This window comes from Pangasianodon hypophthalmus, chromosome 7 (genome assembly GCF_027358585.1).
Source record: "Pangasianodon hypophthalmus isolate fPanHyp1 chromosome 7, fPanHyp1.pri, whole genome shotgun sequence".
Lineage (NCBI taxonomy): Eukaryota > Metazoa > Chordata > Actinopteri > Siluriformes > Pangasiidae > Pangasianodon > Pangasianodon hypophthalmus.
In genome coordinates this window covers 12,056,911-12,128,999 of record NC_069716.1, presented here as the reverse complement: position 1 = coordinate 12,128,999, position 72,089 = coordinate 12,056,911, and the positions used below count along the sequence as shown (strand labels likewise).

The following is a 72,089-nucleotide window of genomic DNA, read 5'->3' as shown; positions in this document are numbered from 1 at the left end:
CCATGCAGGTTATGCAGTGATTAGAAAAGACCAGGATGAGTTTGTAACAGTGATTTCACAACATTGCAAGCAGCCATGCTCTGCCCAATTAGGTGAATTGAAGGCTCTCACTATTGCATGTCAGTTAGCAAAAGGAATGGTGGCTAATATATACTCTGACTTGGCTTATGCTCATGGGGTGTGTCATTTATTTGGGGCTGTTTGGAAACAAAGGGGTTTTAAAAAGAGTGATGGAACACCTATCCACATGCTGAACAAATTAGTCAGTCAGCCATGATGCAACCAAAGCGATTAGCAATCATCAAATGCTAAGCTCATGAAAAGGGAAATGATTTTATAATCAAGGGAAATAATGCTGCAGATTTAGAAGCCAATAAGGCCTCAGGTTGTAAAATGGCAGTGTTAGCACCAATGGCTAGAACCACCCCCTCAGCAAGAAGACTTCATTCGTATTCAGCTCCAGGCCAGTCAGTTTGAAACAGAGTGGCAACACGGGGGTGCTACTAAGGAAATGGTAAATAGCAACTAAATGGTGTATAGCTTTCACATGAAGGACTTATTATTGCACCAGAACTTCTTACCATTCTCATATCTGATACACATAATCTAGATCACTGTGTGAAGGGGGAGGTTATAAGAAAAACTAAACAACAGGGTTATTGGTCCCCATATCTACAGGTAACAGTAGATAAATACAGTGCCTTGCAAAAGTATTCATGCCCACTGAACGTTTCCACATTTTGTCAAGTTACAACCACAAACAAAAATGTATATTATTGGGATTTTATGTGATAGCCCAACACAAAGTGTCACATAATTGTGAAGTGGAAGGAAAATGATAAATGGTGTCCAAATTTTTTTTACAAATAAATATCTGAAAAGTGTGACATGCATTTGTATTCAGCCCCCTTTACTCTGATACCCCTAACCAAAATCCAGTGGAACCAATTGCCTTCAGAAGTCACTTAATTAGTAAATAGAGTCCACCTGTGTGTAATTTAATATCAGTATAAATACAGCTGTACTGTGAAGCGCTTAGAGGTTTGTTAGAGAACATTAGTGAGCAAACAGCATCATGAAGACCAAGGAACACACCAGACAGGTCAGGGATAAAGTTGTGGATAAGTTTAAAGCAGGGTTAGGTTATAAAACAATATCCCAAGCCTTGAACATCTCACGGAGCACTGTACAATGCATCATCCTAAAATGGAAAGAGTATGGCACAACTGCAAACCTACCAAGACATGACTGTCCACCTAAACTGACAGGCCGGGCAAGGAAAGCATTAATCAGAGAAGCAGCCAAGAGGCCCATGGTAACTCTGGAGGAGCTGCAGAGATCCACAGCTCAGGTGGGAGAATCTGTTCACAGAACAACTATTAGTCGTGCACTCCACAAATCTGGCCTTTATGGAAGAGTGGCAAGAAGAAAGCCATTGTTGAAAGAAAGCCATAAGAAGTTCCGTTTGCAGTTTGCGAAAAGCCATGTGGGGGACACAGCAAATATGTGGAAGAAGGTGCTCTGGTCAGATGAGACCAAAATTGAATTTTTTGGCATAAATGCAAAACGCTATGCGTAAGACTGTACACACCATCCACACCGTGAAACATGGTGGTGGCAGCATCATGTTGTGGGGATGCTTTTCTTCAGCAGGGACAGGGAAGCTGGTCAGAGTTGATGGGAAGATGGATGGAGCCAAATACAGGGCAATCTTAGATGAAAACCTGTTAGAGTCTGCAAAAGACTTGAGACTGGGGCGGAGGTTCACCTTCTAGCAGGACAAGACCCTAAACATACAGCCAGAGCTACAATGGAATGGTTTAGATCAAAGCATATTCATGTGTTAGAATGGCCCAATCAAAGTCCAGACCTAAATCCAATGAATCAGTGGTGAGACTTGAAAATTGCTGTTTACAGACACTCTCCATCCCATCTGACTGAGCTTGAGCTATTTTGCAAAGAAGAATGGGCAAAAATTTCACTGTCTAGATGTGCAAAGCTGGTAGAGACATACCCCAAAAGACTTGCAGCTGTAATTGCAGCGAAAGGTGGTTCTGCAAAGTATTGACTGAGGGGGGCTGAATACAAATGCACAGCACACTTTTCAGATATTTATTTGCAAAAAATTTTGGACACCATTTATCATTTTCCTTCCACTTCACAATTATGTGCCACTTTGTGTTGGTCTATCACATAAAATCCCAATAAAATACATTTTTGTTTGTGGTTGTAACTTGACAAAATGAGGAAAAGTTCAGTGGGTATGAATACTTTTGCAAGGCACTGTATTTGTCTGAGTGTGAAGTCTGTGCCCACAATAACGTCAGGAAAGGAACCTCAGCACCAATAGGTTATTACCTGTCCCAGAAGGTCCATTCAAACATCTGGTGATAGACTATGTAGACATGATAAAGAAAGTACAAGGTAAAAGGTATATATTAGTGGTAATATCTAGATTCAGTAGATGGGGGGAAGCAGTGCCATCAGTAGATCAAGCGGCAGGAACAGTAATTAAATTCTTGACGAGAGAAGTAATTCCAAGGTTTAGTATATCATCAGAAATCAGTTCTGACAATGGGTCAGCATTTGTTCAAAACACAGTGAAGAAAGTGTTGCGGCAACTAAGGATAAAACAAAGGCTGGGATATGTTTATCATCCTCGAACACAGGGAATGGTGGTACTCTCAAAGCTAAACAAAATAAGATTTGTGCTAGCACTAAGCTTAATTGGATTGATGCAATACCCCTTGCACTCATGAGCTACCGCATGCAAACTATCAGAATGACACATCTAACACTGCATGAAATGCTTACAGGTCGACCCATGCCTGTGCCAGGATGGAGAGGCCCCTATAAGGGACCCAATTTGAAACAATTGCAAATGGAATTGAAAGCATATATGCAACAACTAACCGCTATACATAAAGCCATCTATTTATAGGAAAAGAAAAAGGAGTCAAGAGAAGAACCAGTTACACCATGTCCAGTGATACCACGAGATCAGATATATCTAAGAGTGTTCAGAAGTAAATGGAATGAACCCAGAAGGGAAGGACCATAGTGGGAAGTGGTAAGTGGTAAGAGCTACGCCACCAGCACTACAAGTAGCAGGTAGTACTACTTGGTATCATTTAAATCACTGTACCAGAGTCCCTAGAATAACACCAGAAAAGCAAAATGAAAACGAACTGCACACTTACAAGAACAACACACTTAACTCCCTAGCCTTTGATTGGGTCACACCGTAACCCTAAGCCAGCCCTTACAAGGCAACAATTAAATGAGGGATGAAAAATATCTAGTGATAAAATTACTAGTAGAGGAATAAAAGAAAAGCTGTTAAGAATAGCATGACATAATGAGTGGTATAAGTTGGCTACATACACAGTAAATGAAACAAGAATTAGTAGTTGTTTAATATGCACACCATCACCATTAAGAACTCTTATAGTAGTACCCAATCAGTATAACTATAGACAGTGTGCTGATTTTAATCAACACATTTGCCATCTGCATGATTTTAAAAGACCATATTGCCCAGCTTAATGCTTAACAATATTGAGTAGTCCAGATTACTTTAGTAGTTACAATTCACTAGGATGGGGAGAGTGATGCCAACAATTAGATATAAGAATAGAAACTAAAAAGATAGAGATCCCCTCAGATTATGAAATAGATTATACGCTTGAATATGAATGGTTTAATAAGTCTAAAGGCAAATATAGCATGGGTGAATTTCAAGGTGATTGTATGGTGATGTGGCGCCTGGACAGTGACTCTTTCCAGGGAATAGATGTCCAGAAGAAATCTATACTTCATGCAACAGTAAAGTAACCAAACTTTGGTATTTCCAATAAAACACCATTATGATGAACAAATAGTACTTGTAGCAGATTTCTTCTGGCTATGTGGAGGAACACTGTTGAGGGCAACCTTACCTAAGGGATGGAAAGGGATCTGTACTAGAGTACAGATGATTGAAGAGACCTCAGTAGTGGATTGGAATGTAGAACAACCCATTAGAAGTAACCCAAAAGAGAACCATAGAGTAAAGAGGGCTTATCAGACTGATCCTAAAGTGTACATAGATTCAGAGGTATACCTAATGAATTCAAAGCCAGAGATGAAATGAGGTCAGTATTTGAGTCTATTTTAATATGGATTACTCCCAATAAAAATGCAGAATGGCTAAATTATATTTACTATAACCAGCAGAGATTTATTAATTATACTGATGATGCATTAGCCGCCTTGGGAGAACAATTAGGTGCAACAAGCGAAATGACATGGCAAAACAGGCAAGCACTAAATTGGTTATTCTTTGGTGATCAATGTTATATTTACATCCCTAATAAATCTGCACCAGAAGGAACTTTTACTGAAGCCATGAACAAACTAAAAAATCTCAGACAAGATGTGACTGAAAATGCGGGCAGAAGTGCCAATGCATGGGATTGGTTTGAACTACACTTAGGAAAATGGGGAGCTTGTCTAACTCAATTGGGAATAATGATTGTTGTAGTTGTTGGTGGATTGTTGTTTTATTGTGTTCTACCTACTTTTAGAACTCTGGTGGCCAATGCTGCTGCTAAACAAATGATGGTGATGCAGAGAGTACCAAAAAAGGACCCATGGGACATTTGACTTGATATAATGGATATTCCACAAAAAACAGAAGATCCCAATTCCTCAAGTGAGGATGAAGAAGATGAATGATGAGCCAGGCCCTGGGCAGAACTGCTCGGCTTGATTCTTGAAATAATAAAATCTATTGGCCTGAACACCCCTGCTCTCTGGAGTGATCTTTGCACCTTTGGAGAATTTTCGTTATTTGCTACTACAGCAGCAGTAAAAGACCTTGGTGTGATTATTGACTCTAGGCTCTTATTTGAAAAATAAAAAGCTTTTGCTATTTTACGATCCACCATGCCTGCTTCGATCAAAAGGGGCAGGCTCTTTTTTGGTACCTTGAATAATGAAGGCTACAGCAGCGGGCAGAGAGTTTTCTTATAAAGCCCCACAGTTATGGAGCAGCCTCCCATGTAGTGTTCAGGACTCACACAGTCTCAGTCTTTAGGCTGAAAACCTATTAGTTTAGTCAAGCCTTTTGTTAATAAGCTTTTCTCTTAGGTAAAGGCACAGATCTGGAGGGGTCATTGGCATAGAGTTTTTTGGTAACCTGGGGTGATTGGATGCTGCCATCCACCCCCCTCCCCCACTCTCATGCATTCATTCAGGTTTGTTGATGGTGGAGTGGCTGGCTGCTTTATGTGCTAGGGCACCTTGTGCTTAGTTATGCTGTCACAGCTAGTCTTGCCGGAGTCCCTGCTTGCATTCTGCACACAATGTACATCTTCTTAAACCATTACAAATACAGTACATATCTGTGTCAGAGTCAAGACTTCACCAGAGTAAATACAGCTGGTTTACCAAGATATACCATTGGTAAACCTCAAAAACAGGAAGACCAGATTAGAGTTTGCCAAAAAACATAAAAAAATCCCATACAGTTCTGGAAAATCCTATGGACAGATGAGACACAGATCAACTTGTACCAGTATGATGGGAAAAGAAGTGTATGGAGAAGTTAAGGAACTGCTTCATGATCTGAAACATACCACCTCGTCTTATGGTGTGGGCATGTACGGCTGCTAATGGAACTGGTTGCTTTTTTTTTTTTTTTTTACTGATGATGTGACTGCTGACAAAAGCAGAAGGGTGAATTCTGAAGTGTAAACAACTATATTATTGGTTCAGTCAAATGCTTCAACACTTCAAGCAGTCACTGACTGCAAAGGATTTGCAACCAAGCATTACAAATAATTAAAATTATAATTGAGAGTATAGTGGCCATTTGTTACTAATGAAATGTGCAAGATTAGTTAATCATCAAAAAGTGTGACTACCTCTATAAAAGCAAAGCTTTTGCCAGTTTGGTCTTCTGGAGTACTCAGGTGTGTGTCTACATCATGTCAAGAAGAAAAGACATCAGCCATGACCTCAGACAAGCAGCTGCTACTGCTCATCAATCTCAGAAGGGTTAGAAACCCTTTGAAACCCTCCTGAAATATTTTATGACATTTCCAAATGTTTATTATTTTTATTTATTAACACGAGTATCGTGTTGGATTTGTTTGCCAGTGTTATTAATAAAACTACTAACTGCATTTTCATCCATCTACAAATCCCTCTTCTGACACCTTGTCTTCCTGTGCATCCTAGTTTTTGTTTTCCTATTTTTGACCCACACCGATTATTCTGAGTTATGATAATAAATTATCATTTGTTTTATTTGACTGATTCTATATTAAAATCATTACATCATTAAATCATTAAATCATTACACTATGTTGTAAACTTTAATTATAGTAATATAATGCATTTATAAAACACTTGTTTTGTAAGTGACAATCAATAGAAACTACAATTAAAAAGATTTATAAATTACCACACTGATGCAGGGCATCTCCGCTGCTTAGTCATTACAAAGAAATCCCACTGAACAGTTTCCTACTTTGTAGACAAGGGACTTTCCCTGTCTTTCTTAGAAAAAAACTCACCACCAGAGATATGGAACAACATTGATCCATTACTAGTTTGTGGTTAAACAGTAAGCTCACACAAAATGGTCTCAGCTAAGTAAGAATTCTTCAGAATTATGCATACATGACCATTTTCACAGGGTGTGGTATTACTGTAAAGCATTTATTGATTCTGGACTGTGTTACAAATGCATTACAAATAAACTAGTTACTAAAGCAAATGTATAGCAACCTGGGAAAACCCTTCATATGGTGAGATCTTAACATTTCTTATTATATGGCATTCTGAAACTGCAGTATGTTCCTCTTTTGCACATATCTCTACCTCAAGTTAAGAACATTCAAAGTTTGGTTACCTCCATAAGTGAGATTGAGAAAATAATATTTAAAGATTCTGAACATTTGAGATCCACAAACATGCTGCTTGTATAAAAGCCACTATTACTGATTGATTTAATTTAATATAGAATTTATACACATAACAAAAAAACAAAAAACTACAGACTAAATATCATTTGTGAAAAAAATAAAGATTATTAAACCTATTTCTAGACATTTTTAATACTTTCAAGCATGAAAATTTAAAGCTTGAAATTAGCAAAGTCTAGAAATAGGTTTAATAATCTTGCGTTTGCTTTCTTACAATAGAAATTATCATAAGTATTCAAAATACTTTCACTTGATGTCATTTTTTGCAGTGTTGTTTTGAGAACCATGAAGAAGTGTTTTGCTAAATAAGGCCCTTATTTATGAAAACTTTAAATCTTTCCTTTAAGAGTAAATATAATATCATAACTCATTTTTATTCATTCATTGATTCATTGATTCATCGATTCATTCATTTATTCATTCATTCATTGATCTTCAGTAACTCCTTTATCCTGGTCAGGGGGGCAGTGGATCTGGAGCCCTGATGGAACACCTGATATGAGGTGGAAATACATCCTGGATGGGAACCCTTGACCTGGAGATGTGAGGCATCAATGGTGCACTACCATGCAACCCTAAAAATTCAATTCACCTTTGAAAGTAGCTTTTCAGCTATTCAGAAATTTAGATTCTGATTGGCTTAATCAGACTGGGGTTCAGGGCAAAACCTCCCTATGTGTAATCATTCACCCACCAAAGCACTGATTCAGTGTGAATATAATACATGAAATGTCAAATAGATCCCCACTGGAGATGTGGAAATAATAGCATCATTATGATGCAGCTGAAATTGCAGCTGGGTGATTCAAGGCAGTAGAAGATAATAATAAGATAAGTGGTTAACATGAGTGTGAATAGCATTGTAAAAGCTTTCCTTACCACTTGGGTAAAACTGCCATTTTGTGGGTATAGTATGAGAAATAACTATAGTGCCATAAACAGTAAAAGGAATTTCCCTCTCCCATGGAATTTCTATTTGGGAGTTTTAAAAGCTGCATCACTCAGCTGATAAAACACAGAGTGAATAGAACTCAAAGCCGTAGAAAGAACAATGAATGCTGTTTCAGGCTTCATCTTTTTGCTGTCGTTGATTGCATATTGTCACTTTTTTCCATTGACAGAGTTTGACATAGACTTCCAAGAAATTCAAAAATTTGAAAAATCATACCGGGTAAGTCATACACTTGCTTTATTGAATGTATATCAAAATATATATTGAGAAATTTTACTAGTTTAAGAAGCTTAACATTTTATACATTTTTCCTTAATAGCACTGTCCAAATAACTGCAAAGAGCCAATGGTAAGTACTCTCAGGATATCTAAAACAGTTAAATTTAATAGTTTTAAGAAAATGAGCAAAAACAATCCAACATTTAAGAAATGATAAATATTTTAAATATTTTTGTCAGATTTGAAATGATGAGTCAATGCATTGTGAATGTGTTTCAAACAACTCTTATCTGATAATAGATTGTATCAAACTCATGCATTGCTCATGCTTCCTTCCGATCATGTTCTTTGAAGTGTTATGCATTATGTGCATCTAATTCCTGTTGGAGAAACACACTTTAATTTGTAGGATGCAAGGCTTTGGGTCAGTTTTATTTTAGCTTCTACATTGAGACTGTCCTCTGATAACCTCTGGAGCATGTCATTATAATCACAGTCAATATTTAAAGTCTGTGTGTTCAAACAACCTGGAGTAATCTAGAGTTTATGGAGAGTTACATTTTTCTATGATTGTAGGAACCTGAATGCCAGTGTCTCTCCATTCCCCACACAATGGTAAGTGCTCTTCTATCTATCTATCTATCTATCTAATTCTTGATGAATGACTATAATTAAAATGTGCACTGGTTATCTATAATTTCTGTTCTATTAATATGTATTAATCATATATACTGTCACTATTGTGACTGTATACATATTACATTACAAAATAAAATTACATACATTTTTTTCCATTTTTTTTTAAAGAACTGCACTGGTCAGGTTATTGAACATGGACTACGCAAACTAAACTTGGTTTGCAATAGTTCTGACACAGGAACACACGGCACATGTCGAATCCTTGAAAGACTAAAGGTAATGATAGATATAGTTTGAAGAAATTTTATGTTTACTAATAGTTGCAATTATCAGAAGGGGAACTGAAAGAGTCATGTTTTAGAACTCTCTAGTTTGATTTTGTATGATTAATTAGAATACAATTATAGACTTTTTATAGATAAGTAACCCACTTATCATGGAGCATGCCGAATTGTTGATTTGTTAATTCAATTTAAAAAAAAAAAATCTAATGATTGATTATGAAACAACATTTCAATAATCTTTAATTGACAGAATTAAAATGCTAATTTGTGAAACAGCAAAAACTATATAAACAGTATATATTTTATTTTGCTTTTTGCTATGCAAAGCACTTTGAATTGCCTCAGACAAGGGCTTACAATGTGCTATATAAATAAGCTTGCCTTGCCTAACATATATACATTTACCTAATGAAACTGTGCTTCTGTCTGTTTTGACTAATTTTCATTTCTTTTGTCCTCTAGAATCTTGTGACCACTGACCAAACACCCCAGTGTCTGTGTGGGACCCGAGTATCTCAGAACTGCATTTTGGATTACATCAGAAGAGTGTACCAAATTTCACAATCAAGAAAACTCTAGAGTAATCAGAAAACAGAAAAAATATAATTATTTACTACTTAAACTTTATTTAATAATGTAGGCATAGACAAACAACTAATTAAGGAGGTAGTTTCCTAGTTTTAGACCATGTGTTTGATTTCCAGTCAGTCCATATGTACAGTACTATGTGTTAAATCAGGAGATAAAGTTTTTATGTACATTTTGTGTTCAGGAGGCTGTACATTTCATTATTTGTTCTTGTCTGAAATTACAGCAGACAGTATATTATTTAAATAGTACACATGTTTCTGTACACATCTAATCATTAGAATATTTATCATATCTTAATGTCTTATTGATTGTATTGATTACATGATTATTGCGTTATTTTTATTATATATTATATATTTTTATATATATCTTATATATAAAAAAATCTTATAATACTCTCCAACCAGTCATGTTTCTGTTTTGGTGGTTAAAAATAATCAGTCATAATCAGTCACTGGTCTGTAATAATATCTGTCTGTACAGGCCTATTATTCCTTCAATTTTATTACGCTGTGATTTTATGCTTTAATCTATTTTTCTTTTCTAAACTGTCAAGAAAGAAATTAAAGTCATGTTTAATTCAGGGAACTGAAATAGCCATTCAAAATTTTGTTGTGTTCTGTTGTGTGAGAATTTTCTGTCTGGATCAGGTAAATTGGGTCTTTGTTATTATGAAAAATTCAAACCTGACATTGTGCAGTTTGTTAATCTCTTTTTATCCACAATAAAATGATTCTAGTGATTAGCATTCTCATTGCTAGCCATTATCTTGGTGCTGACACCCTTGGTTTGCTTGTAATGTATGTCATAGAAGGGCAAGGCATAAGTGCTTAGACTCAGTGTGTTCTTTATTAATTAGGGCAAACCAGGAATTATTATCAAGGTCTGTAACAAAGGTCAAAATACAAGGAGGCATCAGTATCCAAGATTCATTATGTTAAATGCTCAGAAATGCATGACACAATCCACAATGAAACAAAAGTGCCTAAATACAGAGACTAATCAAGGCAGGAACTGAAAACAAGTGAGAGCAATAATGACACATTAGGAAGACAACCAAAGACAAGACTGGGGCAGAGACAAGACATGAAAAAAACCAGGATGAGGAGACGTGATGTCCTTGCCGGAGACAGGAGGCAAATGGCCTTGTTTGCCTTGGGGTTGAGCATGGCTTGCGAAGTTGCCACCTTGGGCTTGAGCTTGGCTTGGGAGGCTGTTTCTGACATGGGCTTGGCTGGAGAAGCCACCTCATCGGCCTTGTGCTTGGGCTTGACTTGGGAGGCTGCCTGGTTGGCCTTGGGCTTGTGTGAGGCTTGGCAGGCCACCTTGTTTGCCTTGGCCATGGGCTCAGCTTGGGAGACTTCCTCGTTAACCTCAGGCTTGGGCTTGGCTGAAACCTTTGTGTTTGCAGGCTTGGGTGTCTTTGGGTGACCAGGTATTCAGCCAATTGGTGTGTGATCCAAGGAGAATTAAGTGCCCTCATTGGCTGTTCTACTAGTGCAGCAGGTTTTTTTCCAACAGGATGGGTGGTTGTCATGGTTAACCCCCAAATGGTTAACTGGTTTCCACTATAAACACAGCTTCAGCTCTGACACAATTTACAAGGCATGCTACAAGATGGATGCATGCTACAAGATGGATGCATGGGCAGCAGATGTCTAGAATCTCTGGAGGCCAGGGATGCAATAAGTCAGCCATGTTGGCACTGACCATTGTGTATCAGCTAGATGGCATCCTTGCGTGGCCACAACTTGGCTTATCGTCTGCCTCATGTGAGCCCTAAACAGACAACTGTCAGGCTCTCGGGCTCCTAAAAGTCATCTGAGTGCTATTGATTTAACAATGGTTGGATCTCCAGTGGACAGCCACTAGATATCAATTCAAGATTGACCAGGGTTGCCAATGGGACGTTTATGGTCAAAAAGCTTTTTTTTTTAGCAGTGTCACCATCAGACAGAGATTCTGATGACCAAGTTGCATGGTGTATAAACAATTCTGCCATCGACCCAGCCATTGCAACTTATGGCCTGACCAAAATTCAAACCCAATTGAAAAACTGTCTGTCCCAAGAAAGTAATTTTCCTTGGGACAGAAGTAGAAGCAGAAAGAAAGATCCCATGGTTAGAACAGGGGATTGTACTCCACATGCTTCCAGAAGGATATTGGTCCTCATTGAGTTTTTTAAGCCCATCTGTTAGACTGGGTCACAACACCCTTCATGCCCTCATCATTTTGCAATACAATTCCTTAACAAACATTTCAGGCCAATGCCTTATCCTCCACCTTCTCTCCAGAGATGAGAAATTACCCTGTCACTTCTGAGGGCCAGATACATAGGAGCATAGCCATAATGAGGTTAAAGGTGTTCCGATGGGTCCAGGTTCCTCATGCACTTTAAGGAATTCAGTCTCACGGTGAACAGGAAAAAGATTCAGCGGGAATGCTAGCCACCCTGTTGCCCACTGTCTGTGTGGCAGACACTATCGCTCCTTACCAGTTCGGGTAGGCTACTATGAGCAGTTCGATGACAAGACTGCTGTTTCAATAAAACCCTCAAGGGCAGTTGGGATTAAGGAAATCTCTGAAGTAGGTTTTGCATGCAACTAACCTCAAATACCACAGACAGGAAACATATCCTTGTCCCATTGAGAAGCACACAAGCTCAGTTTCTGTGGAAGCATGGTTTAGCCTCACAGTGAGGGAGTTATCCACCAGGTTAGTGCAATGGCACAGCGGTCCCACTGTCAAGAAAGTGCTAACATGCAGGAGAGTAGTGTTTGCACCCTGAAGTGGTACAGTAGACCTGGGAATTCACCCATGCACACCCTTTTTTACTAACATGACAAACAGCACTCTGGGACAAGGCACACTGGCTCATGACTGTAATAACTCTGCTCATGCAACGCAGTGTTTAGCACCAAAACAGTGGACCACTGGAATTTTTCCACAGGCACACTCGTTGTCAGAGATGAGCAAGTGTGGCACCCTTTGATAACGTGATATTAGCAGACAATTTAGGATGTAATAAAAACTACCCAGCCACTCTTATACATTAATTCTTTAATCTGAATACCATTTTCTATATCTCTATCAGTGTCAATTACTACTAATAATAATTATTTAAAAATCCATTACATGTTCATTGCAAATATGAGATTAAATTTGCCCAACTAGTGGGTGTTGTAGAAGCTGTTTTTTTTTCATAAAGAAATTATTTATTTTTATTCAAATTTTGTAAATTAATAAAATATTTCAGTTACTAAAATATAATTTGCAATCATAATTTATGCTGTTCCTTTCATAGTTAATATTCAATAAAAGGGTTTTATGAAGTCACAAGTCTCCTCACTGTTGCACATCCTTAAAAAAATTAAAAGTAATCTGTGTTCCAGTCTTATTGGAAGTGGTTTCTTACACTATTCCTTGTGCTCTACTATATCAATATCTTATAAGAAACAAAGTTGAAGGTGTCAAAACAACAAAAGTCCATTTGCATTATTTTCAGGATGGATCTGAAGAAATATTTCTTATTTCATATAAGACCATATCAATATGTAACCACAACAAAGATTTTGTACCTTGGAATAGTGTGATTAATAACTTGTGTGACCTATATAATCAAATGCAGAGTTAATTGTCTTCTGTGTACCCCAACACTGTTTTATCATATCTTGAAGTGTCTGCCAGAGCACTGAATATCAAGTACGTTGTTTGTCCAAACAAACAACAGCATTCTGTAGAGATTCAATGCGTACATAGTCTTTTATGCTGGACAGTCATTTCATGCTACTTGCTGTAAAGAGAATGGTAAATAAGAATCCTATGCTTGATCAAGGTTAGATTACCAGTTCGTACCAGATTACAGTACAGTACAGTACATTGGAACTGCTACTAGCCTTAAGTTATTGTTCCTAATTGGTAAAATAATGCTGAATAAAGACATTTGGACAGTCATTTCATGCTACTTGCTGTAAAGAGAATGGTAAATAAGAATCCTATGCTTGATCAAGGTTAGATTACCAGTTCGTACCAGATTACAGTACAGTACAGTACATTGGAACTGCTACTAGCCTTAAGTTATTGTTCCTAATTGGTAAAATAATGCTGAATAAAGACATTTGTTCTCTCACTATAGATCAACACTAAAATAACATCAAATAGCTTTTAAAAAGTGCATATCCCGCTTGGCATCAGTGCTATGATTTGAATGAAAATGAACCTCAGACAGACTGTTAGATAGATATAAATTACCTCAGACCTTAGTTTAAAGGACCACAATGCTAGTAAGTATAAAATGCAAGAATTTTGCAACACAAGAAGGTAAAATTTTTAAGTGCACCATGAAAATCGTTTACAGAAGTAATGGAATGTAATAAGATTTCCCTCCAGGTTTAGCCCCTAAAACCCTCAGGGTCCATTGGTACATTCACATGTACCTTCCTTACTCTCACAACTACACACGTAGTAGTACGTGCATGAGAGAGAGAGAGAGAGAGAGAGAGAAAGAGAGAGCTTGTTAATATAACCAGCACAGAGAGGTATCGGGTGCGCCACCTTTTGTATATTAAACCTATTTTAGGACAGATACAACAGGAGATAACTATAGAAGACTATGTCTGAGTATAGCACAACTAAACCTGTTAAGGAATGGTTGGAGGGTGGCACTGTAATGCTACATGTTTTGCATATTGGAAAGACAGACACATTGGGCTAGAAAATGAACAATGTAGATCATATGGAAAAACTGGATTAGCTTTATTATCCTTCTTGTGCTGCTGTGTTTCTATGAGAGGACATGACATAAACATATATTGTTGCATTTTAAATATTATTCAGTTATTTTAATGTATTGTGTGGTGTTGGTTTGTTCAGCTCTAAAACTGTGTAACGTCCTGCAGGAATATTTATTTTTTACAATTAAATATTTATTCTTCTGCACCTTGAATAACAAATGTTTAGAATTAGATACTCTGTTGCATCCTTTATAATAGTCGACAGTAGTAGTCATGTATATATGTATATATACCGATCAACCATAACATTAAAACAAAATTTTTTTTGCAGTGTGTGTGTGTATGTATATATATATATATATATATATATATACACACAAACACATATATATATGTATGCTGCACAGTATATACTGTATATACACCGATCAGCTGATATTGTGTAGGCCCCCCTTCTGCCAATAAAACAGCTCTGATCCGTTGAGGCATGGACTCCACAAGACCTCTGAAGGTGTGCTGTGGTATCTAGCGCCAACACTTTAGTGTCAGGACCGGGGATTGAACCCGGGTAGCTGGCGTGAGGGACGGACGTTTTACCGTTGAGCCACAGGGAGGCGGTAAACCCACGATGCAAACGCCGAGGTAGAGCACAAGAATATTTATTAAACGTCAAGAAAAAAATAACACAAGGGCAAAACGGGGAGAAACAAGAAGGTAAAGAATCTCAAAAACGAAGACGAGGCAGGGGAACTGAAAACGGCCAAAAATGAAAAAGAGAAAAAGGGAAAAAAAACAAAAACAAAAACAAGACGATGGCGCTAGGGAAAAAAACACAGAAGATATTTAGCTCGAAAGAGATGACGAGAAAGACAACAGGGGCTTAGGAAAACAACAATAACCAAGCGGGGAACAGAGGCAAAAGGGACGGCTTAAATACACAGAACGGGAACAAGACACAGGTGAAAGCAATGAAACCAATTACAACAAAGAAAACTAAGGCTGGGCGACATCTAGTGGGGGAAAAAAAAAACATGACAACAAAAAAAAAAAAAACACTGAAAAAGGACCAAAACTCTGACAGGACCCCCCCCCCCCCAGGAACGGCTCCTGACGTTCCTTCCCGAAGACCCGGGCCGGCGCGCATTAAAGTCCCGAATGAGCCCAGGGTCCAGGATGTCCCGGGCCGGGACCCAGGAGCGTTCCTCAGGGCCATAGCCTTCCCAGTCCACGAGATACTGCCGGGAGCCCCGTACTAGCCGGACATCCAGGATTCTTGGTGAAGACCAAACTCGTTGACCGGGGCGCAGTGTAGGGGCTGGTCTACGCCGTCGGTTCGCCTGCTGTTGGTATTGCTGCGAGGTTCTCAGGAGCTTAAGTCTGGCCTTCCTCCAGGTTTGGCAGCAGCGCTTGACGAACTGTTGAGCGGAGGGAACAGCCGTCTCCACTTCTTGCTCCGGGAACAGTGGAGGAGCATACCCAAACTGGCACTCAAAAGGTGACATGCCTGTGGCTGAGGAGCGGAGGGTGTTGTGCGCGTATTCCGCCCACATGATGAAGGTGGACCAGGAGGACGGGTTGTTGGCAGCCATACACCTCAGGGTGGTCTCGAGATCCTGGTTGATCCTCTCAGTCTGACTGTTGGACTCGGGATGGAACCCGGATAATAGGCTCACAGAGGCCCCCAGTGACTCACAGAAGGCCCGCCAGAATCGTGAGGAGAATTGGGGTCCCCGATCAGAGATGATGTCCCGTGGTATGCTAAAGGTGCGGAAAACATGAGTGACGATAAGCTCTGCTGTTTCTTTGGCTGTGGGTAGTTTGGGCAAGGGGATGAACTTGACGGCCTTGGAAAACCGGTCGACAATGACCATGATGCTGGTGTTACCGTGGGATGGTGGAAGGCCGGGTAATGAAGTCCATGGACAGGTGGGACCAGGGTCTGTGAGGGACGGGAAGAGGCTGCAGGAGGCCCTGGGGAGACTGGTGCGTAGTTTTGCTCTAGTTGCATACAGGACAGGCCCTGACATAGGTGGTGACGTCCTCCTTGATAGTGGGCCACCAAAATCGCCTCTGGAGGAACTCGAGAGTACGCGAGGGACCCGGGTGACATGAGAAACGGGAGGAATGCCCCCACTGAAGAACCGGGTATCGAACAGCCATGGGTACATACAGGCGGTTAGTCGGGCCGCTTCCTGGGTCGGGTTCTCTGGCTTGGGCTTGCCTCACAGTGTCCTCAAGTTTCCACCTGACAGGAGCCACTATTTTTGAGCTCGGGATGATAGGGAGGACTTTATCCTCTCGCGACGTGCTTGCGTAGACACGGGACAGTGAATCTGGCTTCAGGTTCTTGGAACCAGGGCGGTAAGACAGGACAAAGTGAAATCTGTTGAAGAATAGTGACCAACGCGCCTGTCGGGGATTGAGCCGCTTGGCTTGTTGGATGTACTCGAGATTTTTGTGGTCCGTGAGTACTTGGAACGGGTGTTTAGCGCCCTCGAGCCAATACCTCCACTCCTCCAGTGCTGACTTAACAGCCAGAAGCTCTCGATCACCCACATGGTAGTTTCTCTCAGTCGGGGTAAGACGGTGGGAAAAGAAGGCGCAGGGGTGCAGCTTGCCGTCTTTACCCCTTTGAGACAGCACCGCTCCGACTCCTACTTCAGAGGCATCAACCTCTACGACAAATGGAATCTCTGGATCCGGGAGAACCAGAATGGGAGCCGAGGAGAAGCGGGTCTTGAGTTTGCAGAAGGCCGACTCAGCATCCTGGCCAATCAACGACTGCACTCACCTTTTTTGGGTCCATTTGGATTAGACCGGGCTTGATGACGAATCCCAAGAACTGGACCTGGGTTACGTGGAATTCGCATTTCTCCGGCTTGACGTACAGGTGGTTGTCCAGAAGGCGTCTGAGGACTTTGCTGACATGGGTGACATGCTCCTGCAGAGAGCTCGAGAAAATGAGGATGTCATCTAGATACACGAAGACGAATTTGTTGAGCATGTCCCTAAGTACGTCGTTGACCAGGGTTTGGAAGACAGCAGGAGCATTGGTGAGGCCAAAAGGCATAACCAGGTATTCATAGTGCCCCGTAGGCGTGTTGAAGGCTGTCTTCCATTCGTCACCCGGTCGGATACGCACCAGGTGGTAAGCATTACGCAAGTCCAGTTTGGTAAAAATCGAGGCCTCTTGAAGGACCTCAAAAGCGGTGGCCATGAGAGGTAGAGGATAGCGGTTGCGCACAGTGATCTTGTTGATCCCCCTGTAATCGATACACGGCCGAAGGCCCCCGTCCTTCTTTCCGATGAAAAAGAACCCCGCCCCAGCCGGGGAAGTGGAAGGACGGATAATCCCAGCTGCGAGGGACTCTTCAATGTACTCGTTCATGGCAGCCCTTTCAGGAGGGGACAACGAGAATATGCGACCTCTAGGGGGACTGGAGTCAGGGACGAGGTCTATAGTGCAGTCGTAGGGGCGATGAGGAGGCAATGAGGTGGCTTTCCTCTTACTAAAAACTGTCTTGAGGTGGTGGTACTGCGGGGGAATACGAGACAGATCTATGGTCTCTAGGGACTCGGGAGCAGGGTCAGGGTCTCTCTGGCCCTAGCACGCAGTCTGGCACGACGCACCCCAACTGAGAATTGCCCCCGTGGACCAGTCGACGTGTGGGTTGTGCTGGAGGAGCCAGGGGTACCCAAGGATGATGGGAATCTCGGGAGACTCGATGAGGTAAAAACAGATCTCCTCCTGGTGCTGGTGGACGGCCAGCTAAAGGGAGGAGGTAAGATGGGTTATTTCACCAGGGGCTAGCGGCCTACCATCCAATGCTGTGGCAGTTATGGGAGCAGGAAGAGAGTTCCTGGGGATCTGGAGTCTCTGGGCTAGGGAAATGTCCATAAAGTTCCCAGCAGCGCCAGAGTCAATTAAGGCCTGGAGCGGGTGTTGCTGGTGACTCCAGGCGAGAGTGATGGGAAGGAACAGCCCGGAATCAGAGGGAGCGGCAGTGTGAGTTACTCCCGTGACAGTCCTGCCTCGCCTGTACGGGACTGGGCGTTTCCCGAGAGGTACGGAAATGGCCAGACTGACCACAGTATAAGCAGCAATGTTCCCGCATATGACGATTTCGCTCCGCAGGGGAGAGGCGGGCCCTGCCCAATTGCATTGGTTCCAAGGGGTCTTGGGAATCAGAGCGCCCCTGAACTGCGATAGGGCTGGCCGGATGGGTGGGAGCGGCTCTGGTCTCTCTCTCTCCGGCAATTATCCAACCGGACAGCCTGGTCAATGAGGACCTCAAGGTCCCGGGCAGGCTCTCTAGTAGCCAGGTCATCCTTGATAGTCTCGGATAGCCCGTTCAAGAAGCAAACCATGAGGGCTTCGTCATTCCAGCCACTGCCAGTGGCTATGGTCCGGAACTTGATGGCATATTCAGCAGCACTGTCATTGCCTTGCCGGAGGGCAAGGAGCCTGGTAGAGGCTTGCCGGCCGCTCAGAGGGTGGTCAAACACTCGCTTGAATTCCTCTACAAACCCAGAGTAGCTTGCGCCTTCCAGACAGCCGTTGCCCATGAGAGAGCCTTTCCAGATTTCTTAGCCCAATCAGATGGGAAGGAGGAGGGCTGCAGCTCAAACAGAAGGGAACACTGGGTCAGAAACCCGTCACAAGCACTAGGGTCACCTGAGAAGCGCTGTGGGGGAGGTAACCGAGGTTCAGCCACTGGAATGGGGGCTCGAGACTCAGGAAGGGGCACAGAGACCCTAGGCGCCGAAACTGATGCAGCAGGAAGCCGGTCAGATAGCTGCCAAGAGATCCATTAATAGCTGAGAGTGTTGGGCCATCAGGGTCTCCTGCTGGGCCAGGACGGCCTCGTGGCGTTGTACGGTGGACTCATGCTGGGCCACGGTGGCAAGGAGCTCCTTAGTGTTCGGCGCTTCTGGGTTCATTGTGGCTTGGTTATTCTGTCAGGACCGAACCCGGGTCGCTTGCGTGAGGGACGGACGTTTTACCGTTGAGCCACAGGGCGGTAAACCCACGATGCAAACGCCGAGGTAGAGCACAAGAATATTTATTAAAAGTCAAGAAAAAATAACACAAGGGCAAAAACAAGGGGAGAAACAAGAAGGTAAAGAATCTCAAAAACGAAGACGAGGCAGGGGAACTGAAAACGGCCAAAAATGAAAAAGAGAAAAAGGGAAAAAAAAAAAACAAAAACAAGACGATGGCGCTAGGGGAAAAAAACACAGAAGATATTTAGCTCGAAAGAGACGACGAGAAAGACAACAGGGGCTTAGGAAAACAACAATAACCAAGCGGGGAACAGAGGCAAAAGGGACGGCTTAAATACACAGAACGGGAACAAGACACAGGTGAAAGCAAATGAAACCAATTACAACAAAGAAAACTAAGGCTGGGCGACATCTAGTGGGGGAAAAAAACATGACACAACAAAAAAAAACACTGAAAAAGGACCAAAACTCTGACATTTAGCTGCAGATCCTTTAAATCCTGTAAGTTGGGAAGTAGGGCCTCCATGGATTGGGCTTGTTTGTCCAGCACATCCCACAGATGCTCTCTGTTAATTTTCTAATTGCTAATTTTCATTAACTCACAGCACTGAAGAGGGATATATACTTTTTAAAAAAATTTATTTGATGTTATTCTTTTGTGTGAGAATTTTTTTTATTCTGTAGTGAGAGAACAGATGTCTTTATTCAGCTTTGTTTTGCCAATTAAGAATCAAAGAGAACTTGTGGCTGGTAGCAGTGCCAATGTACTTTACAAAGCAACAAACAGGTATTCTTGCCTTGATCAAGCATAGGATTCTCACTGACCTTTAACATTTTAGCATGAAATGAATGCCCAGCATAGATGACAGTTATTTGATTACAAGCATTTACAACCAATGCAGTATTCATTAACATTTAAAGAAAAAATATTATAAAATGAAAATTGTTTTCTTTTGTTCAAGACGGAAAGCAATTGGACAAACAAAGTATTTGATATTCAGTGTTAAATGGACTTTTGTTTTAAAAAAGTACATTTTTTTTATCAAAAAAATCCCTCCAAGTAAAATAAATAGGTTAATGATGAAAAAATAATTTCTTACACCTTTGTCAAAATTATTTAATTTAATTATTTAATTTAATAAATCATCCATATACAATTATATACAAGTATATTATTTTAGAAAACAATAAAGACATTATTTAGCAGAAGGAGCAACACAGACCTTCAGAAATAACAGTATAAGCATTGCCAAAACAGATGGGATTTTCTATTCTTCAGCACAGCCATAAAAAGAGTAAATAGTATCCATGATAGAATACCTCTTCTTTCGATGCAACTTGACTGAGTAAAATTGATGAATTAACTTACAGGATATGTCATTGAACCTTGGATCTTATAAATAATTTATATAAGAGAGCACAAGGCATATTGTAGGAGACAACCTCATCCATTAATATATTAATATACTAATCTTTTTCAGATATTTCTAACACAGAGTTTGGATGTGAAAGAGAAACAAACTCACCCAACCACTATGAATGAATGAAGTCCCAAATGTGACTCTTGTTGAAGCTATAGGAAAGCTAACCTTGAAAATTGAGAAAATGTCACCAGTTGAGAAAATACTCAGTCATGGTGGCTAATATCACCAGACTAGTAGAGACGAATGCCACTGAGGTTAAAGAGTGCAAAGTCAAGATACAAGCAAGAGAAAGAGAAATGCCCAGTCTTGTCAATGAAAATGAGGCGGTGAAAGAAAAAGTAACAGAGTTGGCGTGGTGCAAGAGATGCTGGAACCTCAAAATACATGGCTTGAAAGAAAAAGACGACAAACACACTCGAAACATTGTCATGAATATACTGTCCAAAATAATGCTGCAGTGGGATACATCGATGGAAACTGTGGTTGATACTGTTCACCGCATAGGGAGAAAAGAGGAGGAGAGACACTGTCAGGTCATCATCCAGTTCATCATGAGATACCACCGGGTTACCATCTGGAAGTTGTCCAAAAACTCCAAGATCTGCAAGACATTTGCAAAGCTGACGGAGAGACTTGTGCAGCTGCAAGGCCGAAGATGGCGCAAGCCAGGGAGGCAGGAAAGAATGTGTACTACAGAGGATATTTGGGCTACATCAGTGGTAACAGGGTTATTCTGGACAGGCTAAAGGCAACAGGTAATTTATTTCACACTCTCAGACTTTTGAGAAGTCCTCTCAGAGGTTCTGTACACTCATTTTTTAGAGGTTCTCTTCTGTAACTATAGCAATGTTCAAATGTTAATATTCTGTGTTGTTAAAAAGAAATGTTGTTATACTTTAAAGGGATCTCAGTCTGAAGGTCAGGAAAGAGGAAAATAGATTAAATTTCAGTTTGTGCTAACTTTACTTTAGTTCATTTAACTGCTTAACTCTTTTCGCACAAAGATTTGCACTTTGGGTTTCAGCTCTCCTGGAATTTCTGTTTTTTACACATCTGGCAGGTGGAGCAGTGTGAAGCTGGGCTATGGAAGTTTATGTTCAATTTAGATACATTCTTTAATATTATGAAAAGAATGTTTGCTTTATAGTAAATTTTACAGTATTCAATAGTGTCAGATAGTGGCTCTGTAACCGTGTTTAATTCCAAAAAACTAATACCCTTAAATTTTTACTTTTAGTTTATATTCCCTTTTTATATCTCTTCCTCTGACCCTACGTTCTCTTATGTTTCACTTAACACTAGGGGTTTCTTAAAAGAAAATCTGTCTTCCTTTTTTGTAAAAATGAAAAAGCACAATGTTTTCTTCTCCAAGAAACTCATTCTAATGACATGGATGAAAAATTCTGGTCTAAGCAGTGGGGAGACAAAATCCTTTTTTGTCATGGTACAAATAGGTCAGCAGGCATTGACATACTTTTAAACAATTTACCTGGGAAAATTTTAACCAGTAACAATGATGCGGATGATCACTGGATAATTTGTGTCTTTGAAGTAAATGATAATTTTCTGATCCTACAGAATATACAGTCAGGTCTGGAAGTATTTGAACAATAACAGAGGTTTTGTGATTTTGCCTTTACACACCACTACAATGGATTTGAAATGAAACAATCACAATGTCCAAAGAATCTTATTCTAGAACACGTACTTGGATGAAAATCCTTTGCAGTCAATGAGTGCCTGAAGTCTGGAGCCCATGTTCTCAGAACTCAAATTCTGAGTTTCCTCCCTGGAGATGCTTTGCCAGGCCTTCACTGCAGCTACCTTCAGTTGCTGCTTGTTTGTGGGTCTTTCTGCCTTCAGTCTTGTCTTCAGTAAGTGAAAAGCATGCTCTATTGGGTTGAGATCAGGTGACTGACTTGGCCATTGAGGAATATTCCATTTCTTTACCTTCAAAAAGTCTTGAGTTGCTTTCGCAGTATGTTTAGGGTCATTATCCACATGCACTGTGAAGTGGCGTCCTATCAGTTTTGTAGCATTCGGCTGAATGTGAGCAGAGAGTATAGCCCTATACACCTCAGAATTAATCTTGCTGCTTCTGTCAGCAGTCACATCATCAATAAACACCAGTGAGCCCGTTCCATTGGCAGCCATACATGCCCATGCCATAACACTGCCTCCACCATGTTTGACACATGATGTGGTATACTTTGGATCAGGAGCTGTTCCTTTCTTTCGCCATACTTTTTTCCTCCCATCTGGTACAGGCTAATCTTGGTTTCATCAGTCCAAAGAATCTTATTCCAGAACATGGGAGGCTTTTTAGATGTTTTCTGGCAAAGTCTAATCTGGCTTTCCTGCTCTTGAATGTTACCAGTGGTTTGCACCTTGTTGTAAACCCTCTGTATTTACATTCATGAAGGCGTCTCTTGATTGTAGATTTTGACAATGATACGCCTACCTTCTCCAGAGTATTATTGACTTCTGTTGATGTTGTGAAGGGGTTTTTCTTCACCAAGGAAAGGATTCTGCGATTATCCACTTTAGTTGTCTTCCGTGGTTTTCCAGGCCTTTCGATGTTGTTGAGCTCACCAGTGCTTTCTCTCTTTTTAAGAATGTACCCAACTGTTGATTTGGCCACACCTAAGGTTTTTGCTATCTCTCTTACAGATTTATGTTGTTTTTTTAGCCTCCTTCACTTGCATTGAGATCTCCTTGGACTTCATATTGGTAGCTCTAGTCGAACATCTGCCAAATGCTTGAACTTAATACCTGATATCAACTCCAGACCTTTTATCTGCTTCATTTGTCTTGAAGTAAGGAGGGAATGGACCACACCTGGTCAATTAACTTGTCAGTCAATTGTCAAAATACCTTTGAGCCCCTGAAAATGGAAGTACTTTGCTTAAATTGGCTGTAATTCATAAATGGTAAATGCCATATTTTTGTGGAACCTCTTAAAATAAAGCCGAAAGTCTACACTTCGATTATATCTTGACTGTTTTATTTCAAATCCATTGTGATGGTGTATAAAGGCAAAATCACAAAAACTCTGTCATTGTCCAAATACTTCCGGACCTGACTGTACATTAATAAAGCAAAGGAGCATATATAAGATCAAGGGAGAAGTGGATAGTGGAGGGTGAAAGGAGTTCAGCATGTTTCTGTAGATTGGAAAAAGAGACAAGAGCGGAATGCTGTAAAGGTACTGCTAATTAATAATATGGACCCTGATAAGATTTCTAAGGAAATCTTCTATTGCTACAGTAAGCTGTACTCCTCCTCTTATTCTTACATAGATACTGATGCTTTCTTTGAGCACATTAAAGAGTTTTAAAAATGTATGTGATGCAGACATCAGTATGGATGAAGTGGAAAAAGCCATGAAATGCTTATCCTTGGACAAATCTCTGGGTTCAGATGGTTTAACAAATAATTTCTATAGGCATTTCTAGGAATATTTTAAAGACTTTATTTTCCATATGTTAAAAGAAATATCTGAAATCCACACTCTTCCTACTACTATGAAGCAAGGGATTATCTCTCTCATCCCTAAACCTGGAAAAGATCCAAAATTAATAGACAATCTTAGACCTATTACCCTGCTTAATAATGACTATAAAATTTTAACTCATATTTATGCCAACAGATTAAAAACCAGTATTACACAAATTATCTCAAATACACATTCAGTTTTTTTGAAAGGTCGGTCAATTCGTAACAATATATAACTTGTGCTTAACTTACTGGCTTACCATTATTTAATTGAAGATGAAGGTCTTATTTGATTTTTAGATTTTCTTAAAAGCCTTTGATGCGATTGAACACAAATTTATGAAACTAGTTTCATACTTTAGAATTTTTTGGATTAGGAGAAAACTTTATAAATTTAGTTAAACTACTTTATAAGGACACTCATACCACAGGGCATCTGTCTTAAAATTAAAACTTAAAAAAATGTAAATTACTACCCATTCATAACTCCTCTCTGTTGACAGTTCATAATATCCCTGTTAAATCAACCATTAAATACCTAGGCATACACATTACAAAGGATAATAACACACTAATTAATCTCAACATTTGGAATAATCTAGATAAATGTAACTCTTATTTGATTTGATTTGTGGTCTCAAAGAGACATCTCTATTTTTCTTACAAAAATAGAGTGCATTTCAAGATTTATCTACCCAGCTTACTCAATGTCACATCCCAAAAATGCAATAAAAGCTATAAACCAGGCTAACTTTAATTATATTTGGAAAAGAAAAACACACTACATTAGGAAAGGAGTTAAGATTAAAGAGCACGAGGAAATAGGGCTGAAAGCCATTGATATTGAGTGTACTAATGGTACTATTAAAACGAATGGGAAAAGATCTTTATTGAAAAATGAAAACAGCTTTTGGTTCCATATTCCAAGCAAAATTTTTATGAAACTATGAGGCATCAACCTCCTTCTCAGATGTGATTATGACCTAAAAAAAACCCACCCTGTTAAGCTATCTGTGTTTCCTTCTGGAAAATATCCATCCGGATTCAATTTGGTCTAGATCATAACAACTGCTCATTTTGTGATGAACAGATTGAAACAACAGCACATTCATGGAAAATTCTTTGTACATAAGAATAGATTCCTGAAAAGACAACTGAATTTCTACATATTTCACAAGGAACTGTGTCATTATTTCTTATCACTAAAATTAATGGAGAAGAACAATGCCCTGAAACTCTGTAACTTAATAGGGGAACTTGCAGAGAATCCCTAGAGCTCCTTTTTTTCTTTTTTCTTTCTTGTTTTTTTAAATGTACTTTTGTTTCGTATCCTTTGTTTTACATATGACTGTTTTATGGTGCTTGTCTGTTGTCTGGATAAAAAATATTGTAACATAATATTGTGATATATAACATTGTACCAGGCCATTTATGTTTGTAAAGAACCTTTCTTACTGTTCAATAAAGTTCCGTTTTTAGAAATTACACGGCGCAGGCGCGGCGCAGGCGCGGCGCATGCGCTTTGCTGATCGGGCGAAGAACGCGGATTGGGGAATCAGAAATAGTTCCCTCCGTCCACTACTGATGACGTAACTCTTCGCATGACGATTTAAAGCTGTGCCAACCGGAACTAACTGTTCAAAATTGACCGAAATTGCTTTGAAATTTTGTACGCATTCAGGTTAAGTGGTAAAATGACTAACCGGACGGCGTATTTCTATGATCCAGATGTTGGAAACTTTCACTATGGTAAGGTTCTGATTTTGTGATTGCACTATCAAACCCGTTATAATTAGTTAGATAAATGGCGTCCTGAAACTGAATTATTGCCAGACTGAGTAATAGCTCAAGCTTACTTGCTAACTTTGGCTAGAAGACGCTAAAAAGGCGGCATGCAACAATGTTTTTCTAGTACGTATTACCCGAATATTTTAAATACCTAATCCATACCAAGTTAGTTGCTGTCATATAAAAGTGCTTTAATTCCTACCCCGTTCACCTGATAGCGTGGTAAAGTTAGTTTTAGGTTCGATATTCAGTAGACGTTGGGTTTTCCTTCCCACAGACTTCGGAGGTGACTGTCTTGCGAATATAGCACTAGCGTATTTTTGTTTATCAGCACAAATACTACTTGTACATAAAGCATTCTCTCTCTCAAAAAAAAAAAAAAAAAAAAAAATTATTGTCGTTGCAGGATTATGTTTGAAAACGCTCAAATGCACTTACGTAAAGGACCGTCTGCAAATTCCTCCCACTGGGCTACAACATGGTGCAAACATTATTTAACTGACGTCTCTAAAAGTTTATAAAATGACTTTTTTACACATGAAGGGAGTAGTAGACTCCCAGTATGCATCATTCTACAGGGTTGCCAACTTTGGCTTCCTGGCTGGAGTGAGATTTATGAATCAAATTACCTTTTTTTGCTATGTGGAAATGAGAATTAGGGGGTAAAATGTGTGTAAAGGTGTGAAAACAATGTAAATGCAAATATACAAGTTATGCTTTTCTTTATTTTGAAGTAAAATAGGGCAGATGTTTTCCTGACATGTTTTATGAGCCTATTTTAATGTTCTTTGTTGTATGTGGAGGCTGTCATCTGCACAGGTGGCTCTTATTGACTGTTTCTATTTCTTCGTCACCATGCCCTTGATTTTGCTCTCAATTGCCATTACTACTTTTCATTAAAATATCATTCCGTTCTTCTCCAGTGTCTTTACCCTCTGTCTTCTTAAAATACTTTAGAATACTCATCTACAATCATAATGATCACAACTGTTTTTCAAATCTCAGTAAATCTGGCTGACACAGACTACATTCTTGGTAAATAATGAATGAATAATAGCTATTTTAGACATGTAAATCAAATGATTTGTGTGCACAAATACTTACAGCTTATACACATTGATCTTGCACGGTACGGAAGAAACGCGATTCATACAGACTGGTCCGCTTCAGACTGGTCCAATTAAGAATTTGCGGGGCTTCAATGGTGTTATTAAACCCCACATCTTCTAGATACCGACAGAAAAAAAATGATATGAGCAGATTTGTGACTATGTTGTATTTTTATGTTGGCTTCTTATTTAATTTGGCATGAAACTTACTTGGGCAGATAGAGCCTGAAAGCATGTGTCTCGCGCCACATGCGTGAGATTTGGCAACCTTTATGTTTGTTAATGTACATTGTATTATATGGAAACAGGAATAATTTTTTTTCTGTAAAATAATTCACTAAAAATCAACCAAATCATATTTTCATATAAATGTTGTAGTAGACTTCCAGTAGGATGAATTGACTTACTACAAGTGAGTTTTTTCAGTATGCTGTATTATACAAATATGTAAGTTAATTAAGTAATAAAAAATAAAAGAAAATCAGGTATGACATTTTCATATTCTAAATGTTGTAGTAGACTCCTAGTAGGATGACTGACTTACTACGGGTGAGTTTTTGTCACTATGTTGTATTATACAAATACGTAAGTTAATTATTATAGAAAATAATTCACTAAAAATCAACTGTATGACGTAAATGTTGTAAGTTAGGTTTGTGACAGCAGTTATCATTGAGGAATTTTTTTACCATGTGCTGTTGTTTTTTTTTTTTTTTTTTTTTTTTTAAAGTTATTAGTTCTTTTCTTTTGATGATGATTTGTAGCTTCTTATTGATCACTGCTCACAAGAACTGGTAAGCCCAACAAATAAAACCCACATTTCTAGAGAGGTACAGGATACACAGACACACCATAGATTCTTCTGTTTGTACATGTCATTTTAATAATGTATGGAGGGAAAATAATTATGAATTTTTGATCATGTAGAATGTACAAAACAGTGTGATTAAGAGCAGAGCAGCCCAAATAGGCACTGGTTTTGCTGTTGACACCAAGAGTAGTTAAGCTTATAACTGTTTTTTATGTCTTTTGACATTATGGCAGGTGGCAGAAAAGGAAAGGGGACATTCAACAAGGTGGATTAGATGATGTAGTCAAAGAATTTTCAAAAGTGAATTTATTTTTCTGTCATCCCAATAGCAGTCTACTACAATATTTAGAATATGAATATATGATCTGATTGATTTTTAGGGAATTATTTTATGATAAAAATTATTCCTGTATCCATATAATGCGACATTCTGACAAAAACTCACCTGAAGTAAATCAGTGTTCCTACTAGGAGTCTACTACAACATTTAGAATGTGGAAATGTAATGTAGTTGATTTTAGTGAATTATTTTCTAAAACATTTTTTTAATGGTATCCAATAGATAGGACATGAATGTGAAAATGTGTGGAATTTGATGATGGTCCCTTACTGAATGTCTAACCAATATAGAACCTAAAACTAACTTTAACACGCTTCACCAGATTTGGATGTATATGCCCTCAAATTTAAGCCGAAAGACTGCACTTTGAGCTCATATGCATTATTTAATTTCAACTACAGCTCCAATTTACTGTGGTAGACAGCTACAATAACAATAGCTTTGTCAATGTTCAAATATTTAAGGACCTGTTTGTATATGCAGTGTAAGGTATGTTATTCGTAAAGATGTGTTATTACATGAGAAATCCTGTGTGTATGATTTCCTCCCTATAACTAGGTGCTGGACACCCAATGAAGCCCCATAGGTTGTCCCTAACTCACAGTCTTGTCTTGCATTATGGCCTGTACAAGAAAATGATGGTATAGCAGATGTATTTGTACCTTTTTAATTATAATGATATTCTGTCTGTAGATATTAATGATATTCTCACTGCAAATATACCTCATACACAAGGAGTACAAATATAATTTTTTTTTTTGACAGGTGTTCAAACCATACAAGGCCTCACAGCATGATATGTGTCGTTTTCATTCAGAAGACTACATAGATTTTTTGCAGAAGGTCAGCCCAAATAACATGCAGGGCTTCACAAAGAGCCTTAACACCTTTAATGTAGGAGATGATTGGTAGGTCTGATTAGATTTGTTTTGTATTGTATTTAGTTTGTACCATGCAGTCTTAGTCTGCTTGTATTAATTAGCCCCAAAGAAGGTCATTTACATTTGGATGTAAAGTGTGTGCATGTGTATTGCATGTGTCTGCATATATAACATTTGTTATCTGGCTTGTAGTCCTGTCTTTCCAGGACTGTTTGAGTTTTGCTCCAGATATACCGGAGCCTCATTACAAGGAGCAACTCAATTGAACCATAAGGTTAGATACACTTGTTGCATTTGTCACTATGATTTTATTTGTAGTATGCTGACTTTTTCTCTCCCTGTTATGCTTTTTTTCATTTAGTCAATATTAAAAATTATATTAACATTTGACTAAATTATCCTTAGATTTGTGACATTGCTATCAACTGGGCTGGAGGCTTACACCATGCAAAAAAGTTTGAGGTAAGGTTTTAGGGATGTACCCAAGTATGGCCCTCTATGTGTATTCTGACACTGACATCAAATTTAGTTTTGCTGTACAGTCAAGCAGTGTAGCTGAAAACAAGGTAATGGTGCTTTATTTCTGATTGTTAAAGGACATGTTTGCATTCACATGCTCCAACTAAAAGGCAATGTTTCCTCCAACCACAAATGTCTTTAGTGTTTTCTTGTCCTATAAAACACAGTACTTTTCTGGTAGCAACCAACTCAATTAGTCTAGCAATAACCTAGCTCATTATTATTATTATTATTATTATTATGATGTTGGCTTGTTAGAGCCCAAATTCTTCTGTTCTTTTTCCATTTGCAAATTTGTGCCCTTTTCTTGGGTCGCAATTTTTGACATAGAGCCATGAAATTCGACACAGATATACAATGGATATAAAAAGTCTACACACCCCTGTTAAAATGGCAGGTTTTTGTGATGTGAAAAAATGAAACGAAGACTAATCATGTCAGAACTTTTTCCACCCTCAGTGTGAAATTACAATATGTAAAAATTAGGTGAAAAACCATCAAACATTTTAGGGAAAAATAGGAAAAATAAAAAACTTACAATAACCTGGCTGCGTAAGTGTGCACACCCTTTTATAATTGGGGATGTGGCTATCTTCAGAATGAACCAATCACATCCAGTCTCATGTTCAAAAGTAATTATCACACACCTGTCATCAATGAAATTATTGTGATTAAACCCAAATAAAGACTAGTTGTTTCTGTAGGATTTTGTCAAAAGATATCAAACAGGAGAGAGGTACAAAAACTTATATTAGATGTACCTTGGAACACTGTGAAGGCCATCATCAACAAGTAGAGAAAATAGAGCACCAAGTGACATCACCAAGAACAGGACATCCTTCCAAAATAGGCGACAGCACATAAAAAACTTATCATGGAGGTTACCTCCCTGAGAGACTTATGGCAAAACTTAAGGAGCTGTAGGAATATCTGACAAGTCATTCTCTGCGTGCAATACCAATCTCTCATATTCTTCACGATGGGGCTAGAAAGGACAAGACAAAAACTTACCAGAGAGGCTGCCAAGAGACATAAAAGGAGCTGCAGGAATATTTGACAAGTACTTATTACTCAATCTCATATTCTTCACATGTCTGGGCTATGGGGTAGGGTGGCTAGACAGAAGTCCTTTCTCACAAAAAAAAACACATCAAAGCTCAATTAAAACACCCCAAACTATGTGGCAAAATGTGTTATGGTCTGATGAGACCAATTCCAAAAGGTATAATAATTCCATAATTCCAAAAGGTATGTTTGGTGCAAATAAAAGCACAAAAAGAACGCCATACCCACGGTGAAGCATGGTGGTGGCAGCATCATGCTTTAGGGCTGCTTTTTTTTCAGCCAGAACTGGGGCTTATATCAAGGTGGCGGGAATCATGAATAGTTACAAATACAAGTCGATTTTAGTGCAAAACTTACAGGTGTCTGCTAGTAAACTGAAGATGAAAAGGAATTTCCCCTTTTAGCATGTCAATGACCCAAAGCGTACATTCCAAATCAACAAAGGAATGGCTTAACCAAAAGAAGATCAATGTTTTTGAATGGCCTATCCAGAGCCCAGACCTGAATCCAACTAAAAATCTGTGGGGTGACCTGAAGCAGGCTGCGCACAGGAGATGCCCTTACAATTTGATGAATCTGCAATGTTTTTAGAATAAAGAATGAGAAAATATTGCCAAGTCAAGATGTGTCATGCTGATAGACTCTTACCCAAAAAGACTGAGTGCTGTAATAAAATCAAAAGGTGCTTCAGCAATGTATTAGTTTAGGGGTGTGCACACTTATGCAACCAGGTTATTGTAAGTTTTTTATTTTACCTATTTTTCCCTAAAATGTTTCTGATTGTTTTTCACCTAATTTTTACACATTGTAATTTCACATTGAGGGTGGAAAAAGTTCTGACATGATTTATCTTGGTTTTCATTTTTTTGACATCACAAAAGCCTGCCATATTAACAGGGGTGTGTAGACTTTTTATATCCACTGTATATTCCAAATGGAAACGAGGTGCTTGTTCTTTTGGGAAATATCAACTCCGAAGTGAATCATTTGGCCACAGGAAAGAAGTCAGGGTGCTTTTAATTTTAGTCATTAGGTCGTGCAGACCAAACTGCAATCACATACAACTTGATCATTATGTAGTACATGGGGTATCTAGCAACAACCTAGCAACCAACTTGAATATCAAAGCAACTACCTAACAACAACCTAACAACCAACCCATTCAGCATAGCAACTACCTAGCAATGTCCTAGCAACCCACTGGGCTAGCATAGCAAACACCTAGCGGTAACCTAGCAACCTTTGCTACCAACTGGGTTAACCTAGCAACCACTTAGCAACACCAAAGCAATTAATTAGGTTAGCATAGCAACCACCTAGCAACACCCTAACAATCAGCTGGGTTAGCTGAGCAATCACCTAGCAACCAATGGGGTTAGTCTAGCAACCACGTAGCAACACCCTAGCAACCAAGTGGCTTGGCCTATCAACACCATAGGTGAACCATTAGGCTAAATGTCTGCTGGATTAATTTTTGGCTCCGGTGACATTAAAAATAATTTTAACAGAAGAAATAGACAGATTGACCCACTGCCTCATCAGATTTTTATTAAATCAATTCATTCACACACAAACCTACAAGCAAAATCTTCAGATTTTGACTGATAAAAAGGAAACCAGCCCCACTCTAATTCCTATGATTAAAAATAACTTGTACAGTACTTGGCCATAATTTTAAGTGTTTTTATTACCGTTAAAAATGACTTTGTTTTAGTGATGCACTATGCATCCCTCAACAAACCGCAGTTCTGTTCTTCAGCATTTGGATGAGTCCTATCTCCACTCTGACATTGCATTCCAGTGTTAACAGAAACTGAAATACATTTCATGTTATTATAACCTCTGATTACAATGTACAGTCTCCTAGCGAGTGAGAAGGTTTTTTTTTTTTTTTTTTTTTTTTTTTTTTTTTTTTTTTTTTTTTTTGTATAATGTTCACAAAATGTGGTATAACTACTAGCTGCAAGAGCACTTTTTTTGGTGGGCCAGACTCCCACTCCCCATTGCTTTGGGTCAGTTCAAACAAAGATGCTGGACCTGACAACATACCAGGCTGAGTGCACAGAGAATGTGCTGAACAGCTGACTTTGACAACTTCATCATCTCCCTAAGGCAGGTAGTTGTGCCCAGGTGCTTAAAATTTGCCTTTAGCAAAAATGTCTACTGTGACATGCTGAATAACTACCACCCTGTAGCACTCCTTTCAACCATCATGTAATGCTTTGAGAAGATGGTAATCTGTCAGGGCCTCATTTCCAACTTCACTTGACCCTTACCTTATCACTCAAACCAGTGCACTGACGAAGCTATATCCACAGCCCTATACCTAGCCCTGTCCCAAGGACAAGAAGGGAACATACAGTCATGGCTAAATAACAATTGTGTGGTCCTCACAAACATCTATAAACAAATAACCTCAGGTGACAAAAAGAAAAACACAACAGATATCAATATGCAGTCATTTTTCTCAAAAAGTAAACCAACATTCAGAAACCTGATAGGAAAAAATGTGTTTTCATCGTTATAATCTCTCATTAAATGTGTATAGAGACATTACGGAGAAAAAATGAATTTTGGAAGAAAATAGTAAAGATCATTAGTGTCTCTGGAGAGTGTTTTAGCTAGTACAGTTAGCTTGTGCCGCTAGTAGTTAATATGAATATGCCTAGCACGTACATCAAATACCTCATTTTTCACACTTTTTTTTCACTTAATTAAAATATTGCACTTCATTTTAAGTGCAATTTAAAGACAAGTAAATCTTGTGCTGTTGGCTACATTTTGCTCATGAGTCTTTGTCATTGCTCACACCCACAAACGAGAGCAGTAGGCACTCGCTCCGCGTCCACGAGAGACAAACTACATGTATGTTTTTTGCTTCTTCTTTTGTTCTACTTTCACAGTGGGAGTCTATGGCAGCCCATAGAATGTTTATGCTTTTTATGAAATTTGGTGCAGTGATCGTGGACGGTCTTAGCTACCTTCCCAGCAGTTTTGGTGTATGAAACCTTAATGCCACCAACAGGGCAAATATGGTCATACCATTACAATAATAACTCCACAATGCAGCTTTGTAGAAATGTGGTTCCACTTTCCTCTGATTCTTTGGGTCAAGCAAAGTTTAGCAGATACCATGATGATAATTTCCACCATATTGTAATTGGCATTTTTTTGTTGTTTTTTTATTTTTCACTACTTCTATTATGCAAATTATGTCCAGTTATCAACCAGTTATATGGTTCATAGCATCGTGAGACCAACCCGAACAAAACTGTTTAGAATTTTTGATATACATGACTGTTCATCCATAACATGCAAACAAATTTGAAGGTGAAGACACAAAACATGAAGTGAGGGTATATTTTAGCAACAGTGTGATGTGTTCAGATCAAAATTTGAAGATGACTGACTGAAGGACCTCATCCTAAGTGACTCCAAGGTTTGTGTAAATTCATCTCTAGGTGGTGCTATAATTCACAAATTTGTAAAACTGCTCATAACTTTTGGACTGCTCAAAAACAATTCTTGTTTTTCTTTCCCTGGAAGGTTGCTGAGTGTTATAGTGATATAACAAATTTGTGATGTCAAACAGGAACCTGGCCTTTTTGAATAATAACAAAAACTGTCGTCCCCCCCCCCCCCCCCCCCTTTTTTTTTTTTTAGAAGACTGCATTGGGAGACCAACCTGAAAAAATAGTTTCTTAGATTTTTGATATGATGCAAAGTTCTTCCATAGCCAACAAATGGCAAAGTCTCGAAACAGGAACTGAGTGCATATCTTGGCAATGGTGTAACGTTTTCAGACCAAACTTTGCAGGTGATTAAATGTCCTTGTGCTAAAGAACTGTCATAAGTTTTGTCTAATTCCCCCTAGAGGGTGCTGTAATTTGACCAGCTCCACAAGAAATTATGATTCTTCTTTCTCTTGATTTCCTGGAAGATGGTGCATGTTGATGTAAGGAAGAGATTTGCTAAGCAGGAAGTTGGTCATTTTGAACTTTTAATACTTTTTTTTTTTTTTTTTTTTTTTTTTTTTTTTTTTTTTTTTTTGCTTGTTCTACTACTACAAATTTTGTGCAATCATGAAATTTTAATCACAGCCTCATGACGCCAACATGATTTTCTGAATTTTGATATGCTGGCTGTTTTGTTCATAATGTGCAAATTAATTTGACGGGGAAGTCACCAAACAGGAAGTGAGCACACATCTCAGCAATGCCATCATATACAGACGGCCACCCTGTATATCTATCATTATATATTTAGCAAAATGACCTAATGTTAAGAAACAAACTTTTATTTCATTGTCAGGGGCCACTGAAAGTTATGCAAAAATCGTGCCAAGATATGAATCAAATCAGAGTATGGTATAATAAAACATAAGAAGCCATAAGTCATCTGCAGACAATTTATAATAATTTGGGACAGTGTGTTTCAAGTATGGCTGATGATACGACACTAATAAATTGTGACGGCACACAGTCGAGATATTGCAGGTATCATGTTAGTTTTTAAAAAATATTAAAAAGGTATCAATTTTCATTTTATTTATATATTATAAATTATATTAATGTTTTTAATAATGTTTTAAAATGACCAAGAAACATTTAAATAATAAGACACATGATTTGATGTTATTTGATGTTCTAGATGTTCCTGATTTGATAATTTCTAAATGTTTTTAAAATCTTTAATACACAGCTCATAAACATGTTTTTGTGAATCAAATTTTTTTTTAATCTAACAACTGTTTTGCTGACGGTTTGTTTGCAAACCTATACATTGTAAAAAGTGTCATATGATATCTAAAGACATTTTACCATATCTCCCACCCCTAGTTTCAAGAGCTGATGCAACCAAATAACACACATTAATCTTTAACACCAGTAGTTTTGATTTGCCAAAACATTGGCAAATCAAGGGCAACCTCACCACTCAGCAACACACCATGATGTTTCACCCATTTCACTGAAAGCTCATTAGTTTTAACAAATAAACAAACAAAAACTCAAGACAGCAACCTGTCTTTGCCAGGCAACAGCTCATGAATTAAATTGAGATGTATAACAAGCACATAACAAGCACTACGAAGAACATAGAAAACCAAGTATTTTAACTCCTTTAACCATTATTAACTATTTTAAGTCTCTAATGTTGGAATCTGGTCCTCAGTTCAACAACCCTTAGGCTCTCTGACCTTGCCAATGTCAATTTGTTACTTGCTGTAATGCTGTAAATCACAAAGTGGACCTTGAACAGTTCAACTAATATGCCCATAACACTAACAGACTTGCATGGGACTGCTTTCTTGTCCATGATTATTATGTATCCATAGATACTGTTCTTTTTTGTCACTATGACTGTGTGTTCTGTTCAGTGGCTTTGTTATGTTCCTGCTGGCATCAGCCTAAAAATTAAGCAATACTGCTTCACAAATCACTATATTTGTGACTCCAAGGCATCACCACCTAACAGTTTGACAAGGGTTCAATCTTGTTCAATCTGTAATAGGCTACATGACAGACAGAAAAAAAAAATTCTGTTCACTTGGCTAAAGGCTAATGAAAAATGAACTGGGAATGACACCCGTTATCCTATGACTTAGATTTTGGATGACTGTTAGTTTTCTGATGTGCTATTCCTTTGAATGTTCTTTATTTTCCATGCCAAATATCCTTGTCCACTTTGAGGGCTATAGAAATGTTCTTTTTAACAATGAAAAATTTTCTTGTATTAATTTACTAAGATTTAAGACTAAGACAGATTTCTGATCTGTTAAATGGCAAATTTGAGGAACTCTAAAAATAAAACAATAATTAAAACTTTGTCATGTAATGAAAACTAATGTAGACAAAAGAATATTAATTTGGCTAGTTACCTTCCTTCATGAAGTCAACCATTTTACATACTACTGTTCTCATCTGAACTTAAACTTGATTAGCACATTGAGGCTGAGGATGTATTGGAATGGTAAGGGCAATTCTTTCGTTTGGGTTTCAGATCAAAAGATAAATATGAGACGAAAGATCAGAATTTCAGCTGTCATTTCCTGATATTTACATCTACATGTGTTAAACAACTCAGAACTTGGCACCTTTGGTGGCAGACCCTCAATTTTTAGGTGAGCAAAAGTATTGGAACAGATCGTTTTAAATTAAATACCACTTAATATTTGGTTGCATATCCCTTGCTAGCAAGAACTGCATCAAGCCGGCAACCCACTTACATCACCAAACTGCAGCATTCTTCTTTTGTGATGCTTTTCCAGGCTTGTACCACATTTTAATTTAGTTGTTGTTTGTTTTGGGTTTTTTTTCCAGTCATTCTCTTCTTCAGGAGGTGAAATGCATGCTCAGTTGGGTTGAGGTCTGTTGTTTGGCTTGGCTAGTCTAAAACCTTACACCTTTTTCCCCCTTTGTTGTGTTGGCAATATGTTCTGGGTTGTTCTGGGTTGTCATATAACTTCACAATAATTTCTGCATTGTCTTGCTGCATGATGAAGTTCCTCCCAATTAGATTGGATGCATTTCTATGTAAATTGGCAGACAGAATATTCCTGTAGACTTCTGAATTCATTCTGCTGCTACTATCATGAGTTACATCATAAATAAAGATTAGTGAGCCTGTTCCAGAAGCAGCCATGCAATCCTGAACCATGACATGTTGATGGTATCAATTAGTTTATGTGTTACCAAAGAAGTCTGGTTGGATGTGAATGGGAGCAAGCTGTATTCAAAAAGGTGTGTTTTTTTTTTTTTTTTTTTTTTTTTTTTTTTTTTTTTTTTTAAATATTATTTTTTAAATATATAGAGTATTTTTTTTTTTGTTCGTTGTTTGGCAGACATGTTTAATTTTGTTTAATATTTTCCTGCCTTATCAATGAAAAGTGGAAAGACCAATCTTTATACTATATCTGCAAATGCTGTAGATGGTTCATTATGTGCAATTTACTGGAAAGCAGGTTGGACATGCACTTGTGTTAACTTTTTAACAATTATAAAAAGAAAGCTTATTCACTTCGCTAACTGCTTATTTCTGAAGATTGCAGTTAAAGATCAGTTAAATAAAGTTACTTAATTAATCATTTTCTGTTGTTTCAGGCATCTGGATTTTGTTATGTGAATGACATTGTCATTAGTATACTTGAACTGCTTAAGTAAGTGCACAGTTTGGTTTCTAAGTATGTTACTTCATAATAGGAGTTACAAACACTGTGATGTATATCCTTATACAGAATTTAAATTCTGACATTTTCCAAAGTTTCCTTATATCTGTTAATCACCCTCCTGTCCCCCAAATACCAACAGGTACCACCCACGTGTGCTATACATCGACATTGACATTCATCATGGTGATGGGGTGCAGGAAGCTTTTTATCTTACAGATCGAGTCATGACTGTGTCTTTCCATAAATATGGAAATTATTTTTTTCCAGGAACAGGTGAGTGTATAATGTAAACAAAATCGATTATGTAGACTTTTGTAGCTCTCCTTGTCTCTACAGTGTTCACTTACATCTTTTTGCAACTTGTAGAAAAAAAATCTTGTGGTGCCCCAATCAAGGCAAGATATAATATGAAAATTGTGTGAATATCAATGCCCAAACTCCATGTTTACTAGCTGAGTAATGACACTTAATATCTTGTGCAGTAAGTATTAGTATGTTTATTAATTCTTGCGAAATGTCATCCAGGTGACATGTATGAAGTTGGGGCTGAGAGTGGCCGCTACTACTGCCTGAACGTGCCTCTGCGTGATGGGATTGATGACCAGAGTGAGTGACATATTTGAGTTAAACAATAAGCTTGCTCTGCAAGTTGGTTGATGTTGACTTTGTTCCATTGAACTGAGTTCCAACCAATAAATTATTTATTAAAAGGTGTCACCAGTGTATAACAGCAGTATAATATTAGTAGTACAACAACAGCAGCATGAAAAAAATGGCACCACTGTTAATACCGACAGCGAACAGTTATGTAATGTAATGATTGCGACTGACCTGATTAAGAGTTCATTCCATATTTGGACTCATTATTTGGACAGACATTATAATGTGATGTAGATAGACAAGTGGCGTTCATGTGCTGTACCAACTTGAAGATGTATAACAAAACTTGACACCCTGGTACAGAGGGAGGCTCTGTGTCAGCCTGCCAGTTTTAATAGACTTTGGTCAATAGGGTTTTGGGAGCAGCATTACATTGATTTGTATTGTGGGAGTGATCCCCTGTACTGTCAGCGTGGGCTCTTTGTTTGCATCCAACAAAACTTGACACCCAAATGTGAAAGGGGTCGTTTGGTTTAGTTATGATGCCTAATGCCGCGTAGCATACTAAGACAAAGAATCTTGTATGATGCTTTTTTTTAAAGGATGCAAAAGCATGATATTTTGAGAAAATTAAAGATGTTTGTCCCTGTGGCAATGAGTGGACTAAGAAAATGAACTGTGATGGTCATTTGAATGAATGTAAGTTAACATGTGTTATGTACTTTAAGAAAGTAAGATATGTGACCTATATTTAGATTGTGAGTTAAATTCTTCAGTCAGTGCATCTGAGTGAGTACATAAAGTTTGGTGAATTTTTACCATTAAGGGGGATATTACATGATGTTTCAGAAACAATATAATGTCAGCTGATAAAAAAAAAAAAAACAGTATTTCTTCCTTTCCTCTTCTGCTTGCCTGCAGTTGTAATATCACATCAAAATAATATTTAAATAATAAATATTTTTTATTGCTTTTACTTAATCAGTATTCAGCTTTTTAAAATGAATTTCTGTGTTAAATAATGTTTTTCCAGCTTCATCATTAATGTTCATTGAACCTACAGTGTTCCATACAATTTCTGGTCATGTGACTGATCCAGAACACTATAAAGGTCTGTCTCAAATAAATATAAGTACTTCTTATGATTATATTTTTAGTACGGTTAATCTAGTACAATGACTACAAATCCCATAAGGCTTCCAAAATATTTTTTTCTAAACTGAGCAGAGTTTGTGATATTATGACTGGTGAATGTTTTTCTTTGGCAATGGCTTTCACTGTTAGATAAAATCTTACACTACTGTCTAATGGAAAAAAAAATAACATTACTTTGGATTGCATTTTATAAAATCTGTGCAAAGTAGAATTATCATGTCTTATAATCACTTGGTTGTGTTGAGGATGATTTTTTTTTTTTTTTTTTTTTTTTTTTTTTTTAAAATACATTTTTTATAAACCACGTGTAGAGCCATTTAAAAGCACCATGGGGTACTTGCTTGTGTTTGGTTTCCTCAGCCCCCTATCTATCCCTCTCTGTCTGTCCCAGTGTGAGGTGGATGACATTACTTGGCTTACAGACAGGCCACTGCCACCTAGGTAACACCATGTACCTTCTTAAGGTTATGCAGGTTTGATTTCGCCCTTTCAAGGGCATGAGTTTGACAGTCATTTCCAAATACCTCTTTTCTCAAAAGTTGTTTGCCTATTTTCTTTTTAGGCAGCTGTTTCATTTAATACATTTCAGTAAACCAGTTAATATTAATACAATTATTACTGTATTCCAGGGTACTATCCTCTTTGTTGATGATCATATGCTCCATTATAGCCTCAAAGACCATGGAAAATGAAAGCACAAATATAAAAAGCCTTTCTGACAGACTAGAGCTTCACATTAAATTTATGTGAGCTAATGCATAACAGTTAATCAATGTGTTTTTACATTCAAAGTTACTAGATAGCAAAAGAAAGCCCAGCTACCATACTTCCACTTGTCCAGTTGCACACTTTCATATTTGCCTTCAATCCAGCCTGTCTCATGGCTCCCATGACTGCACTCAAATTCTGAGTATGCTCAAGCAGTTGTTAATAGATTATTATATCATCTAGGTAGACAGCAGGATACACTGTGTGATGGCAGTGTCCTGTGTCACTCGGTACAGCCTTTGATAATCGCAGGGTTGGCGTTTCAATCCTCAGCCCCTCCAACTGCCAAAGTGTCTTTGGGCAAGGCACTGAACCCCAATGGCAGGCTAGTGCCTTGAATGTGTGTGTGTGTGAATGGGTGAATGAGAAACAGTGTAAGGGGCTTTGTAGAACAGCTAAGTTTAAAAGGCTATATAAGTGCAGACCATTTACTTTGATAATGGAAAAGTAGTTGTAGGACTGAGCAGTTGTAAACTAGTGATGACTAGTGTATATCCCCATGCTCATACTTTATGTTCACCCCACGTGCTAATCCAGTCTTTGGTGGATTGAAATTTAGTTGTAATCCGAATCAACCAAAGCATGATGTGTAACCCCCTTGTATACTCACAGGTATTTGATACATCCCGTCTTTATGGAGGGATGTCTGTGGTGCCTCAGGTGATTGGGGGATCTCTTGAAAAATGGCCAGGCTCCCCTCAGTGTCAACAGACCTGCCCAGGCTTTAACCTTGAACTTGTGGCTCCATGAGGGCCAATGTGTCTGGGCAGCATGAGAGTGAGAGAGATTGTGGGAGGGAGAATTGATTGGGGAAGGAGTGGATCAGCCGGGGGCCTGGACCTGAAGAAGAGGTTTAGGAGGGAGAGCTCCTTTGCCAACACTGCAGGTCAGGTTAATTTGAGAGTTTTTACATTCAAATGGAGTGAACACTGTAGGAATTACAGCACTTTTCATACACTGTATGGCCAAAAGCATGTGGACACCTGAGCATTACACCAATCCTATTCCAGAGATGGTCCTCCCTATGCTGCTATAACAGCTTCCACTCTTCTCATCTATCGGTCACTATCGGTCACTGATCGGGCAAAAAGGCCTGTCATGCAGTCTGGTTTTCAATTCGTACCAAAGGTGTTCAGTAGGGTTGAGGTCAGGGGTCTCTGCAGGACACTTCTTTCACACCACCCTTGGCAAACCATGTCTTTATGGACTGTACTATGTGCATGGGGGCATTACTATGCTAGAACAGGTTTAGGCTCAGCCACTTAGTTCCAGTGAAGGAAAATCATAATGTTTCAGTATTCAAAGATATTCTAGACAATTGTGTGCTTCCAACTTTGTGGCAACAGTTTGGGGAAGGCCCTTGTATGAGTACGGTAGCAAGGTATCCACATACTTTTGGCCTTACAGTGTATGTGGTCCCCCACTTGTAAGGGACCAAAAGTTATTGGACAACTGACAACTGTGATGTGCGTGTTATTCCCTCACTATCCCACGTACAAATAAGCAGAGAAGTCCTAGTGTCGATTTGAAGTGACATTTGCATTCGGAATCTGTTGCTGTTAACTTACAATAAGAAGTTTAAAGAGCTGTCACTGCCATCACTGAAGCAAGCCATCATTAGGCTGAAAAATCAAACCAAATCCATCAGAGAGAAAGCAAAAACATTAAATAAAGACCAAATAAAGAATGCATTGGTGAGCTCAAGAACTCAAAGGCCCAAAAGACCCTGGAAGACCACTTGTGGTGGATAACAGAGTTCTATCCCTAGTGAAGAAAAACACCTTCACAACAGTTGGCCAGATCAAGAACATGCTCCAGGAGGTAGGCATATCCGTGTCAAAGTCAACAATCAAGAGAAGCCTTCACCAGAGTAAATACAGAGGGTTTTACCATAAGATGGAAACCACTGATAAGCCTCAAAAACAAGAAGACCAGATTAGAGTTTGCCAAAAAAAACATGTAAAAAGCTTGTATAATTCTCAAACAACATCCTATTGGCAGATGAGACAAAGATCAACTTTTACCAGAATGATGGGGAATATGGAGAAGGGAAGAAACTGCTCATGATCCAAGGCATACCAGCATGAAGCACAGTGGATGTAGTGTTATGGCATGGACATTTATGACTGCCAATGGAAATTATTCCTTTGTATTTATTAAGGATGAATTCTGAATTATATAGGGCTATATTTTCTGCTCAGATTAAGCCAAATGCTTCAGAATTCATTTGACAGTGCTTCATAGTGCAGATGGACAATCTGAAGGCAAAATGCCCCAAGAACAAGCAAGAACTGAAGAAAGCTGCAGTAAAAGCCTGGCAGAGCATCATCAAGGAAGAAACCCAGAGTCTGGTGATGTTTATGGGATCCAGACTTCAGGCAGCCATTGATTGCAAAGGATTTGCAGCCAAGCATTAAAAATGACAATTTAATTTTTGATTGTTAGTTTGTCCAATTACTTTTGGTCTTTTGACAAGGGGAAAATAAGTGCTGCAATTCCTATACCGCTCATCTGATTTGGATGTAAATAACCTCAAATTAAAGCTAAAAGTCTGCGTATTCATTATTTCATTTCAGATCCAATATACTGTGGTAGATGGTTGAAAAAATTACTTTATCAATGTCGAAATATTTATGGACCTGTCTATATATTAGTGTCTCATTAATTGCACACAGGGGCAGCCACTCTGTCATTTCCTGCAAACTCCCTACTCTTCCCGCACTGTCCCATAGCCAGTGCTCAACAATGCCCCTGTTGCCACAGCATCCAAGTGTGGGAAAGACTGACGTACACAGCCCATATTACAAAACCAGCGAACTGACAACAAGTTCCTTTTAAAAGCTGGAAAAATCTTTGGCAAGAAGATGAGTGGCATGAGTAAAAGAAACATATTGTACTTTGGGCTTGGCTGTATATGGCCAGACTGATGGTTTGGTCCAGCCCTTGACTTTGAGTCAAAAATGGGGGGAAAAACTTCTAGTACAGTTCCTGATCTATTCAGTCTTATATTTAGTGATGCATCGATCTTCTAGAAGTCCTTTTGGGCCATTGTTTGGTGCAGTGCACCCATAGGCTAGCACTGGGCATTGAAAAATGTCTTGGTTCAAGAAATGTAAGGTGGATTCTGAATGCTGAGTATTCAGGAGAAATGGACAATGTCATATTTCTTCTCAGAAATAAACTACAAGCCCATTTTGGCTCCCATAATTGGCTCCCAGCCTGTGGCCATGCCTGAAGCATTTAACATTCAAAGGCACTATGAAACCAATCATGGTATAAAGTATGACCAGTAAACTGGACAGCTATGGACAGACAACGGAACAAGCTAACTGCATGATGCTGGTGATGAGGGCTATTTTTATCAAGAAATTGGCATCAAAGCCATGTTCTAAATGGGAGTTTATTAAGAAGTGTGTGTTGAAGGCAGCTGAACTAGTATGCCCTGACAAGTGATAGGCTTTTGCTAATCTAAGTTTGTTGAGACAAACTGTAGAGGACAGAATCACAAAGGAGAGAGTTAAATCTTTCATTTCTTTATCCATTGTGATAGACAAGAGCACAGACATTAATGATGTGGCTTGGCTTGCAGTTTTCATCAGAGGTGTTGGCGAATCAATTTGATGGCATTGTGTTTATTGTTATAAAGTTGCAGCACTACAGTCAATAGCAAATATCAGCAAGAGGTTATAACAGTTTTTTTTTTTAATTATTATTTGGCTGCTGTAGTCATACAAGTAAGCAAATCACTAATGCTAATTTGAATAAACATTATCAAATTATTTATGCACATATTATTAATGGGAGAACATGTACAGAAACAGGGAGAACATGTACAGAAACATTACCCATTCTTCTTCTTCTTATTATTATTATTAATAGGTGGCCAAGCACCAAAGGTGCATAGGCACCCTATCGTTGTTCTGTGTTTTTCCAGCTAGGGTGTCTATGGGAGCCTATAGAACTGTCTGGTAAAAAGTTGTGAAATTTGGCACACTGATTGGGGAGGGTCTGAGGAACATTCTGACCAAATATGGGCCAAGTGTTTCCAATGCTCTAGCACCACTGTTGGGTCAAATTTGGGCCTAATTTGGAAGTACATTTATGGTCATAATTTTTGAACCGTGTGTCCAAAATTTAAAAGCCATCCCTGTATTTCCTGGGTCGAGACAAGTTCAATGCACCCTATAACGTCAGTTTCCGTCTAATTAAATTTTCCACCATCTTGGATTTTGTCAAAAACAGTTTTTTCTCTACTCCTTCTACAATTTTTTTTCCATCGCCAAATTTGGCATACATCATCAAAAATCCACTTAGATGCAAGATAGCAAATTTCAGCTTGAAAGGACTTTTTTTTTTGTTGGGGACAACCCAAGGAGTCAGGGGTAAAAAGAACTGTTTGTAGGACACACGGTTCAGGACATAGGGACTAAAACGTAAAACCCTGCGCTATAGCAATTGGGCCCATCTCGCTTGCCTGATTAGCAGAAGGAGTACTTGTAGGACTTTGTTTCTTGTAGGACTTATGGTTTGGACCGCACAATTTGTTTTAAAGCAGAAAAAGAGAAGAAGAAGAGAGAAAAATTCTAACAACAATAGGGTTCCATCACCTTACAAATTTTGGGAAAAATTTTGACAATACCAATAGGGTTCCAGCATTTAGACCACTAAATATAGCTAAATATATCCAAGCAGTCTTAGAAAATATTGCCCTGAGTGTTTTTACTAGTGCATAGAACAATAAAGAGACCAACCATACAGTCCCCTCCAAAAGTAGTGGAACAGCAAGGCCTTTTTTTGCCTTTGCTATACACTAAGACATTTGGATGTGCTATCAAATGATGAATGAGACGATAGATACAAATTTCAGCTTTCATTTCCTGATATTTAGGAATTGTTGCGCAGGTGTGCCCAGTTAGATTGATTGTTCAAACAATTAATAGCTCTGCATGTCTATACTTGGTTTGAGCTCTGGGTTTCACCTGTGAAGACTTCATTTTTTGTTTTAAAAAAAAAGATAAACATGAAGACCAAAGAGCTATCTATGGGAGATATTTCAAGCCATTTTGAAGCAGGGGAAATCAATCAGAGCCATTGAACATGCATTGGGCATAGCTAGTACAACAATTTTGAATGCCCTGAAAAAGACAGAAGCCACTTGTGTACTAATGGCCACTTGTGTACTAACAGTGTTGAACAGGCCAGCCAAGGAAAACAACAGCAGCTGATGACAAATATTGTGAGAGCTGTGAAGAAAAACCCCAAAAACAATAGTCAGTGACATCACCATCAAGCTTCATAGGGCAGGGATGAATGTATCACAATCCATAATAAAGAAGACTTTGAGAGCAGAAATATAAAGGCCGTACCACAAGATGCAAACCACTCATCAGCAGTAAGAATGGGAAGCTCAAATTGGAATAGAAATACAGAGATGAGCCACAAATGTTTTGGAGCAGAGTCTTAGGGACTGATGAGACCAAGGTTAACCTATGACAAAATGATGGAAAGGCCAAAGTGTGGGGAAAGAAACTATCTGCTCATGATCTAAAACAAATGAGCTCATCAGTCCAGCACTGCGGAGGTAGTGTCATGGCTTGGGCTTGCATGGTTGCTTCACTAATCTTTATTGATGATGTAACTCCAGTCAAGTCAAGTGGCTTTGTCATTTCAACCATATACATCTAGTACAGTACACTGTGAAATGAAACAATGTTCCTCCAGGACTATGGTGCTACATAAAACAACACAAAACTACATGAGACTAGACATTACTACATAATGTGCACATGCAAATATGTGCAAACAGCACAAGACAGTACAATAACTACTAAAACAGGACAACAGTAAGAGACAGTGCAGCGCTGACCAGACCAGAATTTTGTTTGTAGAGCTTACGGTTCATGAGATACCAAATGTAAACACGTGCTATAGAGCCACCATTGGACATTGAGTACTACCTGTTGACCAAATTTCACATCTGTCCATCTGTAAATCCTAGAAATTCTTCACAAAATTGGTATCACACTACTCAGGAAAGTTTGTCCTTCAACAGTGATCCAAATCCTTTTGAGATTTGTAAACAATATGGCTGTTACATGTCAATCAATTCTGTTAAGTCTGAGCCTACTTTACTCAAGCTGCTTTAACTCATTATTGCTTGTACTGATTCACACAAAACATAACAAGAATAAACAGGAGAAGATTCTGAGGTTATATGCAAAGGTCATGCGTAAGGGACAGGGCTAAATTAAGATAATTGTTTCTTGATCAAGCTCAAATTTGTTGTAATGCATCTCTGTGCTAATCTTTAATGGTTGTTTGATGACCTGGTTACTTAAAAACTTTTAGCAGGCATGTGATAGAGTAATCGTTGAGCTTTTTCATGAAACTTGAAAGTTTGGTACCTCTCAGGACCCCCTAGTGATTGATACAGTCTAATTCAACTTATTCATGTTTTTGCACTTATTTTACAAGAGCTATTCTTGTTTTTAAGTGAAACTTCTTTTATCCCATAATTTGTTTCCATACACCATATAAATTAGCCTTTTGGACCATTTAGCTCTGCTCATTCAAATTTACGATAATTGTCTTAATTTGCAAAACATACTTTTGAGGACTCGTCCTAGGACTTGTGCCATATCTTAATAATTTTGGTGTCACATTACTCAGCAAAATCTGAAGCTTTTTTTTTTTTTTTTTTTTTAATTGTTAATTTATATATTAGTTTGTTCCGATATCCCACCCCCTACTCACCCAAATGAAATGACACATACGCATCTAAAGGGAGCACTATAGTAAATGAATTTACCTTTTGGTTTGTAGCTCCACAACTGTAGGGGATAGAGTAAAATGTCTTATGTCAGTCGAAACTGCTGCGTCCTCCTACACTTTGGCCTATATGGTTTAATTACATCTGGCAGAACTATTTTCTGCTGTCTTGAATTTTCTGAAAAACATCGACCCAACTTTTTGGATCTTAATGGGCAGTTAACTTTTGGGCCATTGCATGTACACTCACCTTCCATTTTATTAGGAACAGGTGTATACCTGCATATTCATGCAATTATCTAATCAGCCAATCAGCTGTAGCAGCAGCGCAGTGCAAAAAATCATGCAGATGCACTTTCAGAGCTTCAGTTAAATTTCACATCAGAATGAACAAAAAGTCTGATCTCTGTGACTTTGATCCTGGCATGGATGTTGGTACCAAAAGGGCTCGTTTGAGTATTTCAGAAACTGCTGATATCCTGGGAATTTCACACAACAGTTTAGCGTTTACACAGAATGGTGCAAAAAACATTGAGCGTGTGACTGTTATGTGGTTGGATATTGCCTTGTTGATGAGAGAGGACAGAGGAAAATGGTTTGAGCTGCCAGGAAGGATATAGTAACTCAATCACTCTTTACAGCTGTGGTGAGCAGAAAGGATCTCGGCATGGACATTTTATTTATTTATTTTTTTTGCATTGCACTGCTGGCACTGGCTGATTAGATAACTGCATGAATGTGCATGTTTACAGTATATCCAAATAACTATTTCTCAGTCACTGTAATAGTAACAGTAAATTTATTTTTAGTTTTTAAAATGATTGATTACTTACTACTAAAGGTGTCTGGGGAGCAAAAACCAAGGCACAGACACAAAACTTATTAGTTCCCAAACGTGCTTAACTACTGAGGCATCTGTAATCACACGGTTGCCACACAGTGGTGTCTAATGAATACATTTGGAGCAGAAATTTAGCCAACCAAAAACTTCATATCCAGAAGTTGGTGGAATTTTGTACCCTGGGGAACAATAACGTGTGTGTGTGTGTGTGCGTGTGTGTGTGTGTGTGAGAGAGAGAGAGAGAGAGAGAGAGAGAGACCATCTTCAGTTTGTTCACCGAGCTGGATTAATTAATTCCGAATACTGATTCTGAATGGTAAAAACATATTGAGATTTTTCCCAACATAAGATATTTATCTTTTTCCTTGTTTCCATAAAGTCATTGCAGATGGATGTGATGGAGAGCTTTAGCATTTATTTTTGTGAGAGAACAGGATTTTGGAATCAGCTTCAAGCGGGGACTTCCAGATGAAAGGTGTTTGATGTGCTCATGCAGTTTGGCTGGATGCCAGACAAAGCCGTGATGGCACCAATTTATTTAGTCATCAAAGCACAATCTACCATCAACCAATCTTGATGGTAGTTCACGCATTAATAGCCTTCATTAATAACAAGGCAATAAAATGTTGACAGTTCCAATGAAAATGATATTTTAAATCATAATGACAATTTAAAAACAGATCTACCAACATTTTTAAATATGGTGGAATAGTAACAATGACTTTTTATCGACGTTTTGTGAACATAATGCAATTACTGCTCAACACAATTCATTTGACACACACTGTATGTACCCAGGTGTACTCTTTGTGTATGTTAACCTTCATGAATAAACATTTGGGACTCTCAGTTTGGTGTTCATACCTGAAATCCACCCTTCACCTATGCCAGATTGGGCTAGTTTAAAATACTGTGGATAACAAGATCTTGTTTTATAGCAAGTAATCTGACTTTTAAATGTAATGCATTTCTCCAAAATGGCAAAGTGTAAGTGCAGACAGTGTTTCTATGATGTACAGAAGTAAGATATATTCCAAAGATTGAGATATACTGCAAGGGAGATTATGGCGTGAATGAGGTCCCTACATGAAAAAAAGCATGTGAAATACTTGTTCAGGCAGAGAAAAAGACGAAATGTCTCAATTTTCCAATGCCCAAGTTTTTAGACTAGTTTAAGGTATTTGGTGTGGTTTTTGAGATGTAGTTGTACCAGAGGTTTTGCTGAAACATTTAAACCCTGGTTAGAAATATTACCTTGTACACATTTGAAGTTTTGTCCAAAACTGCTCAAAGTGTGCTACTAGACTGTACAATCTATCATTTCGTTAGTGTTCTATGCAACTTCGCAAGACCTAGCCACTCGTGGTGCAATCTGCAAATAGTGTTTGACCCTTGCTGATCATTGCTTGAAGCTGTAATAATAATATAATAATAATATGTAATAGTAGTAGTTGTAGTAATAGTAACTTTTTTTTTATTTTGGAATATTTGTTTGATTACTTACTACTATAGGTGTCTGGGGAGAAACATCTTATATTCTATAAAACCTATTTTTGACATTTTTCTAAGATCAAACAAATGTTTGCCTTGTAGCATTTTGCAACTATGTAACCAATATCTTGTTCAACAGGACACCTTGAGGCAACACCCCAAATTTCATGCAAATCATACATTTCAGGGTTCTGTTTAAAAAAAAAAAAAAAAAAAAAAAATCTGTCATTTGTAGAAAAATTTAGAGTTGATTTGCTTTTTTAGTGCACTCTCAAATTTCAACATATCTTAAAATGTTACTAATCAACAAACATGGCTGCCAACAGCCAATTTAATTGAGCAACCGAACAATAATGAATTATGATGATCAATCATTCTTATAATCTTATCTGTGATCATATGTTTATCATTATCATATGAGATGGTTTCTCTGATTTGCATAGAATTTAGTATACATCACTGCTGAAGAAAAAAATTAAAACATTAAGCTTAACTGCACTTTACAATAAAACTTATTGTTTTATTACATGGGCTTCACCCATACAGACTAAAGGACGTACCATTTTCTCACAATGTCCAATTTTCTCAAACCTTTGTAGTCACAGTCATTACAATGTTCTAAATGCCAATTTTGTGTATTAAAAGGTAGTTTTTCTTAATGTTTTAATATCATTTTAATATGAGCTTAATTTTAAGAGTCATCTTCTAATGTTATTAGGTTACAGACAATTGTTTCAGCCAGTGATCAAGCAAGTGGTGGACTTCTACCAGCCAACCTGTATTGTGCTTCAGGTAAAAAAAATAATTTCCCCTGCTTTAAAGATGTTTGATTATAGTTTAAATTAATATTCTTCTTTGCAAATTCTCATATACTCAGTATATTGTTTGTAGTGTGGAGCAGACTCGCTGGGCTGTGACAGACTTGGGTGCTTTAATCTCAGTATACGAGGTCATGGGTAAGAAGAATTTAATGCAGTACATTGATAAAGTCTGGTAAAGCATGGACAGTAGACACAAATTTTGACACCCTCCTGCCAAGTAACAATAAATTCCTATGAAACAGAATGAGAAAAATAAAGCCACAGTGAAATGGACACAAGCCTAATCAATGCAGTTTGTAATCAGATCATAAAATGCACCTGAGCCATCACACACTGTATGGATGACGAAAAACAAAACTTTAAACTGTTAAACTCCCCTCATAGAAAGACATTAATAAAGAGAAATTTAGGCAACAGAACTCACTGAATCAGTCAGCGATTATTTCATCACCTATGAACAGTGATCATTCGAGTGAAGAGGTGAGGAGGAGGCTCGTGTTTAAATACCATGAGCGTCTTTTACCTCAGGTAAGGGGAGAGAGACTGATGTTTATGATGCCGATAAGTGAGAACTTATTTCCGTTTGTAAATGTAGAGATAGGCAGGGTGTCTTCAGTAGAGTAAGAATCTTTAAATGTTATTTTTTTCCCCCTTCATTTTAAGCGGTAACCAGATTTAAGATGATATGATTTTAGGTCTGGTTGAGATACATGCGCAAGGGAAACTTATTTCAGTTCAGGAAGACACTGTCATTTTCAGATGTGTGTGTATATATAGTAGAAAAGTGAAGGGTTTTCCCAGGCCACCACACATACACATGTAATCATGATGACTCATGTCTTGCACAAGGAAGCTGAATGATATGACCTGAAACACTTTTTGCTGTCTGTAGCAAAAAATAGCACATTTTTAAAAGTCTGTTGTACTGGACCTGTATTAATTAGTTTGTATGCACTTGTTCTTCTGTAGTAAAAGTGTTTTATTTTTCCATCAGGGAATGTGTGGAGTTTGTGAAAAGTTTCAAGATCCCTCTACTTGTGCTAGGAGGAGGAGGATACACTGTGCGCAATGTGGCTAGATGTTGGTGAGTTAAATACATTTTGCGTAAAAAAACATCTCGGTGTTCATACGCCAATATTTAAGTGCACACTTCCCATCTTGCTGATGGGTAATGTTTAATCAGTACCATGTGACATAAATAGCCTAAGTAATTAATTAATCTTTAATTAAACTGATTTTAAAAATTTTAAGGAAAAATTTTTGACTAAATTAATTTAAATTTTTAATTAACTAATTTACATTACAACTGATATGCAATGTGAGAAATAGACACTAGATACTGGTATTAAAACAAACAACAAGTAAATGAATGAAAATAAATCAATTTATTTATGACTTCTTGCAAGTCATCTTCTTGCATACTACTTGCACACACAGAGCATGTGGCTTTTTATGACCAGTGGTGAAGGTTTCCTTTCAACTTTAGATGCACTATCTGCTATTCATGAATATTAATTAGGAAAATGTAACTAACATAGCCATCTACAGTAATGATGCATAAAAGAATGAATGACCCTATAAATTAACATTTATTAAAATATGATTCAAAAGATCATTTAGCCAAATTTAACAAACAAATCAATAAAGACAGTTTCTTATACGAAAAGAACAGTGCAATAGGTGCCAAGCAAACACTATTGCAAAGGCACACACTCAACTGTGGAGAGCAAGTAAACTCAAACGTTGGGACTGTGGAAACCGCGCAGTGGGAGGTTAGTACAGAACAATCCTTTCCCGAAAAATTAGAGCTTGAATATTCTCCTTGAATGTGTGTTACTTTTCTCTTGCAGCTGTAACATTAATCTGCAGCAGAATAGTAGATATGAATGTAACTGTGGCTCTATGAAGACCACATAACCAACACGGGCAATAAGTCACCTGGACACCTTCTCGTATGTGCACATGCATGTTGAGATCTTCGAAAGAGTCACAAAATCAGTGAATAATAATAATAACAACAACAACAACAGCAGCAGCAATAATAATGTCCCTTTGCAAAAACACTCACAATGTCTGTCATATTCTGCTGACCACACAGACTATGGTCACAGATTCTCTGAAATATTCTCACCAAGTACTCTCCAGATCAGTGCTGGTTTTAAATGATATGGAGCCCTGGCAGTTATCCAGTGTTAGCAGAATGTAACAATGTAACAAGCATTCTATTTCACCCCACCGTCGTTATTCTTCTGGTCATCAGAGGTGACAGGGCCACGTCCAGGCATCTTGAGAACCAGGGGTGCTAGAGGGAAGCTGGAATGTAGAACTTGAATTGGAATGTCTGTCCTTTGAAAGTAAATATCAAAAAGCATCTGTGCAGTGGAGGGATGGGAACGCAGATGTACTGACATGAACCAGTCTTGCAGCTGTATGGCATAACAATTGGTAGCCTTGTCCTATGGAATGGACAACGTAGGACTTGCATTGAGTAGAACTTTTTGAAAGAGTAAACCCCATGGTTCAAAATAATCATGCCTCACGCCACCCCTACTGGTTTGATGTAGTCACTGCCCACTGAGCGAGATATTTGCCTATATATAACGTCCTGCCAGCAGTCCTCGTCTCATGAGCAGACTCCATAGGTCTGTGTAGTCAGGATAAATGGGAGACCTGCTTGGTACCTGACTCCATTTAGGGTTCGCATGAGCTTGATCTATCAATTCAGGGTCTACATCTGCCAGTCAGCATGCCCAGGCAGCACAGGAGACATCTGAACTGGAGACTGCTCATATATGATTGTCAGTGCCAAGGCAGCAGACTCAACTGGTTTTTGTCCTTGGCTTCCAGGGAATTTAGAAAATTGTCTACATGAGTGAGGATTCTGAAGTATGGCTTGTTACTCACACAGAGCTAAAGCCACCGTTTAGTGGAAACCAGCTGTCTTGGATCCTAACCATAAGGAGCGTGAAAGGGCATGTAAAGGCTGAGGAATGATTCCTAGAGGGAGGGGAAAATGGCTCGATGTCAAGAAAGGGGGGTTAATGGAGACGACTTTGCTCCAACCCCAGTGTGTTGCCCAGACGTCAGGATTCTATAGGACTGAATTGAAGCACTGAGGGAGACCTCACTCGTTTGAGAGATGGGAAAACGGACAGAAAAACAACTTCTACCTTATATGCATGTAAGTGGAATCCAGCTGACTTTCTCAGAGTGCTGTATGGTAAGGAAAACCACTCAACCATGTTAGTGGTGTGCATTTATAGGCCTGCTGGTCACAGACGGAGAGTGAGGTGGAAAAACTGACATGAGCACGGCATCAATAGAACAGTTCGTTGCTAACTTGTGGACAGCGTGGGATAGATAACATGGCCAGGATGCTAACATGGGTCCCCAACTCTCACAAGTAGCCACAGAGCTCCGAAAGGCTCGAAGTAATAGATACTCACTGCAACCCTGAATTGATGACAGTATATGATAGGAATCTATTGCCATATTTGAATGAAAAGCTAGAATGATTTTCACCACCCCTGGCGATTAGGAGGGGTAAAATAGAGCCCACATTATAAATGTTCTTGTTTTTGTATTTGTCATTTTTAATAATTCATCGTCTCTGTTGCTTGGCTTAAGGACATATGAAACTTCTTTGCTAGTTGAAGAGTCCATTAGTGATGAGCTGCCTTATAGTGGTAAGTATATTTTTAGGTTCCATTTTACCTTTACTAAACTGTTTTATGTCAGATTTTTTGCATAGTACCAAGGCTGCATTTTAGATAACTGCAGCGTACCTCCCAAAGGGTTTTAGAAATAATCTCTGAAGCCCATCTGAATGCATCATAAAATATATTTTTTTCTAGAAATATGTTCACTGTGCAGATCAAATGCTCTGTGTGAGGCATTTGCACACCATCAGTGCATAATTTATGCACTGTCTGTTTCATCATCAAATGTATTTTATTAGACTTGCAGAAGGCAACATTTCATACTGATTCTCTCTAACTTTTTAAATAGCTTGCCCAGTCACTTATTCAGTACCATTTGGACACCTTTATGGTTACAGATTAGACCCAGCAATCTGCAAAACAGCTGTGCATCAGTTTATTTATAGAACTTTTTGACTGGGCAGTGATGGTGTGGTACAATGAGTAATGGCACATCAAACTACAAGTCCTGTCTGAAAGTACTGGAAAGGCAAGGCCAGTTATTTGTTTTTGCTTAAGACATTTGGGTTTGAGATCAAAATATGAATGATCAGAATAGATCAGAACTTCAGCTTTTTCTTGATATTTATATCTAGATATGTTAAATAACTTGGAACATGCCATGTTTGGTGGCAGACCACCCAATTTTTAGGTGACATAACATATAGGAACAGAGCCTTAAAGTAAATAATGCTTAATATTTGTTAGCATTGTAAGCAATATTTGCTTACAGTAACTGCATCAAGCCAGCTACCGACTGGCATCACCATACTGTCACATTCTTATTTTCTAATGCTTTTACAGGCTTCTTTCAGTTGTTTGTTTTGGGGTTTATCACTTCAGTTTCCTCTTCAGGAGGTGAAATGCGTGTTCAGTTGGGTTAAGGTCTGGAGATTGACTTGGCCAGTCTAAAACTATTTTTCCCCCTGATGAAGTACTTTGTGTTGGCAGTATATTTTGGGTCATTGTCTTGCTGCATGATGAAGTTCCTCCCAATTAGATTGGATGCTTTTCTCTGTAAATAGGAATAGGAAGTCAGAATGTTTATGTAAACTTTCGCATTCATTCATGAGCCATTCCTTTCTTTCTCCACACTTTGGCCTTTCCATCTCTTTGGTAGAGGTTAATCTCATCAGTCCATAAAACTCTGTTCCAGACCTTTTGTAGCTCATCTCTGTATTTCTTTGCGAATTCCAGTCTGGCCTTCCGATTCTTACTGCTTATGAATGGTTTGCATCTTGTGGTGTGGCCTCTATATTTCAGCTTTCAGAGTCTTCTTCAAACGGTGAATTCTGATATCTTTACCTCTGCCCTGTGGAGGTTGTTGGGGATGCCACTGACTGCTATATCTCACAGTGTTTGTCATCAACTACTGTTGTTTTGCTTGGCCGACCTTTTCGATGTCTGGTTGTTAGTATACCAGTGGTTTCTTTCTTTTTCAGGACATTCCAAATGGTTGTATTGGCTAAGCCTAATGCTTGTGCAATGGCTCTGATTGATTTTTCCCTCTTTTCTCAGTTTCAAAATCACTTGCATTTCTCCTATGGATAGCTTTCTGGACTTCATGTTGGTTTATCTTTGTAACAACAACTGCAGTCTTCACAGGTGAAACCCAGGGCTCAAACCAAGAGTAGACATTCAGAGCTATTAATTGATTAAACAGTCTAACAGGGCACATGTGCGCAACAAGAAACACTTGTTAGACACATGTTCCAATATTTCAAAAATGGGTGGGTTCAAACAAAAGATGCCATGTTCTAAGTTGTTTAATACATCTAGATGTAAATATACACTATTAGACAGCTGGCTTTGTCAGACTTTTGCAGGCTTACTGTCTAACCACTATTTCTAAAGGTTTAAACGTAACAACTCACTGTTTTTTCAAAGTCAATCTAATCTTGTATGGAAGTTAATGCAGTTTATCCAAATTATCATTAGGATTTAGAATTTTGCTCCAATTTATGCCTTTTTTACTTCACTTGTTTTATTTACATCCATAGACATTTGTTTATAATTAAGAGGCAGAATTATTTCAACAATTGATTTCGATATTGGTAGTCTATTACATTTAGATACTGCTACATTTTTTTAAGTGGCTTTAGAAATTGAAATTTGATAAATGTATCTATAAGTGTCTTCTAACTTTGTACCTTCATACACTTGTTTGTCAATACAGAGTATTTTGAGTATTTTGCTCCTGATTTTACACTTCATCCAGATGTTAGCACTAGGATTGAGAACCAGAACTCCAGACAGGTATGGCATAATTTTAGAATGCTAGTCATTAGCACTGAAATAATTTTATTGTGACAGTGTTTTGTTATGCTTTTCTTTTTTTTTGACAGTACTTGGAACAAATTCGTCAGACTGTCTTTGAGAACTTAAAAATGCTGAACCATGCACCTAGTGTTCAGATCCATGATGTTCCCTCAGACCTGCTGAGTTTTGAGCGCACAGATGATGCTGATCCTGACGAGAGAGGTTCAGAAGAGAACTATTCTAGGTGGGCTATCACCCTTATCGAACAATCTTTGTATAATCTCTGTATATTCACTGTGTATTAACTAATTAATAACTGTTTTTTCTCCCAGTTTGGTCCTCTGTCAGTTTTCACCCACTAGCTAGCTCTCCCCTATCTTGTGTTTATCTAGTGTCCCTCTGATTGCTAGGGGAGAGAGTAACACCATTCCTACCACCCAGAAAGCATAGCCAATTTTGAACTCCAAGCCACAGATGGGGATTTTGCATCATTGGGATTCAACCTCAGGCAAACACGTTTGTTGTGCCAATTGTTCTGTGCCACTTGTTCTGCACAGTTCTGTTGGACCTTGATAATTTGTACACAATTTACACAGGTTACACAAATTATGCAAAGGGATAAATGACAGAACCATAAGTTTTGCCTCCCTTTTTTTGAACAAGAGAGTTGGCTATCAGCAATTACAGCTTTCTCTTTCCAGCAGTAAGCAGCAGGAAAAAATGTGTCAATCACAGCAGCAGAATTGCCCATATGGCTTAGCAGAGAGAGTGAGAACAGTATATTAGGTATGCTATTGTCCTATATTTAAAGGGGTATACATTGTGAGTGTAAGCAATGTAAGCAGGACAAGCTGTGACCGCATAACTAAAATGGATGAGCCAGAAACACGGACTTGAGGGCACCTTGGGACATCAAGCAAAGTCTGGCTTTGTTGATATTTATAGTTGTGTGTCATCAGCATAACCAATACAAAGTTTATGAATAATTGTGCCCAGAGGCCAAAGGTGTGTGGACACTTGATCACACCCATATGTGGGCCTTCCTGTTGCCACAAAGTTGGAAGCACACAATTATATAGGATGACACTGTATGCTGTAGCATTGCAATTTCTCTTCAGTGGAAATAAATGGCCTAGCTCAAACTTGTTCTAGCATGACAATGCCCCTGTACACAAAGTGAGGTCCATGAAGACACTCTTTGCTAAGGTTGTTGTGGAAGACCTTGAGTAGCCTCCACAGACCCTTGACCTCAACCCCACTAAACATCTTTGCGATGAACTGGAATGCTGACTGTGACCGAGACACAGCCCATGTTCCAAAATCTCTTCTTCCCAGTAGAGTTGAGGTTGTTATAACAACAAATGGAGGACCAAATCTGGAATGGGATGTTCAAAAAGCACATATGGGTGTGGTCAGGTGTCCACATACTTTTGGCCATGTAGTTTATAAAAAGTTGTCAACTGATTTTGTGAAAATGTGGTATTTTTGCATTTTGGAACATTTTAGAGAATACTTTTATAACAGCTTTGAAAGAAAATTGTGCTGGGTATCCGTTAACCGGGCTCCTGGAGAATTATTATTATTTTTTTTAGGCATGTGGTAAAATGTCTTCAAAGAATAGAGAATAGAAAATAGTCTGTACACCTTCCTGTACACAGTCTCCTTGTTGACCTTCCAGTCCAGCCTGTTTTCAAGGTGGATGCCAAGATATTTGCAGGTGTCAACAAGCTCAACATGCTGTCGCATGATTTTTGATTGGTCTGATTATAGTCCTTTTCCTTCCTGACTAAGACCAAGGAGATAGTAGTCATCTACGATCTTCTTGGGCTTGGTCACATTGAGGAGTAGATGGTTCCTTTCACACCACTCAGCAAAGTTGTTCACCATGTTCACCCCTATACTCCTCTTACTGTCCATCCATGATGCACTTGACCACCACAGAGTCATCAGAGAATTTCTGCAGGTGACAGATCTGACTTAAACTGAAAGTCAGTAGTGTACAGGCTGAAGAGGAATGGCCATAGCACAGCTCCCTGTGGTGCGCTGTTGCTGCTCAGGAGCTGCTTGGACAAGCAGCTTCCCAGCCGCACAAACTGAGGACTGTTTGACCTGTTACTGTGGTATGGTTGCAGTCCGAGTAGACCATCTGCAGTAAATAGATTACTGCATCGTCCATGCCTATGTGTGGCTGGTAGGCCAACTGCAGGGGGGCCAGAATTGAGCTCACCTGAGGTCTGAGGTGGGCCAAGACCAGTCTTTCCAGAAGCTTCATTACAAGTGATGTGAGTGCAACTGCCCTGTAGTTGTTCAGGGATGAGTTCAGGGGTGAGGGACCGGTCTTCTTCTGTGTTTTCCACAGCAATGGAAACCGCTCCTGAGGAAGGCTTGGGTTGAAGAGGTGCTGAACTATCGGCACACCTGGGGCTAATACCATCAGGAGACATTTGGCAGATGCCTTCATCCAGAGCTTATATTTATTTCATTTATACAACTGAGGGTTATACACTTATACAATTGTGGGTTAAGGGCCTTGCTCATTGGTCCAACAGTGGCAGCTTGGTGGTGCTGGGATTTGAACTCACAGACTTTTGTTCATTTGTCCAATGTCCAACCATCAGGGCCTTCCCCATGTTTAGCTTCTTCAGCTGACTCTTCACTTGGCTGGTTGTAACAGATAGGTGGGGGTGGGAGATGGTAAGATGGCCTTGGGGGGTTGAGGAGGGTGAGTGGTTGTGGGGTGAGTGTGGGGGTACTTGGGTGGAGGAATTGAGGGAGCATATGTGATCATGGGGGAGGAATGGTGGAGGTGAGAGAGTGGAGGAAATGAGTGAGGATGTGTGGCTGCTGCAGATGGGGGAGGAGGATGGCATGCTGATCCTTCCGCCCATTGGCTTTTGCTTCACCTTCAAGCCAGAGATTTTGCTCATGCCAGTCTGCACATCCTTTTGTTTGTTCTGTTGAAGCTTGTTCTTGTTCTGTGTCTTACCTTCAACTCCTTATACACCCTCATCATCTGCTCTTTGTCCCTCTGCCTGAAGGCCTGCTTCTTTTTTTTTTCCCTTTTTCAGCAGTTCTTTCAGGTCTTTGGTGATCCAGGGCTTGTTGTTGGAAGAACAGCATACCCTTCTGGTAGCTGTGGAAAAATTAATAGACTGTGATGCAGTCTGTCATGCTGTTTAATATCTTCCCCTGCTGGTTCACACAACACTCCCAGTCTGTGGTCTCGAAACAGACCTGCAGAGCTTCCTCTTCCCTTGACCACCACTTTATGGTCTTCTTTGTCACAAACTGCCTGTATGTCCAGGTTGTGGTCAGACCTTCAAAACGGAGGTAGAGCAGATGAACTGTATGCATCCTTTACCTTAGCATATAGGAGGTCTAATGTACTGTTCTCTCTAGTTGCACAGTCAACAAACTGAAAAAAATTTGGTAACATATTGGAGAGCAATGCATGATTGAAATCATGATAGATTACAAGAAAATTATTGGGGTACTGAGTCTTAAGTCTCATGATAGCCAAGTGAATGACTTCACACATGACTTCCACATTAGCTGCCAGTGGAATGTAATCAGTGACCCCAATGGCAACCCTGAATTCCCTTGGCAGATAATATGAATGCAGTTCAGCATTCAGGCAACAGTGATGTTTCTTCACTGTAACATGTCCTGGATTACAACATCTGTTGTTCACTAACAGTGCAATCCCTCCCCCTCTCCTCTTACTCCTCAGTTTCACGTCCCCCATAACGATCAAGGGAATGAAAGCCTTGTACCATCACCTCTTTGCTTTCCAGCTCTTCATCCTCTGTATGGTTTCGTTAGTTCTTCTGGAATGTTAAACCATCTGCACTGACTTGCAGAGGGCAAACAACCGGTCATGGCTGAAAGTGAAACAGTTGGTCGTTTCTCTGTGCTTTGCCACTTGTAGTGTAGAGTAAATAACAAAAACTGTGAGACCAAACAAACTAAGAGTTACCAAAAAAAAAAAAAGAGTTTAAAGAAAATGATACATAGTAGGTAAGTAGGAAAAACTTCTCTAAAGACAGGAGCTGCTTTAAACAGCTGCCACTAGCACAGTGGCACAAGACTAGTCAGTAGTCATTTGAGAGGCTAGGAGGTCCAATTTCTTCACCTTGTTTTTTAATTTTTCTTTTTTTCTTGGTTTTTATAAAGGATGCCCATTCATGCTTAAAGTAACTAAGATGTTATTGCTGGATGAGATCTGTGTTCTCTGATACTGATAGGGCTATGATATGATCAGAGATAATGCTATGAATGACTTCAACAATTATTTTATATGTAAATGATTTGAAGAAGTACTCCAAGTTCGAATCCCTACAATGCTGTTTTCATCGGTGGCCAGGAGTCCAAGAGAGTAAAATTGGCTGTGCTTTCAGTGAGGGATCACATACTCTCTCCCCTATCAATCACACTAGACAATCATGGGCATCTCTGAGCTCATGCATGCGGAATTGAGCAGATAGTGCTTTACTCAGAGTATGTCACGCCGTAAGCAGCATTTCAAAAAGTTGTGGTCAGCTGAATTCACATGCCTTGGAGGAAGCTCATGTTAGCCTTGCCTACCCTAGGTGGTAGCTGTTGTGTGATGAGGGCCCTAACTAGGGTGGGAATTGGCCAAGATTTAATTAGGGAGAAACTCTGGGGAAAAATCTGCAAAAAATGTATCCAGGATTTCTCAATGCAGGAATTGGAATAATGTGGGACTTCTTTACTGCAAGGATTTATTATTTTTTTTGTCTCCATACATTCACCAGCCCATAATCTGACATGAATTGTTTGATTATGGATGCAGAACAGATAGGTTTCATGTTTTGTGTTAAAGAGCCAACTATGTGTGGTTCCAGAACTGTTTTAAAATCTTAAATGATATTTAATGTACATTTCCAAGACTCTGGCTCTATGAGATGTGTTTCTTGTAAAAAGCATTTGTCAGATTTTATGCTATGTGTGAGGTTCAGTATTTTTTTCTTTTTGCAGGACAGGTGATCTCAATAATATTCCTTGTTATTTTAGTGATAGTACCATGGGGTTAATCTTGTGCCAGTTGGTGCGAGAATGCTATAGTGGTACAAATGGGGAGGGCTTTAGATAAGGCCATACTACATACATAAGGTTAAGTGCATTTAAAAAAAAAAAAAAGTTTGTGAGTAGTTCAATTTTCATCTCACATTGTTGGTGAATACTTACAGGTATTCTGTTTTAATTTCAATAGTAAATACATTGCCTAGTAGCTCTTATTATTAGAAAGCAATGTTTTTGATGAATATTATATTTTTTTTTAGTAGCCAACTTTTATCCTTCTAGCACAGGGGTGCAAAACATACAGCCCATATGTAGCTCGCTTAATGGTTTGGTCCAGCCCTTGAGTTGATGATTCAGTAATGGGGGAAAAGCTTATAGTACTGCACACAAAGTCTGGCTTAATAGTTAGAGTGATATTCGTACTTTTAATTCATAAAATCAACAAATAAAAAATAACTATATCTGAGTCTGGAAACAGTTAGCTTTATGCATTAAGCTAGAAAACGTGAAAGAAATTATGTGTGAGTTCATTATTTGTAATATGTTAATGTCAACACGTATACGGTCAGGTCCATGTCAGTATTTGGACAGTGACACCGTTTTGTAATTTTGCCTCTGTACACCACCGCAATGGATTTGAAATGAAGCAAGATGTGATTGAATTGTAGACTTTCAGCTTTAATTCAAGGGGTTAAACAAAAATATCTCATTAACCGTTTAAGAATTACAGAATTTTTTTTTATACAGAGTCTCTCCATTTTCACATTCTCAAAAGTAATAGGGTAATTGACTGATAAAATCAAGAGACACTTTCATGAATGTAATTGGACAGTTTACCTCAAAATGCAAACTACTGGTAACACTCAAGAACAGAAAGGCCAGATTAGAATTTGCTTTTTTTTTTTTTTTTTTTTTTTTAAAAAAAAAAGCATGACCAGTTCTGCCGCAAGATTGTCTTGTGCCAGAATGATGTGAAGAGTACGGCGAAGGAAGGGCTCATGTTCCAAAGCATACCACAGTATCTGTCAAACATGTGGGAGTATTTTGGCATGGGCATATATGGCTGCCAGTGGAACTGGGTCACTGGTGTTTATTGATGTGACTGCTGAGAGAAGTACCAGGATGAATTCTGAAGTGTATAGAGCTATACTTTCTCCTCAGATTCAGTCAAATGCTGCAAAACTGATAGGATGGCGCTTCTCAGAACATTGTTTTGGATAATGACCCAAAACATACCGTGAAAGCAACCCACAGGCTTCTTAAGGCAAAGAAATTGAATGTTCTTAAATGTTCAATGACCTCAACTCAATTGAGCATGTTTTTCAATTACTGAAGAAAAAACTGAAGGCAGAAAGACCCACAAACAAGCAGCAACTGAAGGCAGCTGCAGTAAAGGCCTGGCAAAGCATCTCCAGGGAGGAGACTCTGCTTTTGGTGATGTCCATGGGTTCCATTTGCATCCAAGTAATAAAATTAATCCTAATATTTGTCCAATTACTTTTGAGCCTGCGAAAATATAGGGACTCTGCAAAAAAAAAAAAAAAAAAAAAACAGCTTTAATTCTTGATCGGTTAATGCAACTTTTTTGTTAAACCCTTTGAATTAAAGCTGAACGTCCACACAAGTCACATCTTGATTGCTTCATTTCAGATCCATTGCGATGGTGTTCAGAGGCAAAAATTACATAAATTGTGTCATTGTACAAATACTTACGGACCTGACTTTTCACCATCTGTTGTTAGTTGTATGAACTGTATCAATAACTATATGAACAGTGATTACTTAGACTTCTCTTTTGGTTTGACCAACAGGCCTGAGGCATCAAATGAATTTTATGATGGTGATCATGACAATGACAAAGAGAGTGATGTGGAAATCTGAACTCCATCCTGAAGAAAAGTGATCTCTGTTTGTTTGTTTATTTGTTTGTTTGTTTGTTTGTTTAAAAAAAAAGGACTATTTTCTATATGGAGAATAGCCAGTCCTAGATGCCTTTTTTTGTTACAGTAATTGTTTATAAGTTTATAACACAATACTTTTTTAATAAGTTTTTGACTTGCCACTGTGTACCAAGGTTTCTCTTAACTAATATCTTTCATATGTTAAGTTGGCTGGGTATAAAGACACTGTATGTAACTTTCTAAGACCAGGGCATGATATATTCATACCTTTCAAAATCAAACAGGCCTGGCTTCAAAAAGCAGCCTGTAACACACACACACACACACAGAAACATTTTAATACTGCACTATGTGCTTAAATATAACAGATGTAATTAATACATGCATAGTATTCTACAAAGAATACATACTTGCATATGAAAAAATGTGTTTATTCTAAAATGTTTCCAAAATGAAGTTTTACTATCCACTAGTCTTCACAGTTGGGATTAAGAGGTTAGCTACACTCAGTGGTATGGAAGTCAAGTGAGGCCATGCATTATTTTTTTTTTTGTGATCTCAAGATAACAAAGCATTTTCTCGATCACAACTTATTTTTCTCATATGTTGAAATGTATTATTAGTCATACATACTATAAATCATGGAGGAGTGCATCTGTTATTACTTTAATCAGGGAGTGTCTTAACAGAAAATCTCTATCTATCTAACCTGTTTATCCTATCTATCTATCTAATCTCTTTAGCCTATCTATCTATCATCCCCTTTGAAAGTATTGGAACGGCAAGGCCATTTTGGGTTTTAGATCAAAAGATGAATATGAGACAATGGATCAAAATTTCAGCTTTCATTCCCTGATCTTTACATATAAATGTGTTAAACAGCTTAGAACATGGCATCTTTTGTTTGAACCCACCCATTTTTAAACATTGGAACATGTGACTGGCACGTGTTTCTTGTTGTCTAGGTGTGCCCTGATAGATTGGTTGTTTAAGCAATTAATAGCTCTGAATGTGTACTCTTTGTTTAAGCCCTGTGTTTCACCTGTGAAGGCTGCATTTGTTGTTAAAATGGATAACCCATCATGAAGACCAAAGAGGCTGTCTGTGGGAGAAAAGCAAGCCATTTTGAAGCTGAGAAAAGAGGTAAAATTGATTAGAGATATTGCAAAAACATTGGGCATAACCAGTACAACAATTTGGAATGTCCTGAAAAAGAAAAAAAAAACTGGTATACTAACAACCAAGTATGGAAACAGTTTGTTCAAGGAAAACAACAGTTGATGACAGGAACATTGTGCTAGGAACATTGAGAGCTGTGAAGAAATCCCCACAAACAACAGTCAGTGATATCACCAATAACCTCCATAGAGCAGGGGTGAAGGTATCACTATCCACTGTTTGAAGAAGACTTTGAGAGCAGAAAAGTTCTGGAAGCTGGATTAACCTCTGCTAAAGGGATGGAAAGGCCAATGTGTGGAGAAAAAGGATCTGCTCATGATCCAAAACATACGAGCACATCGCTCAAGAACAGTGGAGTGTAGTAGTGTCATGGCTTCGGCTAGCATGGCTGCTTCTGGAAAGGGCTTACTAATCTTTATTGATGATGTAACTTATGATGGTAGTAGCAGAATGAATTCAAAAGTCTAGAGGAAGATTCTGTCTGCCAGTTTACAGAGAACTCTATCCAATCTAATTGGGAGGAACTTCATCATGCACCAAGACAACAACCCAAAACACACTGCCAACATGGTAAAAGCACTTCATCAGGGGAAAAAAAGTGGAAGGTTTTAGACCTTCCAAGTCAATCACCAGACCTTTACCTTTAAAATATCAGGAAATGAAAGCTGAAATTCCGATCTATTGTCTCATATTCATCTTTTGATCTCAAACTCCAAATGTCTAAGTGTACACCAAAAACGAGAATTGACCTTGCCCTTCCAGTACTTTCAGAGGGAACTGTGTCTATCTAGCCTTACATTTGTCAGTGCGAGACCATTTCCACTTAGAAATATACAACCACCGTTGTGAACTCTATAGTGAGTCTGAATGGGTGGTCAGTTTCATCTCTCAAACAACATACCAAAACCATGGTGGTGTCCTGATCCCTCAAACTGACTGGTAATGAAACTGACCACCTGTTCAAGATTGCTGTAGTGTCCACAATGGTGTAGTTGCAGATTTCTAAGTCACCTTCTCAAGTGTCAGACACTAATTTGGAAATGGTCTGGCACTGATGCATGGATACTGAAGGGGAAATTTGGGGAAAAATATAATTAAACTTCACACCATCACCCAAGCTCAGGAGAAAACCCTCAGAGCAAGCTTCTAGGCCACAACTCTGCCACTGTACCAGCTATTTTCTGTTGACACACTCCCTGATTAAAGCCTAATAATGCATTTCAACATATAAGGAAAAATTAAGTTGTGATCTCAAGAAAGCAACTTTTGTTATAATGAGAAAAATAAGTTGGGATCTCAAGAAAACAGCTTTTATCTTTCACAAGGGAAAAAAAAACACATGGTTTTTCTGGACTTCCATACAGTGGACCTTAATTACTGCAATTTCTCATGGTTCATTTATTGAATATATTAAAACTGATGTTTCAAAGTAGTTAGACAGGATGGTTTGATTGCAATTTGGTTGCCTTTGTGGAAATCAGTGTGCAGTCTGAAAGCTCATTCATGATACATTAGATTTCACTCATTGAATAAGAGTTGGTCCTTGGCTTGTCTAAACATGAACATTTTTTGGCAGCAGCCCTTATCCAGCGAGACTTACATTTATCTAAGTGAGCAGTTGAGAGTCTTGCTCATGAGCCCAGTAGTGGCAGCTTGGAGGTGCTGGGATTTGAACTCTCAACCCTCTGTGCAGTATGCTAATGTCTTAATCACTGAGCTATCACTGAGCTACCACTAAACATGCCTGATAAAGTCCTCTGAGATCCTCCAAGCTCAAGGCCACTGGATCTAAATGTGGAGATAGTGTGGTCTGAATGTAACTAAGAGATCTTGCCACCCCCCCAAACCCAGCTTATTCAATTGTTATTCAGATAGGTAGCAAGGTATACACAGACTAAAGTCTAACACAAGTGGCAGTGTTGTCAACTGTGGTTGAATAAACCTCATTAAAGTGAATCAGTGAAAAACAGCTTATCTCTGGCGGAATTTTTCCAGGTTTTTTTTTTTCTTTTAACGATTTATGAATTACGAATTGTTCATGAACCAATTCGAGGGCATTTACAGTTATATAGCACACCTATCTCTTCCAACATGGATAAGTAATTGTCAACAATCATTTGCAACAGTGTCTTTAGGGTTTTTTTTGTGTGTGTCTTTAGGGTATTTAACACTTATGTACTGTTTGTTTAATAAACATGCTAAAATTGAGCGTGCATAGTTTTACTATGCATTTATTTGCTATATTTAGAGAGATAAGCCCAATTGGCTTAGTGGTGGTGCTACAGTAAAGTGTTTTGGTTCATATCTCAAATACCCTAAGTCCTACACTGAAAATTCTTTATGCTACATATACATTGGGTTCTCTCAAACAAAATTTTTTTTAGCATCACCCACTTTTAGCTAATTTGCATAATATGCAAAACCTACATTTGAGAACTTGTCCTAGGATTTTTGTCCTGTCTTCACAATGGTGTCAAACTACTCACAGAGAGAGTAGTCATAGTGTGTGACCCTCAGTAAGTAACAAAAACATGTTGATATTTGTAAATAGTATGGCTGCCACATATCAATCAATTCTCATGAGGTGGAAACTAATTCACTTAAACAGCTATAAGACAGGGTTATTGTTGAGATATTGCAAGCAAATTTCGTATATTTGGAATAGAGTAAAACATGTTACATCAGCAGATGTGAGAACGGTCCTAGGCTGTTCATCAGCATAAAATATGAAATCTATCAACTAGAGAGGTTGCTGACACAAACAAACTGAAAAATTTTGATTGGCCAAACTGGTTGGCTGCTAAAGATCAATGAAATTTTAGGTTATGTATATACAAAAATAGCTGTATTTTCTGATTGCAAAGTCAAATTACTATGAACTTTACAGTACATGGTCAGTAGGACATGTCTGGCCACCCCCAAATTCCATAACATTGTCCCATAGGGGGCGCTATAACTTAAAAGCTTCATATACACTTAAGGAGCACTGTATTAGGAGCAGCTTTACATCTACTCATTCTTGCAATTATCTAATCAGCCAATCGTGTGGCAGCAGTGCAATTCATAAAATCATGATGATATGGGCCAGCAGCTTTGGGTAATGTTCACATTAGCCGTAAGAATGGGGAAAAAATTGATCTCAGTGATTTTGACCGTAGAAATGATTATTAGTGCCAGACAGGCTGGTTTCAGTATTTCTATAATTGCTGATCTCCTGGGATTTTCATCAGAATTGTGAAATAAAGAAAAAGCAAAGAATAAAGAAGTCAACGGAGAATGACCAGACTGCTTCAGGCTGACAGAATTGCTACAGTAACTCAGATAACCACTCTCTACAATTGCAGTGAGTGTAAAAGCATCTCAGGATTCACAGCACATCGAACCTTGAGGCGGACGGGCTACAACAACAGAAGACCACATCGGGTTCCACTTCTGTCAGCCAAGAACAGAAAGCTGAGGCTGCAGTGGGATAGGCTCACCAAACGTAGCCTGGTCGGATGAATCTCAATTTCTGCTGAGGCACAGTATTTGAGTATTGCTGCTGGCCATGTCCATCCCTTCATGGCCACAATTTACCCATCTTCTAAGGTCCACTTCCAGCATGAAAATGCATCATGTTACAAAGCAAAAGTCATCTCAAACTGGTTTCATGAACATGACAGTGAGTTCAGTGTTCTTCAGTGGCCTTCCCAGTCACTGGATGGAAATCCAATAGAACACCTTTGGGATGTGAACAGGAGATTAGCAGCATGAAAGTGCACCTGAAAAATCTGCAGGAATTTTGTCCATGTCAACATGGACCAGAATCTCGAAGGAATTTTTCAAACATCATGTGGAGTCCATGCCACAAAGAACTGAGGCTGTTTTGTGTGAATAGGGAGGCCCTACTCAGTATTAGTATAGTGTTCCTAATAGTGCTCTGTGAGTGTATCTCTTCAACAGTTTGATATAAGATGAAATTTCCTCTGCTTATTCTTGGTCAAAAATTGAAAACAAGTTATTTTTCTTATTTAATACATTTGGGGAAGTGTGTGTGTGTGTGCACGTGTAGTGTGCATATATCACCAGGCAAAAGATGGGAGTATGTTCGTTTTCAGCTAAGATAATGGTGTGTTTTAATGAGACTTGTGGTCCCTTTAAATGGGCTTGACAGGATTGACCAATCAGTGCACGCCATTCATGAGCATTTAGCTTTAGCTTTTGTTTTACTGTTCTATGCAACATTACCTGTGGTACGAACTGCACATGGTGCTTGGCCCCCACAGATCATTGTTTGCAGCTATATTTATTATTATTCTGATTCTTCATTAAAAATTGATGGGCAGACCAAATCCTAAGTCATAGATACACCAAACTTTTCACATGGTGCAGAATATCCACCACTTCTCAGGGAATTAAAGTGACCAGCACTGGCCTGATGGTGGTGCTATATATTTTTTTGTTCTATATCTTGAGAAGTCGTACACTCAAAATTCTTCTTTTTTTCTTATTCCGTGGCTTCTGCTGAATTCAGCTAGACCCCGCCCCCTAATTTCCTCCATGATGTATTTTTTACTAATTTGCACAATATGCAAAAACCCACTTTTGCAAAATTCTAACGAGGTGGAGCATAATTTACTCAAAGAGCTGTAACTCATGTAAGCTTGTGTGCATCCAAACAAAACTTGAAAGGCATGTATAAGACATGATTCTGAGCTTATATGCAAAGTTTGGGGCATGGCCATGCACGGGGCAGAGCTAAGGTCAGATAACGGTTTCTCAGGAACTGTAAGTCTGATTCAGCTGAGGTATAAGGTATCATTATGCTAATTTTTAGTGGGAATTTTGATGATGACCTAATTACTTTAAAAAAACATGGATGCCATTGGCCAATCAGATTTCAGCAGACATTTGACAGGGTTACCACTGAGCTTTCATCGCGAAAATTTAATGGTAGTTTTGGATAGGGACCCATTACTCATGCAATCTCATTCAGATTGCCCACTGTGGAGCCCTATTCATGTGTTTGCTTACAAAAAACAAGCATATGATTTGGAAAATAAGGTATACAGTGAAAACTCTTTTTTAAGTTGATTCTCTTGCTGAAACTATAAAAAAAATGCCTTTTGGGTCATATAGTTCCACCCACTTAAATTTGTGATAACTTGCGTAACATGCAAAACTGGATGAACTTTACTGCCAAACTTAAGAAGTGCATTAAGTCTGCCAAAAGACAATACAGCAATAAATTAATGGATAACTACTGTGGTACTGATCAGTGACACATGTGGCGAGGACTACAAGCAATCACAGACTACCACAGCTGTCCCAGGTCTTTGTACACATATTCAAACTTTCATTAATAACTAATTCTCCAATGTGCCTAAATAATTTGACAATTGTTCCACTACCAAAGAAATCACCTGTTATATAGACTCAGTGATTGTTGCCCCATTGCTCTGACATCTGTTGTGATAATGTGCCTGGAAAAAACTGTTCTATGTATCTTCGCAGCAACTGGCCACTGGGTCCACTATTTGCCAGGAGTGCTTGGACCCCAAAGAGCGCCACTTGAAGCTATATTTAGGGGCCAAGCACAGAAGGTGCGTAGGCACTCTTTTTATTCTACCTTTTCTTCTCCATGCTAGGGTGTCTATGGCAGCCCTTAGAAGCATCTGGTAAAAAGTTGGCACACTGACTGGGAAGGTCTAAGGAACATACTGACCAAATTTGGGCCAAGTGCTGCCAACGCTCTAGCGCTACCATCGGGTGAAATTTAGGCCTAATTTGGAAGTATGTTTATGGTCATAACTTTTGAACTGGGTGTCCAAAATTCAAGTTCAATACAAGTTCAGCGCACTTGAATTCCTAAGCCAATTGTTAATTATATTTTCCGCCATCTTGGATTTTGTCTGTTTTTTCCATTACCCCTCCTACAAATTTTGTCCAATCATCACCAGATTTGGCACCCATCATCTTCAGAGTAAGCTTCACAAAAATTATCAGAAGAATTTTGAATAATGCAAACGTTTTGTCCGTAATGGGCCAATGAATCTGACAGTGAAGCTTTGAAACAGGAAGTGAGGCTGTATCTCAGCAACGACTTTGCTCACTGACACAAAACTTGGTAGGCTTATTCAGGACCATGCCCTGAGGCTATGCAGCAAATTTCGTGCCGGTGCCATCTACTGGTCAAAAGTTATAATAACATGCTGAAAATGCATACATCTAACTGCCATTTTCAAATTTGGATCACATCATATTGAGACCTGTCTGAACAAAAGTTATGAAAGGAAGTTTGATATTCAAAACCATTCTCCTGTAATGTGCTGGCAAATGCAAAAAAAAAACAGGATGTGAAGGCGTATCTCAGCAATGCAACTACGTATAATCACAAAACTTGATGTGTCTTCAAACCACGCCCTGAATGTACCCAAGCAGTCTTGTGACTGTGCCACCTTGTGGTCAAGAACTGTAACAAGTTTCATTTTTTTCTTATATCATTTCAAGAATGTATGCTAAATTCACAGTTCTTTTTTTCCTATAATTTCCTGGAGTATGCTGAAATGAATGCACACCAACATCTAAAATTCAAGTGTACTTCCTGTTGACCATCATGGATTTTGTCATGGATTTTTTCGCTACTCCTCCTACAAATTATCTCCAATCAACACCAACATACCAACATACCAACATGGCATACCAACATGGACAAAGATTATCAAAAGAATGTTACTATTCCAAATGGTTTGCCAGGAATGTGCCAACAAATCTGATGGTGAAGCTGCCAAACAGGAAATGAGGCAGTATCTCAGCAATGACCTTGCACACTGACACAAATCTTGGTAGGCATCATCAGGACCATGCCCTGAGGCTATGCAACAAATTTCATGACAGCACCACTTACTGGTCAAAAGTTACAATAACATACCGGAGATGCTTTCATCTAAGTGCCATTTTTTGCTACTCCTCCTCCAAATCTTGTGCAGTCTTCACCAAATTTGGCTCACATCATCTTGAGCTTGACCTGTCTAAACAGCCGTCTACTGCCATTCTAGCTGTTAAATGTGCTATTATACAGATGACACATGACTGACAGGGTTTAATATCAAATAGCATTTTTATTGAGCATTTTACAAAAAAAACAAACAAACACAATATAAGACAGATATACATTTGGTGCAGATGCTTGCACAAAGTGGGGAAAAAAAGGCCTAGACTGATGAGAAAAAACATAAATACCTTATGTTTTTAAATTGCAAGGAATAAAATATTTTCAGGTCAGACCAGTGGCAATCACATAGTAGCAACAGATAACTCCACAGGCAGTAGCAGCAGCTGCAGAAGCAGTGCCATCCTGGTGCCTATTTGTTCATCTAGACCTTTCCTCCTACAGTCAGAGAATTCAACTACTGTCTGTGGTCAAAACATGCACATCATGAGTGAAACTACAAATCACTCTTGAATCTTTTTGCCTAAAGTTATGGCTCTGCTTTACAGTGATTGATCCACCACATATTCTTGGCATCCCTGGATAGGCTCCAACATCTCAGTGGATGTGGCCATCTGAACTAAGGATTAATGGCACATGCA

The 72,089-nt window shown here is 38.6% G+C and overlaps 2 protein-coding genes across 3 annotated transcripts; both read left to right on the top strand.

Annotated features, from left to right (window-relative positions):
• Positions 1 to 7,135: 7,135 nt before the first annotated feature.
• LOC117597634 (uncharacterized) lies at positions 7,136 to 10,341 on the top strand. The gene is made up of 5 exons (XM_034305660.2): positions 7,136 to 8,142; positions 8,243 to 8,272; positions 8,719 to 8,757; positions 8,950 to 9,057; positions 9,528 to 10,341. Exons 1-5 carry the CDS (start codon positions 8,023 to 8,025, stop codon positions 9,642 to 9,644), a joined length of 414 nt encoding a protein of 137 aa, XP_034161551.2. The 5' UTR covers positions 7,136 to 8,022; the 3' UTR covers positions 9,645 to 10,341.
• A 15,560-nt stretch (positions 10,342 to 25,901) lies between these two features.
• Positions 25,902 to 66,725, top strand: hdac3 (histone deacetylase 3). 2 transcript variants are annotated; one of them, XM_026940548.3, is made up of 15 exons: positions 25,902 to 26,061; positions 28,919 to 29,001; positions 29,126 to 29,268; positions 29,434 to 29,515; positions 29,647 to 29,703; positions 37,926 to 37,981; positions 38,133 to 38,266; positions 38,519 to 38,599; positions 50,335 to 50,408; positions 50,508 to 50,572; positions 51,432 to 51,521; positions 54,065 to 54,123; positions 56,312 to 56,391; positions 56,481 to 56,638; positions 63,249 to 66,725. In XM_026940548.3, the coding sequence occupies exons 1-15, from the start codon at positions 26,007 to 26,009 to the stop codon at positions 63,316 to 63,318; spliced, it is 1,287 nt and encodes a 428-aa protein (XP_026796349.1). In that variant the 5' UTR covers positions 25,902 to 26,006; the 3' UTR covers positions 63,319 to 66,725. The 2 variants fall into 2 exon arrangements, with proteins under 2 accessions (XP_026796349.1, XP_034161908.1); XM_034306017.2 differs by lacking the exon at positions 28,919 to 29,001 and having other exon boundaries at positions 25,926 to 26,061.
• The last annotated feature ends 5,364 nt before the right edge of the window (positions 66,726 to 72,089 follow it).

Coding starts and splice junctions, on each gene's coding strand:
- LOC117597634 (XM_034305660.2), top strand. CDS start 8,023: ATGAATGCTGTTTCAGGCTTCATCTTTTTGCTGTCGTTGATTGCATAT. Junction 8,273..8,718: donor ATAACTGCAAAGAGCCAATG/GTAAGTACTCTC, acceptor CTATGATTGTAG/GAACCTGAATGCCAGTGTCT. Junction 9,058..9,527: donor GAATCCTTGAAAGACTAAAG/GTAATGATAGAT, acceptor TTTGTCCTCTAG/AATCTTGTGACCACTGACCA.
- hdac3 (XM_026940548.3), top strand. CDS start 26,007: ATGACTAACCGGACGGCGTATTTCTATGATCCAGATGTTGGAAACTTT. Junction 29,516..29,646: donor CAACTCAATTGAACCATAAG/GTTAGATACACT, acceptor AATTATCCTTAG/ATTTGTGACATTGCTATCAA. Junction 50,409..50,507: donor CAACCTGTATTGTGCTTCAG/GTAAAAAAAATA, acceptor TATTGTTTGTAG/TGTGGAGCAGACTCGCTGGG.